Raw genomic sequence first — 72,089 nt, 5'->3', positions numbered from 1 at the left:
CTTTATTTAACTGATCAGCTATTTTACCAAACATTAAAATATATCTAAAAAGATAACAGCTATCAGCTGAAAACTACTAACTAACTGCTAGTTTGTCTAACATACCCTAAATGTGTCGTAGAGGATGTATTCCTCACTGTTAGAACTTGGTATTTATCCAAATAGCTATTTTTCAGTATTTCGGATAGGATTTAATTTGGTATCAAAAAAGATGATAGTTCTTACACCAGCATTGCATTTCATAAAGCATGTAATCAGATTAAGATGGAGTTTTCTATATGGACACTGATTGACATTATTATTTTTGCAGCAATGAACAGTCTCCATCTTTGCAACTTGCTCCAATCTTTTTTTGCTTGTCATGATCTGCAAGAATGTTTATGTTTCCTTCGAAACGTCGACGTACTAAATATGGTATTCGTCACATTACTATACTTGATAAAAAGTGAAGTTTGGTGATGGGTGATCATTGTGAACACGCGTACTATTGTCTGAAACCAATCATCATAGAGGTATAGTTTACGTCGTTTTGAGAACTTGTGCAATGTAAACATTGTTTTGGTACATTACTTTTGAACAGCAAATTACATAATATGTTTGGACATATTTACTTGGATTTAACTGGATCAAATAACAAAGGACTTTATCTGCTGTGCAAAAGTTTAAACACGAGAAGTTGATAAGACAATTCGTGGAAGAAAAGAAATATCTACCACGTTGATTAAAAATTAATGTTGTATGTTATACACAATGTTGTATGCTATACAGGATGAAAACAAATGGTTACGGAGTAGGTTTTTACTTTTTAGGAACATTGTGTATGGATACCGGGCTTGTGTGATTGCTTATGACCCACGTGGTTATATTCAACATACAGCAGTCGGATTTTTGTTTCTGGTACACGGCTAAAAATAGCTATTTATACTATAATCACAATACGCTAATGTCTATATTGTTGGCTTTGATTTAATATATCTGGATGGTTGGCCTACACGTTATATGATTGATTACAATAATCTTTAAAGCGAAACTTTTGTGGGCCTCTGACATTGTCCTAGAGTAACTAAAACAACGTTGTATGATTGATTACCACAATCCTTAAAGTGGAACTGCTGTATTCGATAGAGGGACCGTAGCAGGTAGTACGACTTTGTTGGTCATGTTATCGTCTTATTTTCCAAGTGGACAATAGTTGTGTGAATTTCAAGTTGTAAAATGTTATGGGTTCTGGTTAGATATTATAAATATATCTAGCATCGGTTTAAAGGTGCCGGGTCAGAGTAGGACAACCCACTATGTTGTAAGTAATTATTGTGCAACATTACGCCATGAAACGATCCAACAATTAACCATATGTATATCAAACAATCCAATTAGGAGGGTTTTATACGCTTGTTAGACTTAAAATTTCTTTGATCAGTTTCCTTTTTTATTTTAAGGCCTTAGTTAACCCACTTGTTGACCTTCAACCCTATATGGCCCGTTTCTATACAAAAGAGTCGAGTTGTGAAAATCGAATAACAATTGTGAAAAACATTGTAGAGAGAAAAAAGGATTTCAATTCCCTCAATCAGTTGAATTACATTTACAATTTCACTTTTATACCATATAATTGACTAATTGACTAACTGCTTCTAACGACTAACAAGCCCTAATATATAACAGAATAACCAAGTCTGTTATCATAATTACAGAATCTACCCGATAACATTACTATTAAGTATTTACAGTTTTGGTCCTCTAACTTGGTTTGACTTTAACTTTGACTCCGATTGACTTCTAATTATAGCTTTTGCTCTTTGACTCTGCCTTTGAGCTTTGTTGACCTCAAATCCTTCTTTTGTTTGCTATATTCCCCCTCAAATTGAGAGTGGGAAGGAACTGAAACTCCCAATTTGTGAATTAAAGAGTTACGTTTATCCACTAAAACTATTTTAGTGAAAATATTAGCTAATTGAGACTTGGTATTAACATATTGAGTTTTTACTGCTCCTAATTTTACTTGATCCCATGAATAATGACAATCAATTTCTATATGTTTGGTACTAGCACAAAAATCGGGATTAGCAGCTCTGTGTATGTCACAGAACAAACCATCTGGACCTAAATCTTTTAAGCCTAAATCTTTAAGAAAGTTCACTAGCCAAGTCACTTCACACCAAGTCAAAGCCATGGCTCAATATTTTGCTTCTGCTGAAGATCTTGAAACAACAACTTGTTTTTTTTACTTCCAAGATATATGAGAATTTCCACGGGTTTAATCTACTAGGTGGTCTATTCTTTGTTGGAAAGATGGATCGAGTAGATGTTATTGTGTACTAATGGATCACTTGCGTGATGGGGTTGTTAGAGTCGGGTCGGGGGCTCCGACCCCATATCTCACGGTCCAGTGAGATGATTGTGAAGAATTAAAGAGACTTTGAGTTGGTCCCAAGAGAGTAACGGCGATTGAATTTTAGCTCGGTTTAAGGTTTCGAAAGTCTTCCTTTTCAAGGCGTGGAAGTGCGGCATGTTCCAGGTTGTTTTTATCCGGCGGTATCATTTAAAGGAGTTTGTAGTCGAGAGATCGATTGTTGCTGTGGGATGATTAACGGTAAGAGTTTATAGGTTAGTTGATTACGTTTTTGGCAAGTAAAGTTGAAGTACTCTTTAACGAAAACAACTAGCTTGTCATGGTTGTATTGTGCGTATTCCAAGATAATCTCTTGGCGATATCGATTGGTAGGTTAAATGAAGTCAAATGGTGATTCGGTATGGGTCTGTTTAAATTCTCCTTTAAGTGGGAGATTTGCTGCAGTGAAATAGAATACACAAAAAAGGAAATCAAATTGATGTTGTTATGAATCTCGCGACCGCGAAGGTCAAGTCGTAAAAGGGAAGATCTGGCTTGCGTCGCTTAAAAGGCTCGATGTTTGTTATGCGAACGCGAGAAAAATGTACGCATTGGCGCTCATGATCCCGAGGGAGCCCTTGGGCGGCCAGGAATTGGTTTTTCGCTAGGAGTCTTAATTGTGTTCCAATTCGTTGTTTATTTGTCCTTTAAATAGACCCTATGTATCATCTAATTTGTACTACGTAATTTATCAATAATAAATCTCTCTATTTGGCCGTGGATTAAACTAATCGTTGGTTTTAACGATTAGACATAACCACGTTAAATTCCTTGTTCTTTTACATATCTTGCACTTATATTATTCGTGATCTTTGCATGTTCTTGTGTTCTTGTGTTCTTCTGTTTATTGGTCAGTGGGTGATAACTAGGTTTATTGTTTTCTTGTTGGGGCTAACTAACTAACTCATTAACTCCTAACACTACACACATTTTATTTGAAACTACACCGTTTTGGTGTTTCTATATATATTAAAAAAAAAAACGTATACAATATAAACTTACGGTTCGCTAAAAATTCAAATAGCTCGAGCCCATTGTAACATCCCGTCTTTTTCCGTTTACTTTTCCATCTATCTATTTTAAAGTCCGTTATATAATTATAACATCTTCCGTTAATACGCGTTTTAAAATATTTCGTTTAGGTAATTCACGCACCCGCTTTTAAACTAGAGGGACTAAACTTGCCAAGGGATCAAACTAGTTAACCAGGTCAACTAGTCAATCCCTCCTCCTCCACTCATTCATCACCTCCTCACTCTTAACACTTCCACTTTTGTGCTCTCAACTCCAAAATCAAAGATTCATCATCCATTCTTGATCTAGCAAGCCAACATCAAAACAAATTACATTTTTGAAATCCTTGCATCTTCCTCTTCGAATCCACACCAACATCATCTCATTTGGGTAACTTTCTAAAAACACTAGATTTTATGTTCTTGATGTTTTTGACCTATAAAAGTGTTAGTTAGTGTCTATGGCTCGAGTCTAACAGGAATATATGATTTGTATGCTCGATCTTGTTGTTTTGGTGAAACTAGCATGAACTTGACATGAGTGTGTTTAATCTTGAGTTTTGGATGATTAAATGTTGTTGTTATGTTAAAGTTCATGTATTAAATGTGTTACTAGCATCACTAGCTCCATTTTTGTGACGATCGCTCCAAATCCATATGGACGAACACGTCATTCATCGATTTCATTGCGAGGTATTTGACCTCTATATGATACGTTTTGTAAACATTGCATTCTTTTAAAAAGGCACACCATAAATGAATATTTAAATCAAAGGTTTTCGACATCTGATGATTTCTACATATAGACAATCACCGTAAATTATAGTTTACAATAGTACTTCCGTTGACAATGCAGTCAAAATAAGATACATGGTGATGATTTGGTGAATGCAACGTTTTCTTGAAAAATATGCCATGTAAGACTCCATGCACATAGCTTGTCTAACATATAAGCAAACAGCAGAAGACTTCTAGGGAACCTGAGAATAAACATGTTAACAAGTGTCAACACAAAGGTTGGTGAGTTCATAGTTTTAATGTTTTACATAATCTGTACATAAAGGTGGATCACAAGATTTCAGTTGTTTCATCTAGAAACGTTTATCAAAATATTCTACAAGATTGAGCACCCTGTTAACTAAGCTTTAACGTTATAATAAGTACCTCTGTTTTAACATACATGCAACCAACATGTACAATACACGCAAACCAACGTGTACTAAACTCAAATAGCATACGTCTGTTTAATAGTTCAGGCTAGGGTTTTTAAACCTAGAACAGACGGGGATGTCAAGCCCTATGGATCTATATACTACTACTCGCGCCCACCAGTTCTTATAACTGGCAGTTACTAGTTACCAAAGCTAAGGGATTTTTAGTTCAAACTTAGTGTAGAATTTAGTATGTACTTGTATCCATTGCGTTTAAAATAAAGTGCATGTATTCTCAGCCCAAAAATATAGATTGCAAAAGCAATTAAAAAGGGAGCAAATGAAACTCACCTTAGCAGTACATAAAGTTGTTCACCGAAATGTGACCGAAACTCGATTTACCAAATAACCGTAGATCTCAACCTAGAGAACATATGTTGGTCAATAAATGTCTATCAAGCTAGGTCAGGTCATAGTGTATCATAATCCTAATGCTCGAGATCGACATACAAAAGTTATCAAAAGTCATTTCAAAAAGTCAATTTGACTCAATACTAAAGTTGAATGATCATGTCAATCGAAACATTTTAACATTTCACATAGTTTCTCAATTCTTGTAAAATTAGACTATAGTTTTTATAAGGCTTTAAAACATGATAAAACAGTCAATTTTGACAATTGTTCAACAAAACGAGACGTTCCTTATATAAGGATTCATTTACTTGGCTGGTAATATTCAAAAATCCAATTTATCAATCTTACAAACAAGTTGTTTAAATATCAATTGCAGATTCAAAAGCAATTTCAATTAATGTCAATCATAATTCAGTTGATCATATCTTTTAATTCGTTCATCGAAATTACGCGATTTCTAAATGAAAAGTTATTGATTTTTCGCCAGCTTTCCAAAAACATGCATATCATATACCTTTTATCAGTAATATATGTATTTAATTCGTGATTCATCATAAACTGTTTAACGAGGAAATTTAGCATACAAGAATGCATAAATATATATACTCGAGCACTAGACATGGATACACAATTAATATATAAAAGATAAGATATGAATGCTCACGTATCAATATTGTGATTCAATATTGCAGGAAAGTACGTAGATGTAACAGAGATGATAAACACTAGGTTTGATTTGCAAACAATACCCATAACCTCCATAGCTATAACCCCTAGTTTCCTTAGCTCTATCCCTTTTGAAAACCCATTTTAAAATAACCCGAACAACACTTCGTCGTAGTATTTTATGTGTAATAATACTACTATTAATAATATTAATACTCTTAATAATAATAATATAGTTAATAATAATAATAATAATAATAATAATAATAATAATAATAATAATAATAATAATAATAATAATAATAATAATAATAATAATAATATATAATACAGAGTAATATAGAGATGGAGAGATTTGTGAATCAATAAACAGAATTCTATCGAATTTATAGTGGTTGGCCTGTCCAGGGTTGCCATGCGATCGCATGGCTTCCTAGGCCATATCCCATGCGATAGCATGGGATGATTTTACAGCTCACATCTGTTTTTGTACACTAGTTCGTCGACATAATAAAATAATATATAATATATATAATTTAAATTAATTAATTATATATTATATTATATTCTCATGCCTAGTTAACTTGTAATCTTGGTTCTGATGTCTTGTACATTTACGTTCGACTTATGTCCCGCTTCCGGTTTCTCGAACGCATTTTCATACGCTTAGAAAACTAATACTTTTCGTTACGCGACGTGTACCTTTATCAAAAATTAAACTTAATCATTGATAAACTAGGTCACTCGAAGTGTAGTTTTAATCAATCAAGTGTTTTGGTTATTTGCTTCTATAAATCATCGTCTCGTAGTATATACATATATAAATTTTCATTTTGAAATAGTGTTTACTGTAGCAAAGTACTGTAGCAAATAGTGATTTTCGAAAACACTGTAGCTTTTCGGGTATTGTAGCAATTCGTAAATACTGTAGCAAATTAGTGTTTTACTGGTTCATCTTAAACGTTTTAGTTAACTTATCTAAATATCAATCGAATCAATAATTGAATGTTACTATCGTTTACTAAATAACTTGAAATCATATATATATATATATATATATATATATATATATATATATATATATATATATATATATATATATATATATATATATATATATATATATATATATATGCACATTAAGTTATATATATTGTTCGTGAATCTTCGAGAACAGTCAAAGAATAATTGATTACATGAATATAGTTCCAAAACTTTCGTGACTCAACATTACAGACTTCGCTTATCGTGTCGAAAACATTAAATCATTTAAAGATAAAGTTTAAATTTGGTCAAAAATTTCCGGGTTGTCACAATTTTGATGTGTAGGTTGATTAAGAAAGCTTCACTAACAACGTTTATTGATTTTGTGATTTTGGTTAGGGTTTGATGGATTTAATTATGAACTTTTGATGCATTAAATGCTTGACAATGTTGTTTGTAAGTGTTTAGTTGTATTGTATGCGTAATTACCTACGAAACGGCGTATTGAATGTAGGTAGTAAGTTTTCGAGTCATCAAAGTGCATTTATGAACTTGAATGTAATTAATGATGAACATTTAATGCGAATTTGGTTGTTATAAATGTTGAATTGACTGATGAAATGTGCTTAGTTGTTTTCCTCGTCAAAATACCTTTCCAACGATATAAGATACATGTTTTGATTGTTTGCGGATCATAAATTGTGTTTGTTTGAGTTTTGGTTCGAGACCTGTGAAATTTCAGCAACTTTAAACTGTCCAGGTGTTTGGACGCCATCCAACCCTTTGGAAGCCGTCCAGTCCTTCACATTTGGAAGCCGTCCAGCCAATCTGGACACCGTCCAAATGAACTACCAGATTCTGCTTTGCTTGGTCATTTTTCGTTTAATTCCAACTATGTTACGAACCTCCGATTAACATGTAACTTATTCTAACATGCTCATATATGATTATAAAACTCAGAAAAATTGTCCGAGACCCGACCCGAACGTGTTGACTTTTTCGTTGACTTTGACTTGACCAAAGTTGACTTTTGTTCAAACTTAACCGAATACTTATGCAATCGTTCTAACATGCTTTTATATTTGTATCATGCATGAAACTTGACAATGTGATTCACATGCTATATATAATCGAGTCGTAACGAGCCATAGGACTAATTGAACAACTTTGACCAAACGTGTTTACCGTTATTGATACGACCTACTTGTTTAGGTCAAGACTAGCATCCGTTCTTGCACACGTTTACTTGTGAAGTACTTTTATACTCTTGTAATCAAGGTGAGATCATAGTCCCACTGTTACTCTTTTATACTTATACTTGGGATGAGAAAACATAAACGATTTATATTTTTATACATTGAACAAAAGTACGAAAATAAACATTCCACGTACGAGTTAGAACAAAAATCCTTAATTCAATTATCATTAGTTACTTGTAGGGTGTAAGCGAGTAATTATGTTGTGTGGCCATACGGGTTTGACGAACCCTCATTTGGACGGCTCGCTACCGTTAGCGAATGAAATATAATTTTATCAGTATAGTGTATGTCTAACACTATGGATTCAGAGGTAACATTCAGTTAAGCCTTGATAATTGGGTGCTCGTGATAAAAACAACATCTTTGTGTAAGTAACTAGATGGGGGGTGAATAGTTACTTAATACGTTTTTACCAATTTTTCGATTGACCACCAAATTCGATTTTACTTTGATCAACCAACTCAACTCAAACTTGATGTGTGTAGTGTATATGTTCAAATGATAAATGAAGTAATGTAAAGAACATAGACACAAGGATTTATAGTGGTTCGGGTAGATGTTAACTAATCCACCTTAATCCACTCACCGATTACACTAATCGGGATTTGTTGCTTCACTAAGCACTTTTCTCCAAACCCGGTGGAGATCTGATTTACAAGTCTTCAATCTTTTTTAGTAGACAACAAACCTAATCCTTCTATCCCTTTAAAAGATCAACTCCAACCTAGATCAACTTGTCTTCACATTGGACAAGTATTAATCTCCAAATAAGATTAATCAACTTCCTAAGTCCCTTTAAGAAAGTAGATCACTAAGCTAGCATATGCTTCCACTAATTGAAGTTACAAGACTTATACACTCTGCAATGATGATCCTAACACAATACTAGGACACACATTACATTAAGTAAACTCACAAGATAAATGATTTTGATTAGTAAGTCTACAACAACCCAATTCTATATCTATAAGATCATAGAATCTTCTCTTGCTTAATCACATTTGAGTAGTAGTTGATGCACTTGTGATCACTGAAGATAAGCCTTTGAAATGTGCAAGAGGGTCAGCTTCAAATGCTCTTAAATGTTTGCCTTTTATAGTGGGATTCAAAAAATAGCCGTTGACACACGGTTGCCTGCACGGTCGACCGTGGTGCGATCGTGCGTGCTCCAGTCCAAAATTAGCATCCGTTGTATAGCCGTTTGACTCAGATTTGAACACCACATTTTGGCACCTTTACTCCTTTTAGCACCTGCAAAAGAAACCAAACATCCTATACAAGTACTATATGCATTAAGTGTGTAAGATTTGGTCTTATCGCATGAAAGTGACTAATCATTCCAAAAGTGGCAAACCCAACATTCTTGGAGAAGTGTCTTGATTGATATTTAGGGAAATTTCAGTTTGGTCAAGACTTAGTTAGTCTCATTAATGCTCTTGGTTCAATTCTAAAGGCTAGTCACTATATCATTAACTTCCTAGTTCCAATTAATCACAAGTCATGTTTCATTTGAGTTTAGTTAGGGATTAATTGAATAATGTCTCTATAAGATAATCATGAAGTATGTAGAGACATTAAGGTTAAGTTATTCTTGAACAAGAAATCACACTTAGTTACTTAGACTAGACCAAATAGACAATTGACTATAGTTTCATTGTGAACCATTTTACACTTAATCTATTGGAGTAGGTTAGTTACTTGAATCCTAACTAATGAGCACATGGCAAACATATTAATCAAGTTGACAAGTTTATGAGTATTAAGCATTATTAGCAAGTAGCAAGTAATATTCATATAGCAAGAGATAGTTATTCTAGGATCAATCATATAGATACTTGCACAACTTATAATTCAAGCACTTAATAAGTTTGATGTGCAATATAACACATTACATGATTAATGTGTAAGCACACATTAATGTCCAACACATGCACAAGGGAAGAGCAATCTCTAGTTGGGACTTGGTGACCATCCTAAATGTATCTAAGTGTGTTTTAGGATTACAAGTCATTTCTAGTTTAACCTTGAGAGCATTGTTCTTCATTTAGCCTTAATTAATCACTAAGTCATTTCTAATAGCAATTATTGTTCTAGTGATATTGGCTTAAGTGTGTTGGTACTTGATGATCATACTAAGGATATCTAGATAAGAATTAAGATCACAAGTTGTTGATTAACACTTATGTGTTATGCCTAATCTTGGTTAATTTTTCATTAAGATGTCATTAGGCGTAATTAATCACAATTAGTGTTTTTATGACCAAAACTCAATTGAGTATGGAGAAGGTGTAGTGACCCGAACTTTTCCATGTTTATATATATATTAAATGAAATTGTTATTTACATGATTAAGTGTTTCCAACATATTAAGCAATCAAACTTGTTAAGACTTGATTAATTGAAATAGGTTTCATATAGACAATTGACCACCCAAGTTGACCGGTGATTCACGAACGTTAAAACTTGTAAAAACTATATGATGACATATATATGGATATATATATATATATATATATATATATATAGTTAACATGATATTATGATAAGTAAACATATCATTAAGTATATTAACAATGAACTACATATGTAAAAACAAGACTACTAACTTAATGATTTTGAAACGAGACATATATGTAACGATTATCGTTGTAACAACATTTAATGTATATATATCATGTTAAGAGATATTCATACATCATAATATCATGATAATATAATAATTTAAAATCTCATTTGATATTATAAACATTGGGTTAACAACATTTAAAAAGATCGTTAACCTAAAGGTTTCAAAACAACACTTACATGTAACGACTAACGATGACTTAACGACTCAGTTAAAATGTATATACATGTAGTGTTTTAATATGTATTCGTACACTTTTGAAAGACTTCAAGACACTTATCAAAATACTTCTACTTAACAAAAATGCTTACAATTACATCCTCGTTCAGTTTCATCAACAATTCTACTCGTATGCACCCGTATTCGTACTCGTACAATACACAGCTTTTAGATGTATGTACTATTGGTATATACACTCCAATGATCAGCTCTTAGTAGCCCATGTGAGTCACCTAACATATGTGAGAACCATCATTTGGCAACTAGCATGAAATATCTCATAAAATTACAAAAATATGAGTAATCATTCATGACTTATTTACATGAAAATAAAATTACATATCCTTTATATCTAATCCTTACACCAACGACCAAAAACACCTACAAACACTTTCATTATTCAATTTTCTTCATCTAATTGATCTCTCTCAAGTTCTATCTTCAAGTTCTAAGTGTTCTTCATAAATTCTACAAGTTCTAGTTTCATAAAATCAAGAATACTTCCAAGTTTGCTAGCTTACTTCCAATCTTGTAGAGTGATCATCCAACCTCAAGAAATCTTTCTTATTTACAGTAAGATATCTTTCTAATACAAGGTAATACTCATATTCAAACTTTGATTCAATTTCTATAACTATAACAATCTTATTTCGAGTGGAAATCTTACTTGAACTTGTTTTCGTGTCATGATTCTACTTCAAGAACTTTCAAGCCATCCAAGATCCTTTGAAGCTAGATCCATTTGTCTCTTTTCCAGTAGGTTTATCCACAAAACTTGAGGTAGTAATGATGTTCTTAACATCATTCGATTCATACATATAAAGCTATCTTATTCGAAGGTTTAAACTTGAAATCACTAGAACATAGTTTAGTTAATTCTAAACTTGTTCGCAAACAAAAGTTAATCCTTCTAACTTAACTTTTAAAATCAACTAAACACATGTTCTATATCTATATTATATGCTAACTTAATGATTTAAAATCCAAAAACACGAAAAACACCGTAAAACTGGACATACGTCGTCGTAGTAACACCGCGGGCTGTTTTGGGTTTGATAATTAAAAACTATGATAAACTTTGATTTAAAAGTTTTTCTTCTGGAAAAATGATTTTTCTTATGAACATGAAACTATATCCAAAAATCATGGTTAAACTCAAAGTGGAAGTATGTTTTTCAAAATGGTCATCAAGACGTCGTTCTTTCGACTGAAATGACTACCTCTTACAAAAACGACTTGTAACTTATATTTTTAACTATAAACCTATACTTTTTCTATTTAGATTCATAAAATAGAGTTCAATATGAAACCATAGCAATTTGATTCACTCAAAACGGATTTAAAATGAAGAAGTTATGGGTAAAACAAGATTGGATATTTTTTGATTTTTGTAGCTACGGGAAATATTAACAATTCTATACAAATCATATCCTAGCTAACTTATATTGTATTATACATGTATTCTAATATATTATGTAATCTTGGGATACCATAGACACGTATGCAAATGTGTGACGACCCGGAAATTTCCGACTAAATTTAAACTTTATCTTTATATTATTCTGACACGATAAGCAATGTTTGTTAAGTTAAACCTCAAGGATTTTAAACTATGTTTATACATTCATTTAAACCTCGACCAAATTCCAATGATTCACGAACCATTAAATGAACATATATGAATATGTATGTATATGTGTATATGTTATAAATTGAAAATGTCAACAAAGTATTTAAACGAATAATGCTTTATATGAACGTATTTGTTTCAATATGATTATCGACGAAATTAAAAAAAATATATTAAATGATTGAATTATCAGAAACATTGAATTATGATTACAAGTCTCTGTTGAGAGGTCCACTATGATTTGAGAAAATCTATTCCTCTTAACGATATTCGGAATAATTTGTAAAGCTATTTATAAATAAAAATAAAAAGTATCATTTACGAAAGTTAGACAAAAGCTAGTGGAAAATTGGTTTCCATAATATTCTATTAATCTATTTTCAAACGTACAAAAACATTTTCAGTTTAAAAAGAACTTTATTATTAAAACGTATATAACTTTTATAAATATCTAGAATCACTTTTGACAACTCATTACTTAACCAGTATAATAAATATAACGATATTTATATTTTATTTCATTAAATATATATAACGATTTAAATTAATATTATATATATTTATACGCGTATTATACATACATAGTTTTTATACTTTTATTATACTTTAACTTTACCTTTACTTTACTTTTACTTTACTTTAACTTTAATAATTCACTTTAATAATTCATACTTTAATAATTCACTTTAATAATTCATACTTTAATAATTCACTTTAATAATTCATACTTTAATAATTCACTTTAATAATTCATACTTTAATAATTCACTTTAATAATTCAAAAATCTATTATAAATAGAATTCAATAGGTTCCATTATTTCATAGAAACTTGAAAATATATTTCTCTAAACACTCTCAATCGATTTACATATATATATATATATATATATATATATATATATATATATATATATATATATATATATATATATATATATATATTTGCTCTGTATTATTTCAAGATATTATTAGTATACATAAAATATTACGACGGAGTGATGTCCGAGTGATTTTAAAATAGTTTTTTGAATGATCGAAGCTAAGGAAATTATGGGTTATAGCTATGGAGGTGATGGGTATGGTTCATGGGTATGCTCGTGAGGTCAATCTAGTGTTTATCATCTCTGTTGCGTCTACGTACTTTCCTGCAATATTGAATCTCAATATTGATACGTGAGCACTCATAACTTAACTTTTATATATCAATAGTGTATCCCTGACTAGTGCCCGAGTATATAGGATTATGCATGCTTGTACATTCGATATTGTCCTTAGATAGGTTTGTTGAATCCTGAATTAGATACATATGCTACTGAGATAGGGTATATGATATGCATGTCATTGGAAAGCTTTTGAAAAATTAAGAACTTTTCATTTAGATATCGAATGGTTTCGATGAACGGATTAGAAGTTATAGTCAACTGGATTTTAGTATTATTGTTAAAATGATTATTATTACTATCGTCGTTATTATTTTAATAGAAATATCATTGTTATTATAAAATATCATTATTACTATTATGTTAGTATTATCATTTTATCATAATACCATTTTTAGTAAATATAAATATTATTATAGAATAATAATTATTATTATTACAAAATAATACAACTTTTACTTATTATTATTATGATCAATATTATTTTATCAAATAAATAGGGGATACAAAGATATTTTTCACCACGCGTAATATAATTACATTAATAATACTTACCACTATAGTTTTACGATATTAAGTGAACTTTATAAATTTTACTACTTAAGATATATAAAAGTATATTTTATTATATATAAATGTTAATATAAATTTTTATTAATAAATGACTTTTATTATTATAAAATCTAATAAATATATTTAAATATATAAAACGACTATAGTTAAGTTATATAATAAACACGTATAAATTTTAGAAGTCATTTTGGGTCAAGTTGACATTTGCATATTAGTCTCGAGCATTAGGATTGTGGTACACTATGACTTGACCAAAAATTGTTAGACAAATATTGACCAACATATAAATATATATAATTAATATAGGTTCGTGAATCCGAGGCCAACCTTGCACTTGTTAAATGACGTTATATGTATTTTTACTACGAAATACAGTATGGTGAGTTTCATTTGCTCCCTTTTTAATTGCTTTTGCAATATATATTTTTGGGCTGAGAATACATGCGCTGTTTTATAAATGTTTTACGAAATAGGCACAAGTACTAAAACTAATTCTACGTGGGTTTAAACCAAAAATATACCCTTAGCTTGGTAACATTAAACTACTTGTCTATGTACGGTAGGCGCGAATCCTAAAGATAGATCTATTGGGCCTGACAAACTCCATCCTGACTATGGGATGCTTTAGTACTTCGAGGTTATATTAAACACACCTGATCTGGTGTACTTCAGAGGGTAAAACATGAACGTTAAGGCTTGTTACCGGGTGCCTACAATTTATAGAATACTTTTATACACTTGCGAATGTACATATATTTATAAACGAAAATCTTGTGGTCTATTAATATATTGAAATGATTGTTATGATAAACCTATGAACTCACCAACCTTTTGGTTGACACTTTAAAGCATGTTTATTCTCAGGTATTAAAGAAATCTTCCGCTGTGCATTAGCTCATTTTAAGGATATTACTTGGAGTCATTCATGGAATATTTTGAAAGACGTTGCATTCGAGTCATTGAGTTCATCAAGATTATTATTATGTCAATTATAGTTGGATGTATTATCAAATGGTGTGCATGCCGTCAACTTTCGTTGTAAAGAAAGTTTGTCTTTTAAAAACGAATGCAATGTTTGTAAAATGTATCATATAGAGGTCAAATACCTCGCGATGTAATCAACTATTGTGAATCGTTTATAATATATATGAACGGGTCCTTTCAGTTGGTATCAGAGCGGTGGTCTTAGCGAACCAGGTCTGCATTAGTGTGTCTAACTGATAGTCGTTAGGATGCATTAGTGAGCCTGAACTTCGACCGTGTCTGCATGTCAAAAGTTTTGCTTATCATTTTTGTCGGAATTGCCTGCTTATCATTCTTAGTCTAGATACGTCTTACTGCATTGATTGCATTAATAGTGTATAGACAAAATTCATATTTTAGCGTATCTGCTAATCCATATCTTAGAGTATCTGTTACTGTAAACTTTGCCTGACATATCACGTAAATTCCTCCGTAATCTACGAAATCTTTTGCGCTATATATATAGATATTCTATGTAATTAGAATACCACCCGATAGCCGAAAAATCATTTCATATCGAAAAATCCTTTATTCAATCGAACGAAATGGAATTCGTCATTAGTTCAAGTCCCTCGAATTTCGATATGGAATCCCACTCAAGCTCCGAAAGCATTGTGACCGGAATGGATTAACCAATTAGCCATCATCTATTCTAGATGAATTGGGGATAGGTTCGTAGCCTCCTCAATAATTGGAGACAAGAAGAAGGTGATCCCTTCCATCCACCACATTGCCCTCTTGGCGATGAACCTGAAGCACTTACCGGCGAACCGGTCCGAAACACCATTTTCTTTCTCATTTCCAGAGTATCTCGTCACGATTATATACTACATTAAATTCTAGATTTTATTTATCCGCTCGTCCGAACCGACAATCACCCCGGTGTAATAGAAGAAGTCAACGAGCTTCGCGCTCGAGTAGTGGCTTTAGAGAATATGGTGCAAGGGTTACAAACACCAACAAATAACGAAGTATTAATTCATAATTTCAATTTTATTGAATAAATACTCCGTAAAAGTTATGTAATTTCTAAAGTCTTTAGGGATTATTCAGTTCTAGTTTCAACCGTAAATCAAATGAGTTTAATTTAATATTAACTCATTAAATCTATGTTACATCTGAAGAAAATATGTACATATATATTTTCATAAAGACTGTAATAATATTCTGTTGTACAAAATATTAATTGTGAAATTTTTTTAACGGGTAGGTAATACCCGAGAGATATATAAATTCACAATTAATATGTTACATTTTTCGAATCTGATTAAGCAAATTATCAACTATACTCCTAAAATATCACAACAATATACATTCTTGTATAGTAATCAAAACAACCATTCTCACCCAAATTTGATTACGCATTCTGATTTTGACAAATCAAAATCCAAGTCATGATTTAACAGAAGACATCACTCTTAGATTCCTACATCTTTCAAAGCTATACTTTGGCTTCAAAACTGTGTTAGAACATCATATGTATATTAACGATTACAAACTGTGTTCAAACTCTCCGAAGTTTTTGAAGACACTTCAAACAATGAACAATCGAGATGATGATCCAACCACATATTACCCACATTTATGTACCTAAAAAGCTCTCGAAGCCAAAGTCATAGTTCGACGCGTATCCGTGTCTGACCCTTTGGCATTTATTAGCTAAAATGACTTTTCAATTCCTTTTCAAAGTAGACAGTTTTGTCACAGCTCCAGCAAGTCAACTTCGACTTTTCAGTCAGACTAGTCTTATTATAACCTCGATAAATACGTTGCCCTTTCGTCATCGTTACTGGGAACCTTTCATATCTCGCCACCTTAGCAATAAACTTACCAACAACTTCAATTATCTTTGACTTTTCAAAAAATCATTATATTTATTGAAATCACATCATTTACTCATTCGCATATTGTAACGAGAATTGTCATACGAATCATCGGAAAACAGTAACCAGTATTTTGAAATCTCGCAGCATGTCTACGCCAACAGTTATATGTGTACGTAAAACGTCTATCTCCTGGACTTACATACTTTGAATGTGAAGTTCTAAAAAATATTTTGAACTGCAAACTAGTTCTTGAAATGCTGACGAAGCATCAAAAACTGTAAACGATCTTAACAGTAAAAAAGTTTGATGACAAAGAATAGTAAGGTGGTAAAGCTGAGAAAAAGAGAAGGTTTGGAACTGGAAAACGGATTGAACAGACTATGAAGGAGGCTGTGGACAAATCACAAAGACTATATCTGCCTTTAAAGAATCCAAATGATTCAGTGCCTGCTAAAGTCATTAACGAATACCTTACTTTTTATTCTAAACCTTTATAGAAAAATCTTCATCATCATCCATCAATATTAAAAATTCTAAGATATTATCATATCTTTCATTATAAATATCCACGATATTTCTGAAGATATTTTCACAACTAATCTTATCTGAAGTCATTTATCTCTTTGCGCTATCAGTGTTACATCATATAAGAAACTATTAGTTTCTATATTCTATGAACTTTCGAGTTTAAATTATGAATGTTTTGAAGTAGTGTTGGGAACTGAAGCATGAGTTAGTATAATATAATGACACTTGATCAACGTGATTATATTACAGTAAGTCATGCTGAGTTTCTAATGGGACATGACGATTCACAGACCATGCCATCATCATGTTCCAGGTTACACGACTCTTGTATTCTATTTAATCTCTAAAAATATCAAGAATATATTTTCTTGATGATTCGGTCTTTTCAGGGTATTCTGGTAAATTAATAATCAAGATCGTGCCATTACCATTTCCTTCTTAGAACATTAACTATGTTCATTCTGAAATTCATATCTGCGAATACTGGACCATTACAAACGTTGCTTAATCGCAAGAAGAAGAAATGAAAGGACAAAACTCCAAAATAAAAATTGGAGTATAAATCGTAGCAAATAGAAGGGAGCATTAACTGTGGATGTCAATGATTATAGAAGACAAAAGCAGGGGCTTTGAAATATAAGGGAAGATATAAAACCCAACAACCACCCAAAAATTATAAACCGTATATATCGATGCATATAGCAATATAAAGACACGGAAGAACTAAAAACACTATAAAACCGAGAGTATAGTAGAAGTAAATAGATTCTTCCGGAGGCAGATGAAAAAGAAAAACGACAGATATGAAAGTGAGGAGTATATCGAGAATCAGTACTGGATGAAGCATATTGACAAATACTTTAAAATATGAGTTGAGGGAGAGAGAATAGAAGGTGTGAGTTGTAAGAAAATGAAGGAGGTGAATTTATAATGAAATACCCGACAGAGAAATCAAGATGGATTATTGTATTAATTCGAAGAGAATCATAATCTCCTTAATCACCGAAGCATCAAATCCAACATAGATTACAAAGATTTTCTTTAAATTCGGAGATCAATTGTGATGATGTCAAAAGATATGACGAATCACTATAATCTTATTTCCTTCATTTACAATAACTTCCCTCATACGCTTCGAGTAATCGAATTATTTTATCCATACTTCTTAGACATGATAAAACTTCATAATCGTTACGTCATAATAACATTCTCATTGTTAGCCATAACGACCTCTATCAAATTTCGGGGACGAAATTTCTTTAACGGGTAGGTACTGTGACGACCCGGAAATTTCCGACTAAATTTAAACTTTATCTTTATATTATTCTGACACGATAAGCAATGTTTGTTAAGTTAAACCTCAAGGATTTTAAACTATGTTTATACATTCATTTAAACCTCGACCAAATTCCAATGATTCACGAACCATTAAATGAACATATATGAATATGTATGTATATGTGTATATGTTATAAATTGAAAATGTCAACAAAGTATTTAAACGAATAATGCTTTATATGAACGTATTTGTTTCAATATGATTATCGACGAAATTAAAAAAAATATATTAAATGATTGAATTATCAGAAACATTGAATTATGATTACAAGTCTCTGTTGAGAGGTCCACTATGATTTGAGAAAATCTATTCCTCTTAACGATATTCGGAATAATTTGTAAAGCTATTTATAAATAAAAATAAAAAGTGTCATTTACGAAAGTTAGACAAAAGCTAGTGGAAAATTGGTTTCCATAATATTCTATTAATCTATTTTCAAACGTACAAAAACATTTTCAGTTTAAAAAGAACTTTATTATTAAAACGTATATAACTTTTATAAATATCTAGAATCACTTTTGACAACTCATTACTTAACCAGTATAATAAATATAACGATATTTATATTTTATTTCATTAAATATATATAACGATTTAAATTAATATTATATATATTTATACGCGTATTATACATACATAGTTTTTATACTTTTATTATACTTTAACTTTACCTTTACTTTACTTTTACTTTACTTTAACTTTAATAATTCACTTTAATAATTCATACTTTAATAATTCACTTTAATAATTCATACTTTAATAATTCACTTTAATAATTCATACTTTAATAATTCACTTTAATAATTCATACTTTAATAATTCACTTTAATAATTCATACTTTAATAATTCACTTTAATAATTCATACTTTAATAATTCACTTTAATAATTCAAAAATCTATTATAAATAGAATTCAATAGGTTTCATTATTTCATAGAAACTTGAAAATATATTTCTCTAAACTCTCTCAATCGATATATATATATATATATATATATATATATATATATATATATATATATATATATATATATATATATATATATATATATATATATGCTCTGTATTATTTCAAGATATTATTAGTATACATAAAATATTACGACAGAGTGATGTCCGAGTGATTTCAAAATAGTTTTTTGAATGATCGAAGCTAAGGAAATTATGGGTTATAGCTATGGAGGTGATGGGTATGGTTCATGGGTATGCTCGTGAGGTCAATCTAGTGTTTATCATCTCTGTTGCGTCTACGTACTTTCCTGCAATATTGAATCTCAATATTGATACGTGAGCACTCATAACTTAACTTTTATATATCAATAGTGTATCCCTGACTAGTGCTCGAGTATATAGGATTATGCATGCTTGTACATTCGATATTGTCCTTAGATAGGTTTGTTGAATCCTGAATTAGATACATATGCTACTGAGATAGGGTATATGATATGCATGTCATTGGAAAGCTTTTGAAAAATTAAGAACTTTTCATTTAGATATCGAATGGTTTCGATGAAAGGATTAGAAGTTATAGTCAACTGAATTTTAGTATTATTGTTAAAATGATTATTATTACTATCGTCGTTATTATTTTAATAGAAATATCATTGTTATTATAAAATATCATTATTACTATTATGTTAGTATTATCATTTTATCATAATACCATTTTTAGTAAATATAAATATTATTATAGAATAATAATTATTATTATTACAAAATAATACAACTTTTACTTATTATTATTATGATCAATATTATTTTATCAAATAAATAGGGGATACAAAGATATTTTTCACCACGCGTAATATAATTACATTAATAATACTTACCACTATAGTTTTACGATATTAAGTGAACTTTATAAATTTTACTACTTAAGATATATAAAAGTATATTTTATTATATATAAATGTTAATATAAATTTTTATTAATAAATGACTTTTATTATTATAAAATCTAATAAATATATTTAAATATATAAAACGACTATAGTTAAGTTATATAATAAACACGTATAAATTTTAGAAGTCATTTTGGGTCAAGTTGACTTTTGCATATTAGTCTCGAGCATTAGGATTGTGGTACACTATGACTTGACCAAAAATTGTTAGACAAATATTGACCAACATATAAATATATATAATTAATATAGGTTCGTGAATCCGAGGCCAACCTTGCACTTGTTAAATGACGTTATATGTATTTTTACAACGAAATACAGTATGGTGAGTTTCATTTGCTCCCTTTTTAATTGCTTTTGCAATATATATTTTTGGGCTGAGAATACATGCGCTGTTTTATAAATGTTTTACGAAATAGGCACAAGTACTAAAACTAATTCTACGTGGGTTTAAACCAGAAATATACCCTTAGCTTGGTAACATTAAACTACTTGTCTATGTACTGTAGGCGCGAATCCTAAAGATAGATCTATTGGGCCTGACAAACTCCATCCTGACTATGGGATGCTTTAGTACTTCGAGGTTATATTAAACACACCTGATCTGGTGTACTTCAGAGGGTAAAACATGAACGTTAAGGCTTGTTACCGGGTGCCTACAATTTATAAAATACTTTTATACACTTGCGAGTGTACATATATTTATAAACGAAAATCTTGTGGTCTATTAATATATTGAAATGATTGTTATGATAAACCTATGAACTCACCAACCTTTTGGTTGACACTTTAAAGCATGTTTATTCTCAGGTATTAAAGAAATCTTTCGCTGTGCATTAGCTCATTTTAAGGATATTACTTGGAGTCATTCATGGCATATTTTGAAAGACGTTGCATTCGAGTCATTGAGTTCATCAAGATTATTATTATGTCAATTATAGTTGGATGTATTATCAAATGGTGTGCATGCCGTCAACTTTCGTTGTAAAGAAAGTTTGTCTTTTAAAAACGAATGCAATGTTTGTAAAATGTATCATATAGAGGTCAAATACCTCGCGATGTAATCAACTATTGTGAATCGTTTATAATATATATGAACGGGTCCTTTCAAAATGTTTTGACATATCATATCGACCCATGTATATATATTATTTGGAACAACCATAGACACTCTATATGCAGTAATTTTGGAGTTAGCTATACAGGGTTGAGGTTGATTCCAAAAATATATATACTTTGAGTTGTGATCTAGCCTGAGACATGTATACAATGGGTCGTGGATTGATTCAAGATAACATATATCGATTTATTTCTGTACATCTAACTGTGGACAACTAGTTGTAGGTTACTAACGAGGACAGCTGACTTAATAAACTTAAAACATCAAAATGTATTAAAAGTGTTGTAAATATATTTTGAACATACTTTGATATATATATGTACATATTTGTTATAGGTTCGTGAATCGACCAGTAGCCAAGTCTTACTTCCCGACGAAGTAAAAATCTGTGAAAGTGAGTTATAGTCCCACTTTTAAAATCTAATATTTTGAGATGAGAATACATGTAGTTTTATAAATGTTTTATGAAATAGACACAAGTAATTGAAACTACATTATATGGGTGAATGATCGAAGCCGAATATGCCCCTTTTGCTTGGTAGCCTAAGAATTAGTAAACCGATCTACTAATTGACGCGAATCCTAAAGATAGATCTATTGGGCCTAACGAACCCCATCCAAAGTACCGGATGCTTTAGTACTTCGAATTCGTTTTTATCATGTCCGAAGGATTTCCCGGAATGATAGGGGATATTCTTATATGCATCTTGTTAATGTCGATTACCAGGTGCTCACCATATGAATGAATTTTATCTCTATGTATGGGATGTATATTGAAATATGAAATATTGTGATCTATTATTATGATTTGATAATATATAGATTAAACCTATAACTCACCAACATTTTTGTTGATGTTTTAAGCATGTTTATTCTCAGGTGATTATTAAGAGCTTCCGCTGTTGCATACTAAAATAAGGACAAGATTTGGAGTCCATGCTTGTATGATATTATGTAAAAACTGCATTCAAGAAACTTATTTTTGATGTAATATATTCTTATTGTAAACCATTATGTAATGGTCGTGTGTAAACGGTATATTTTAGATTATCATTATTTGATAATCTACGTAATGCTTTTTATACCTTTATCGATAAAATAAAGGTTATGTTTGTTTTAAAAATGAATGCAGTCTTTGAAAAAAGTCTCATATAGAGGTCAAAACCTCGCGACGAAATCAATTAATATGGAACGTTTATAATCAATATGAACGGGACATTTCAGAAGGCATCTATTCTAAGCATGTTGAGAAAGGTTTCATGAATTATAGATGTCGGGAACTAGTCAAAATTTATTTGGTCAAAAACGGTGACAGAAGAAACTGCGGTCGCGCTGCGGTTGACCGTGGTGGTGACCGTGCAACTTGCTTTCACAAAACTGCGTTGCAGTTCAATTTGGGGTTTCACGGTTGACTATACGGTCGACCGTACCTCGACCGTGTGTTTACCTGAACTTTTAATTTCATTCTTAATCCTATGTTTGACTTGGTCATTTGCAAGATAAAGTATGGATTAGTGACCTTGCGTGTTTTATGTTAAGATGTCAATCATCACTTATGCATGTGTATGTGTCATCATCAAAACATATTCTTTGGTTAGTTACACTTTGGTTAATCATACTTATGTTTATTGTTTAGTGTATTAACCCACATTCAACCAACATTCTCCCCCTTTTTGATGATGACAAACATACAAGTGATGAGGGACATTTTGCTATAAATACGCAAGTGTTAACAATCACTTGTATCCATCTTTCTCCCCCTTTTGTCGAAGAAAAAAGGTTAGCTCCCCCTAGAACTAAGCTTGCCCTTAGAACAAAACTCCCCCTTAAATTGTGCATGCTGGAAAAACATATATTAAAACATAACAAGTACACATTTTATTCAAAGCAATCATGAAACGTAGTAATGCATATATGAAAATATGCATGGAGGGTACAACAATTGAAAGCAGCTCTATTAAGCATGGGTGATGATGCATTTGGTTCCTGAGGGAAATGTGAGGTTCAGTGCGTTGAGATGCTTGAACAGAAGCGTTAAGCGACGACCATAAGGATAGGATTATGAAGGATCTTGTTTAAGATCTTGCATCCTGGAAGCCATTATGTAGGCAAGATTTACTTGTATGGACTTGGTTAAGCACCACATGAGTCCAAGTTCAGTCATGGAAACTTTATCATCATCTTCTTTTCTGAAGAAGATGTTGTGACTTATGATCATTTTGCATGTTCCATACTCTGGTCGAATGTCATTGTCAAAAACTCCTTCTTGACAGAGAGTACTTAGTTTTAGTTCTGGATCAATGAAGAGTGAGGTTAGTGCTCTTCTTGGAATGAACTTTGGAAGGAGTTGTATATGATTCATCGTATCATAGAACTCAGCTTCTTTTGTGGGCACTCTAAGGATGTAGCCAAATCGCTTAAGTGTCATCACGTGGTCTTGATCAAGCAGAGTGAATTTAACCCTTTGGTCAGAGGTAAATTCAAACTTTGAATAGAATTGCTTGACAAGTGAAGGAAATGTGTAGGTTTTAAGTGAAAGAAATGATCCCCATCCAATTTTATCAAACTCACTTTGAAGATTAGGATAGTCATAGAACACTTCATGTTCTTCTTGGATGTGTCTTGAATCATCTTGAGAGTTCTTCTTTTCATCACATGGAAGTTTGTTGTGAACTTTTATCATTTTGAGATTTGAGTGATGTTTGGAGTTTAAGAAGATAAAGGGTTTTGGAGAGCTCATTGTTTTGAGGTGTAAGAGGTTCTTTGAGAATTCTCAATTTAAAGAATCTTGAGTAGAGGATTTTCATCCATTTTGAGTAATTGTTTTCTTCAAGAATTTTAAAGAGGAGTTAAGTTTGATTGCTTTTGGATATTGTTTGTAAGTTAGTGGTATTGATTTGCTATTGGTGTGTATTTAATGAACCTTGAATGAATTGCAGTCAATCTGCGGTCACTGTCACGGCCAGCCGTGTCTGCGACCGCAAGTTATCTGCAATACATTGTAGCTATTTAATCTTTCATATTTTTGAGTATGATTAAGGCATTACAATATTCAAATGCGTTATGTCTACATTTAACCATAGCATAATTGTCTCACTCATTCCTTACCACAATTATCCTTCTTTAAGGAATTCTTAGAGTGATTCACTTGAATTCTCATCCTCGGTGTCGCTTACCTTGCAGGTCAACTTCTTTATTACCCCTTTCATCATCTTCACAATTTTTGACTCCTTTTTGAGATTCTTAATTTGCTCCTTGTAGATTTTGTCCAACTTTCCCATTATCTTACATCCTTGAACTTGTTCATTAGCTTCTTCGTCTCCACTTTCAGGTATCACAGTATTTTCTCTACTGGTCCCTGCTTCACCAGACGTCCTTTTTCGTTTTCGGGTGGTTACTTCTGAGGTTTTTGGTCCTTTGAATATGGCAAGTGTAGGTTGATGAAAGTTATCACTTGTGACACCCAAATAATCAAACACTTTATTGAGATGTAGTCCATAGGGTAATGCACGAGTGGTTTCCGTAACTGTTCCGTTCATCCTTGATGCCATGAGATACGCCATGTTTACTTCGATATTATTTTCTAGGCACCACATCAGAGAAAATTGAGTGGCATGGACATTTGCGTGATTACTAGATTTTCAATAAATGTTGTGGATGATGATTTTGTTCCAAGTGTCATATTCATGGTGAAGGTGTTTCCCATGTACACCAGACTTCTCAATTTCAGCTCTTGGAGCATCATTTTTGCATAGTGTATCGATTAGGGGAGTTTTGTCTGAAATGAAGTCAGGAAGATTAGAGGAGTTTTGCCTGTTGTAGAACTTTTCTCCCTCAGTGGGAACATCCAACATGATCCCAAGATCCTTGAGTGAATAACGATAATTAACGCCCAGAAGATTGAAGAATACTTCATCATTCACAAAGTTGAAATTAGCGTAAAATTCTCGAATGAGTGAGGGATAGATCGGACCTTTTAGATTGAGAAAGGATTTCCATTTGAGTTTTTCAAACTGCCTTACAAGTTCAGGCATTTCAGTGTGAGCAACTCTTCTTCCTTCGACAATTTTTCTGCCTGACAAAAATTCAATGTTGTAGGCAATTCTCTCTTTAAGATCAGATGGTGGATCATATGAGTCTTTTCTTTTTTCTACAACAGTCTTGCCTTTTCCTCTTGCCATTTTCTACACAATGATTCTTCAAATAAATTCAAAGTGTATAATTTCAATTGTAGGCAACACATTTTGCAAACTTTAATCATCATCAATACTTAGGTGTTTTGATGTTAATATTCTTCACATTTTCACTCTTCATTAGTATCAATGAGTTTGCAACTAGATTAAGATTTTCACAAAGTTCATATGTGTTCTAGACTTTTGAAATCATCATCAACACATATTTTGACATTCAACATTATTACACTCAATTAGCAACAATGTCATTTATATCATATGAACAATGCTTCTATGAAAATTTAACCTAGATGTATAATGAACCCTACAATTATCCAAAGTTAAATCAATGCATAGATATACAATAATCATTACTACAATCATTTCTAAATTGTTCTTCAAGAACAATTTCAATTGTTTGCATCAATTTAGGTTTTGATTCATTCTAGTTAGGATTTCTTCATAACCCTAATTCATCATACAAATACAATTGAATGTTAGGAAAGCAAGGACTAATCATAACGAAAGTAGGAATTGAAATTGAGGGAATGAGCGTTCTTCTCCGTGCGGTTGATCTCCTCAGTCGTGTGTAGGTGTGTGTGTTTTGAAGTGGGTTGAAAAGAAATAAAAGTGAGGGTTTAATTTAATTTAAAACATAATCAGACTACGCACGGTCAAAGCACGGTCGACCGTGGTGTTAGCCGTGTAGAAATTTTTCCACGCACAGGACAGGAGTCTGCGGTCGAGTATACGGTCAGCTGTGGTGCTGTCGTGGATCATTCTGATCACTCGTTTCTTCACTTCTTCTTTCTTTGAATGCGTTTTGACGATTTTTAGGTTCTATAGAATACTTGAGGACAAGTTTTCTTTTCCTAACATTGAATGATTACATCCTACCGATGTTTAATCATCAATGACATGCAATATACTATATTTATATGTATATATATTTATATTCAATCACACATAGTATACACAAAACGCATCAATCTAGTATTTAACATGCAATACATGTTTTCACATAAACACACAATCCTAAGGCAAGTAAGCTTCCTACACTTGATCTTTTAAAATCATTTTTCAAAAACAATTTGCATTTGTAAGAAAAACCTTTCATTTATACAAAGTCTTGTGAGAAGGTTATTCTCATTAGCATTTTGATCATTAATTTTGATTGATTTTATAATTACCCAATCCTTGACTTATCCCTACCATGGAATTGCTAGCTTGGTCCATTTTTCCTATGTTTTCAATTTTCTTAATAATAGACAATGGACTTTGTCTACAAGATTTGTGTTTACTAGAGTCGTGACATACATTCATTTCATGTTTACCTCTTGAAGAATCACAAATAGTTATCCTTTCAAGTTTTCTTTTCAAAGAGTTATTTTCACCAATTAAAACTTTATTAAGTTGTCTAACTTTGTGTAATTCTTTCTTCAAAAGTTTTACTTTGTCACGACTAATATCATACACAAATTTAATAGTTTTGTAATCATCTAACAATTCTTCATAATTAGAAGGATAGAGTACATGTACCTCATTGCAATCCATGCTTGAGACATCATCTTCTTTGAATGGAGATTCAACCTCTTCTTCACTTTGATCATCTTGATCCACATCATTCCAAGAACCCATGAGGCAAAAGTCTTCATCTTCATTCAACCCTTTTGCTTGAAAATCACCAACCTTTTTCAAACCCTTCTCTATTCCTCTACCCTTTAAACTCCTAGAGTTTAAATCTTCTTGAGAACATAGTGAGTCCCAACATTCTTTTGAACTTTCACATGAGATTATCTTTAATCTTTCTTTACTAGGAAGAATTCCATGAAGTAGTGAAATTGCATCAAATTGTTTCAAAACATCATTTTTTTGTGACGACCCGGAAATTTCCGATCAAATTTAAACTTAATCTTTATATGTTTTCGACATGATAAGTAAAGTCTGTAATGTTGAGTCTTAAAATCTTTGAATTTTATCATATATCATTTGACCTTCGACCATCCCCGACGATTCACGAACAATTTATTTATAAATAATTACGAAATCAAATATATATATATATATATATATATATATATATATATATATATATATATATATATATATATATATATATATATATATATATATATAAATGTAAGTATATATGATAATTAAAAATAATAAAATAGGATTTAAATATTTGAAGTAAAAAGGTAAGATATGTTATAAAATAATTATGTTATAATTTAAAAAGAATCTATATACAAATATAATTGATTTTTATGTATATTATAATATGTGTATAGAGTATAAATAATCAATTACATATCATATAATTAGTAACTATGATATAATTGATAAATTGTGATATTAACATATCAAATGTAATTACAAGCAAAAAAAAAATAAATTTGTTACATTAGGAATATTATTTATTATTATTAATATTGATATCAATATCAATGTTGTATTATTATCGTTATAATTAAGAAGTTATGGTTATCAAAACAAAGATGTTAAACATAAATATTATTATAAGAATGATATAAACTATAATTTTGATTATTATGATCATTTTTATTATTTATTGTTATTAAAAATTATCATTTAAAAATATTATTATTACTTTTATCATTATCCTTAGTGTTATATTCATATTATTATCTTTATTATTATTAGGAATAACATTATTATTAATAATTATTATTATCATTATTATTTATTATTATTAATATTAATAGAATTTTTATTATTAATACAATTATAATAATTAGAGTATAAAGGAGAATCAATTCAGTCTAACAACTCTATCCAGCTTTTTCGTTTTTTTTTTATCTTCGAATTAGCAGATATATTTGGGATCAATTAGCCTTTATGATCTAGCTTTTTATTTTTAATTACTTTCTTGACATTTATTTTCTCTACTCGTACGATCTTGTCTCAATATTGTTACACGTCCATATCAATTACAATACAAACAACTTAGGGTCGATTATAAGGGTTACAAATCGTTCTTTTACTCAGACACATCCCAATTTGCACTGCAATTCAAAAACAAAAATTAAAAAAAATTCGATATATCTCTGTTCTTGACCTGTAAAACCCATTGCTAAATTTCGAATCAAATTCCAAAATCCATTAATGCCAAGTTGTTAGGAATCCTTTATTTAAACTACCTGTAAGTTTTCAGATTCTAATTTTTCCTATTTAATTTGAATTTAAGGGTCAAACTTTCGTTCCAAAAAGTCAAACAGCTTGATCATAGCAAAATTCGAAATTGTATGAATGTGTCTGGTTAAATTAATGATACCTAAAGTTTATAAAAGTGATTTGCAACATCTTTCATATAGAAAATTTCTGTTAAAAGAGTCTCTATGTCAAAAATCGTTTTGGGTTCCTTCTTTAAAATCAGCGACTGCAGTGCAGTCCTTTACATTTTTTTTTCGTTTTATAACATTGTAAATTCGTGATAATGATTAGTTTTAAATATGATGGGAAGTTTAATTAGGCTTGGGAATAATGAAATCGTTACTGGATTTGGTACAGTGGTCGCATAAACTAAGAGAAGAAGATGGGCATAGAACGAAATAAATACTGGTTAAATAAATACAGGTGGGTTATAAAGTCAGAAAAACGAATTTGGTTCAGTGGTCAGAGTGCTTGATGGGTTATTGAGAGGTCTCGGGTTCGAGCCCCGCTGGTGGCATCTTTTTATTTTTAGCCTATTTTGAGAGGTAGTGATTTTTATTTTTATTATTATTATTGTTATTATTATTATTATTATTATTATTATTATTATTATTATTATTATTATTATTATTATTATTATTATTATTATTATTATTATTATTATTATTATTATTATTAATTATTGTTGTTGTTAAATTGTTATTATTACTAATATCATTTATATGTTTATTAGAATAATTAAAAGTATTATTATTATGGTTATTACTAGTATGACTATTATTAACATATTAGGATTATTATTATTATTATCTGTAATAATATTAAAATTTGTATCATTTTATAAATATTAGTATTATCAATATAATTATAATTATAATTAATAATATCATATTTATCATTGTTATTACTATATGTATTACTACTATTATTACGATTAGGATTACGAATTGATGTTATAGAAACTTTAATTATTAGTTTAGAAACTAAACATGAAGATTAGGATTATGATTAACATAAGTATTGTTGTTAATATTATCACTAGTAACGAAAATTACTATTTTTATCTAATAAAATGAATATAAGAAACATATATATTTATATATATAATTATTAATATAAAAAGGATATAACTAATAAATTTATATATATGTGTTCGATTACAATTATGTATATTAATAAATATACAAATGATATAGGTTCGTGAATCCGAGGCCAACCCTGAATTGTTCAGTTGTTCAATATCGTCATATGTATTTTTACTACAAAATACAGTAGAGTGAGTTTCATTTGCTCCCTTTTTAAATGCTTTTGCAATATATATTTTTGGGACTGAGAATACATGCGCTGCTTTTATAAATGTTTTACAAAATAAACACAAGTAATCGAAACTACATTATATGGTTGAATGATCGAAGCCGAATATGCCCCTTTTGCTTGGTAACCTAAGAATTAGTAAACCAGTCTACTAATTGACGCGAATTCTAAAGATAGATCTATTGGGCCTAACAAACCCCATCCGTTGTAGCGGATGCTTTAGTACTTCAAAATTTTATCATGTCCGATGGATGTCCCGGAATGATGGGGATATTCTTATATGCATCTTGTTAATGTCGGTTACCAGGTGTTCAATCCATATGAATGATTTTTAAACACTTGTGAGTGTATGATTATTGAATAAAGAAAATCTCGTGGTCTATTAAGATGATGAATGATTATGATAAACTAATGAACTCACCAACCTTTTGGTTGACACTTTAAAGCATGTTTATTCTCAGGTATGGAAGAAATCTTCCGCTGTGCATTTGCTCATTTTAGAGACATTACTTGGAGGCATTCATGACATATTTCAAAAGATGTTGCATTCGAGTCGTTGAGTTCATCAAGATTATTATTAAGTCAATTATAGTTGGATATATTATGAATTGGTAGGCATGCTATCAACTTTCGATGAAATGAAAGTTTGTATTTTTAAAAACGAATGCAATGTTTGTAAAATGTATCATATAGAGGTCAAGTACCTCGCGATGTAACCAAATGTAATGTATTCGTCCAGATGGATTAGGACGGGTTATTGCAGTTGGCATCAGAGCTGGTTTAACGCTGTTGGTGCGGGTTAGTTTTAAAGGAGGTTCTCAAAGTGTTACCTGTGATGAAGCATTGGCTCTTACTCCTTGCGATCCCTTACGAGGGTTGGCAGTAGCCGAGAGGCAGGCCCTAAAATCAGTATCTGAGGTACACTCAGTGGTCACCAGGCAGTTAGCTGGGAAGGCACTGGGTGGGACGGTGGTTGTCCCCAACTATATTGCAGTTGGTATCAGAGCGGTGGTCTTAGCGAACCAGGTCTTGCATTAGTGTGTCTAACTGATAGTTGCTTAGATGCATTAGTGGGTCTGGACTTCGACCGTGTCTGCATGTCAAAAGTTTTGCTTATCATTTCGTGTCAAAAATTATTTGCTTATCATCCTTAAAGTCTAGACACGTCTTACTACCTCTATTGCATAGACAGTGTATAGATAAATTCATATCTTAGCGTATCTGTTATTGTTACCTTTGCCTGACAGTTTCCGTAGATTCCCCCGTAATTTATAGGATTTTAGTATTATATATGCATATGTAAATTATGTATTGCAGGGTACTAATCTACATCCTATAATCTATTTCTTATCGAAAATCCTTCATCTGATCGTACGCGATGAATCCCTCAACCAGTTCGAGTCCCTCAGATTTCGATAGCTATTCCGATAGTTATTCCGATATGGAAACACACTTGAGCTCCGAAAGCAGTATAACCGGAATGGATCAACCAATCGGCCATCATCAATTCATCTGATATGTTTGTAGTCGACTTAATCAATGGAGACGCGAAGAAGGCGATCCTTTCTGTCAACCGAATTCACCTCTTGGCAAAGAACCTGAAGCACTTACCGGCGAACCCATTCGAAACACCATTTTCATACTCATTTCCAGAGTATCTCGCCACGATTATATTCTATCCACAATTCTAAACCTTATTCATCCACTTGTTCCGCCCGCCAATCATCCCGGTGTAGTCGAAGAAGTCAACGAGCTTCGCGCCCGGGTAGTGATTTTGGAGAATATGGTCCAAAACTTACCAGCTTCAGCAACATCACCGACATCAATGAAACCACCAGCAACAGCACCTGTATCATCAACACCACACGCCACAATATCACAATCTATGCCCCAAGCATGATCTTCGTTCTGAAATGTCCCGTTCTTATTGATTAAAAACATTCCATATTAATTGATTTCGTTGCGAGGTTTTGACCTCTATATGAGACGTTTTTCAAAGACTGCATTCATTTTTTAAAACAAACCATAACCTTTATTTCATAAATAAAGGTTTAAAAAGCTTTACGTAGATTATCAAATAATGATAATCTAAAATATCCTGTTTACACACGACCATTACATAATGGTTTACAATACAAATATGTTACATCGAAATCAGTTTCTTGAATGCAGTTTTTACACAATATCATACAAACATGGACTCCAAATCTTGTCCTTATTTTAGTATGCAACAGCGGAAGCTCTTAGAATTCACCTGAGAATAAACATGCTTTAAACGTCAACAAAAATGTTGGTGAGTTATAGGTTTAACCTATATATATCAAATCGTAACAATAGACCACAAGATTTCATATTTCAATACACATCCCATACATAGAGATAAAAATCATTCATATGGTGAACACCTGGTAACCGACATTAACAAGATGCATATATAAGAATATTCCCATCATTCCGGGACACCCTTCGGATATGATATAAATTTCGAAGTACTAAAGCATCCGGTACTTTGGATGGGGTTTGTTAGGCCCAATAGATCTATCTTTAGGATTCGCGTCAATTAGGGTGTCTGTTCCCTAATTCTTAGATTACCAGACTTAATAAAAAGGGGCATATTCGATTTCGATAATTCAACCATAGAATGTAGTTTCACGTACTTGTGTCTATTTTGTAAATCATTTATAAAACCTGCATGTATTCTCATCCCAAAAATATTAGATTTTAAAAGTGGGACTATAACTCACTTTCACATATTTTTACTTCGTCGGGAAGTAAGACTTGACCACTGGTTGATTCACGAACCTATAACAATATATACATATATATCAAAGTATGTTCAAAATATATTTACAACACTTTTAATATATTTTGATGTTTTAAGTTTATTAAGTCAGCTGTCCTCGTTAGTAACGTACAACTAGTTGTCCACAGTTAGATGTACAGAAATAAATCGATAAATATTATCTTGAATCAATCCACGACCCAGTGTATACATATCTCAGTATTGATCACAACTCAAACTATATATATTTTGGAATCAACCTCAACTCTGTATAGCTAACTCCAACATTCACATATAGAGTGTCTATGGTTGTTCCGAAATATATATAGATGTGTCGACATGATAGGTCGAAACATTGTATACGTGTCTATGGTATCTCAAGATTACATAATATACAATACAAGTTGATTAAGTTATGGTTGGAATAGATTTGTTACCAATTTTCACGTAGCTAAAATGAGAAAAATTATCCAATCTTGTTTTACCCATAACTTCTTCATTTTAAATCCGTTTTGAGTGAATCAAATTGCTATGGTTTCATATTGAACTCTATTTTATGAATCTAAAAAGAAAAGTATAGGTTTATAGTCGGAAAAATAAGTTACAAGTCGTTTTTGTAAAGGTAGTCATTTCAGTCGAAAGAACGACGTCTAGATGACCATTTTAGAAAACATACTTCCACTTTGAGTTTAACCATAATTTTTGGATATAGTTTCATGTTCATAATAAAAATCATTTTCCCAGAATAACAACTTTTAAATCAAAGTTTATCATAGTTTTTAATTAACTAACCCAAAACAGCCCGCGGTGTTACTACGACGGCGTAAATCCGGTTTTACGGTGTTTTTCGTGTTTCCGGGTTTTAAATCATTAAGTTAGCATATCATATAGATATAGAACATGTGTTTAGTTGATTTTAAAAGTCAATTTAGAAGGATTAACTTTTGTTTTCGAACAAGTTTAGAATTAACTAAACTATGTTCTAGTGATTACAAGTTTAAACCTTCGAATAAGATAGCTTTATATGTATGAATCGAATGATGTTATGAACATCATTACTACCTCAAGTTCCTTGGATAAACCTACTGGAAATGAAAAAAATAGATCTAGCTTCAAAGGATCCTTGGATGGCTTGAAAGTTCTTGAAGCAGAATCATGACACGAAAACAATTTCAAGTAAGATTTCCACTCGAAATAAGATTGTTATAGTTATAGAAATTGAATTAAATTTTGAATATTATTATTACCTTGTATTAAAAAGATAACTTACTGTAAGTAACAAAGGTTTCATGATCTTGGATGATTACTTGGAATGGATTTAGAAAACTTGGAAGTAAACTTGCAATCTTGGAAGTATTCTTGATTTTATGAAACTAGAACTTTTGGAATTTATGAAGAACACTTAGAACTTGAAGATAGAACTTGAGAGAGATCAATTAGATGAAGAAAATTGAAGAATGAAAGTGTTTGTAGGTATTTTTGGTCGTTGGTGTATGGATTAGATATAAAGGATATGTAATTTTGTTTTCATGTAAATAAGTCATGAATGATTACTTTTGTAATTTTATGAGATATTTCATGCTAGTTGCCAAATGATAGTTCCCACATATGTTAGGTGACTCACATGGGCTGCTAAGAGCTGATCATTGGAGTGTATATACCAATAGCACATACATCTAAAAGCTGTGTATTGTACGAGTACGAATACGGGTGCATACGAGTAGAATTGTTGATGAAACTGAACGAGGATGTAATTGTAAGCATTTTTGTTAAGTAGAAGTATTTTGATAAGTGTCTTGAAGTCTTTCAAAAGTGTATGAATACATATTAAAACACTATGTATATACATTTTAACTGAGTCGTTAAGTCATCGTTAGTCGTTACATGTAAATGTTGTTTTGAAACCTTTAGGTTAACGATCTTGTTGAATGTTGTTAACCCATTGTTTATTATAACCAATGAGATGTTAAATTGTTATATTATCATGATATTATGATATATAATATATCTTAGTATGATATATATACAGTTAAATGTCGTTACAATGATAATCGTTACATATATGTCTCGTTTCGAAATCATTAAGTTAGTAGTCTTATTTTTACATATGTATTTCATTATTAATACACTTAATAATATATTTAATTATAATTTAACATAATTAACCAAGTGTATCAATATCTTAATATGATTCATATGTACCTAGTAAGACGTTGTTATAACGATAATCGTTATATATATCGTTTTCGAGTTTCTTAAATTAATAGTCTCATTTTTATGTATATAACTCATTGTTAAAATACCTAATGAGATACATACTTATAATAAAATCATGTTAACTATATATATAACCATATATATGTCATCGTATAGTTTTTACAAGTTTTAACGTTCGTGAATCACCGGTCAACTTGGGTGGTCAATTGTCTATATGAAACCTATTTCAATTAATCAAGTCTTAACAAGTTTGATTGCTTAACATGTTGGAAACACTTAATCATGTAAATAACAATTTCATTTAATATATATATAAACATGGAAAAGTTCGGGTCACTACAGTACCTACCCGTTAAATAAATTTCGTCCCGAAATTTTAAGCAGTTGGAGGTGTTGACGTATCTTCTGGAAATAAATGCGGGTATTTATTCTTTATCTGATCTTCACGCTCCCAGGTGAACTCGGGTCCTCTATGAGCATTCCATAGAACCTTAACAATCGGTATCTTGTTTTGTTTAAGTCTCTTAACCTCACGATCCATTATTTCAACGGGTTCTTCATTGAATTGAAGTTTTTCATTGATTTGGATATCGTCCAACGGAATAGTGAGATCTTCTTTAGCAAAACATTTCTTCAAATTTGAGACGTGGAAAGTGTTATGTACAGCCGCGAGTTGTTGAGGTAGCTCCAGTTGGTAAGCTACTGGTCCGACACGATCTATAATCTTGAATGGTCCAATGTACCTTGGATTTAGTTTCCCCCGTTTACCAAATCGAACAACGCCTTTCCAAGGTGAAACCTTAAGCATGACCATTTCTCCAATTTCAAACTCTATATCTTTTCTTTTACTGTCCGCGTAGCTCTTTTGTCGACTCTGGGCGGTTTTCAATCTTTGTTGAATTTGGATGATTTTCTCGGTAGTTTCTTGTATTATCTCCGGACCCGTAATCTGTCTATCCCCCACTTCACTCCAACAAATCGGAGACCTGCACTTTCTACCATAAAGTACTTCAAATGGTGCCATCTCAATGCTTGAATGGTAGCTGTTGTTGTAGGAAAATTCTGCTAACGGTAGATGTCGATCCCAACTGTTTCCGAAATCAATAACACAAGCTCGTAGCATATCTTCAAGTGTTTGTATCGTCCTTTTGCTCTGCCCATCAGTTTGTAGATGATAGGCAGTACTCATGTCTAGACGAGTTCCCAATACTTGCTGTAATGTCTGCCAGAATCTTGAAATAAATCTGACATCCCTATCAGAGATAATAGAGATTGGTATTCCATGTCTGGAGACGACTTCCTTCAAGTACAGTCGTGCTAACTTCTCCATCTTGTCATCTTCTCTTATTGGCAGGAAGTGTGCTAACTTGGTGAGACGATCAACTATTACCCAAATAGTATCATAACCACTTGCAGTCCTTGGCAATTTAGTAATGAAATCCATGGTAATGTTTTTCCATTTCCATTCCGGGATTTCAGGTTGTTGTAGTAGACCTGATGGTTTCTGATGTTCAGCTTTACCCTTAGAACACGTCCAACATTCTCCTACATATTTAGCAATATCGACTTTCATACCTGGCCACCAAAAATGTTTCTTAAGATCCTTGTACATCTTCCCCGTTCCAGGATGTATTGAGTATCTGGTTTTATGAGCTTCTCTAAGTACCATTTCTCTCATGTCTCCAAATTTTGGTACCCAAATTCTTTCAGCCCTATACCGGGTTCCGTCTTTCCGAATATTAAGATGCTTCTCCGATCCTTTGGGTATTTCATCCTTTAAATTTCCCTCTTTTAAAACTCCTTGTTGCGCCTCCTTTATTTGAGTAGTAAGGTTAGTGTGAATCATTATATTCATAGATTTTACTCGAATGGGTTCTCTGTCCTTTCTGCTCAAGGCGTCGGCTACCACATTTGCCTTCCCCGGGTGGTAACGAATCTCAAAGTCGTAATCATTCAACAATTCAATCCACCTACGCTGCCTCATATTCAGTTGTTTCTGATTAAATATGTGTTGAAGACTTTTGTGGTCGGTATATATAATACTTTTGACCCCATATAAGTAGTGCCTCCAAGTCTTTAATGCAAAAATAACCGCGCCTAATTCCAAATCATGCGTCGTATAATTTTGCTCGTGAATCTTCAATTGTCTAGACGCATAAGAAATCACCTTCGTCCGTTGCATTAATACACAACTGAGACCTTGCTTTGATGCGTCACAATAAATCACAAAATCATCATTCCCTTCAGGCAATGACAATATAGGTGCTTTAGTTAGCTTTTTCTTCAATAATTGAAACGCCTTCTCTTGTTCATCCTTCCATTCAAATTTCTTCCCTTTATGCGTTAATGCAGTCAAGGGTTTTGCTATTTTGGAGAAATCTTGGATGAATCTTCTGTAGTAACCAGCCAATCCTAAAAATTGACGTATATGCTTCGGAGTTTTTGGGGTTTCCCACTTTTCAACGGTTTCGATCTTTGTCGGGTCCACCTGGATACCTTCTTTGTTCAGTATGTGACCGAGGAATTGAACTTCTTCCAACCAAAATGTACACTTTGAAAACTTAGCGTACAGTTTTTCTTTCCTCAATACTTCTAGCACATTTCTCAAATGTTCTTCGTGCTCTTGATCATTCTTTGAGTAAATAAGTATGTCATCGATGAAAACAATGACAAACTTGTCAAGATATGGCCCACACACTCGGTTCATAAGGTCCATGAACACAGCTGGTGCGTTAGTCAATCCAAACGGCATAACCATAAACTCGTAATGACCATAACGCGTCCTAAAAGCAGTTTTTTGGAATATCATCCTCCTTTACTCGCATTTGATGATATCCAGAACGTAAATCGATCTTTGAATAAACCGACAAGCCTTGTAGTTGATCAAATAAGTCGTCAATTCTCGGCAATGGATAACGGTTTTTGATGGTAAGTTTGTTCAACTCTCTGTAGTCAATACACAACCTAAATGTACCATCCTTCTTCTTGACAAACAAAACAGGAGCTCCCCATGGTGATGTGCTTGGTCGAATGAAACCACATTCTAATAATTATTGCAGTTGGCTTTGCAGTTCTTTCATCTCGTTGGGTGCGAGTCTATAAGGAGTGCGAGCTATTGGTGTAGCTCCTGGTACAAGATCTATTTGAAATTCAACAGATCGATGTGGAGGTAGTCCCGGTAATTCTTTCGGAAATACATCGGGAAATTCTTTTGCGACGGGAACATCATTGATGCTCTTTTCTTCAGTTTGTACTTTCTTGACGTGTGCTAGAACAGCATAGCAACCTTTTCTTATTAGTTTTTGTGCCTTCAAATTACTAATAAGATGTAGCTTCATGTTGCCCTTTTCTCCGTACACCATTAAGGGTTCTCCTTCTTCTCGTACAATGCGAATTGCATTTTTATAACATACGATCTCTGCTTTCACCTTCTTCAGCCAGTCCATGCCAACTATTACATCAAAACTCCCTAACTCTACTGGTATCAAATTAATCTTAAATATTTCGCTACCCAGTTTAATTTCTCGATTCCGGCATATATTATCTGCTGAAATTAATTTACCATTTGCTAATTCGAGTAAAAATTTACTATCCAACGGCGTCAATGGACAACTTAATTTAGCACAAAAATCTCTACTCATATAGCTTCTATCCGCACCCGAATCAAATAAAACGTAAGCAGATTTATTGTCAATAAGAAATGTACCCGTAACAAGCTCCGGGTCTTCCTGTGCCTCTGCCGCATTAATATTGAAAACTCTTCCGCGGCCTTGTCCATTCGTGTTCTCCTGGTTTGGGCAATTTCTAATAATGTGGCCCGGTTTTCCACTTTTATAACAAACTACATTGGCATAACTTGCTCCGACACTACTTGCTCTGCCATTACTCGTTCCGACACCATTTGTTCCTTTCGTTCTGTTAACCCCTGGTCCGTAGACCTCACACTTCACTGCGCTATGACCATTTCTTTTACACTTGTTGCAAAATTTGGTGCAGAACCCCGAGTGATACTTTTCACACCTTTGGCATAGCTGCTTCTGATTGTTGTTGTTGTTGCGGTTGTTGTTGTTGTTGTTATTGGGATGATTGTTGTAGTTGCTGTTGTTGTTGTTGTTGTTGTTGTTGTTGGGCCGTTTGTTGTAGTTGCGATTGATGTTGCGATTGTTGGGATAATTGTTGCGATTATTATTGTAATTGCTATTGTTGTTGTATTGGTGATTCTTATCACCGTTTTCCTCCCACTTTCTTTTGACTTGCTTCACATTGGCCTCTTCAGCCGTCTGTTCTTTAATTCTTTCCTCAATCTGGTTCACTAGTTTGTGAGCCATTCTACATGCCTGTTGTATGGAGGCAGGCTCGTGTGAACTTATATCTTCTTGGATTCTTTTCGGTAATCCTTTCACAAATGCGTCGATCTTCTCTTCCTCATCTTCGAATGCTCCCGGACACAATAGGCACAATTCTGTGAATCGTCTTTCGTACGTGGTAATATCAAATCCTTGGGTTCGTAACCCTCTAAGTTCTGTCTTGAGCTTATTGACCTCGGTTCTGGGACGGTACTTCTCGTTCATCAAGTGCTTGAATGCTGACCACGGTAGTGCGTACGCATCATCTTGTCCCACTTGCTCTAGATAGGTATTCCACCATGTTAACGCAGAACCTGTGAAGGTATGCGTAGCGTACTTCACTTTGTCCTCTTCAGTACACTTACTTATGGTAAACACCGATTCGACCTTCTCGGTCCACCGTTTCAATCCGATCGGTCCTTCGGTTCCATCAAATTCCAAAGGTTTGCAGGCAGTGAATTCTTTGTAGGTGCATCCTACACGATTTCCTGTATTGCTAGATCCAAGGTTATTGTTGGTATGTAGCGCAGCCTGTACTGCGGCTATGTTTGAAGCTAGAAAAGTACGGAATTCCTCTTCATTCATATTCACGGTGTGTCAAGTAGTCGGTGCCATTTCCTTCAAAATAGTCAAATGGAACAAGTTAATCATACAGAATATTAAGAGTAGTTAATAGTATTTCGTAGCATAATATGAACTCATTTATAAAAACTTTTTCTTCATATTAGCGTTTTATAAGTTTAAATTCGGGTAGTACCTACCCGTTAAGTTCATACTTAGTAGCTAATATACAATTCAACTACTACAATTCTATATGAAAAACTGATTATAATAATATTTCGCGTTCAAACTTTTATACAATATTTTACAAACTTACAATACCGCTTATTTTACATAAAGCATGAAATATAGCACACAATAACTTTGATACAAGATAGTTGTGAAGATAATTCTAGCTAGTACACAGGTCGTTCAGCAAAGGCAATAAAGACACGTAATTCATACGTCCAGAAATAAGTCATTCATTCTGGTTTTACTAGGACTACTTCCCATCCTTAGTCTTGTGGAACATAACCGTTATGGCCGTTGATAAGACAGTGTGTTGTAACGTCGTCAAATGGACGAGGGTTACGTAATGACCAACAGTCTCGTAATAACCTAAAAACCTCATTTCTTACCCCAATTACCGACTCCGTCACTTGTGGGAACGTTTTGTTTAATAGTTGTAGCCCGATGTTCTTTTTCTCACTTTGGTGAGAAGCGAACATTACTAACCCGTAAGCATAGCATGCTTCTTTATGTTGCATGTTAGCTGCTTTTTATAAATCATGAAGTCCTATATTCGGATACATTGAGTCAAAATAATTTCTTAACCCGGTGCGTAAAATAGCATTTGGGTTCCCCGCAATATATGCGTCAAAGTAAACACATCGTAACTTATGGGTTTCCCAATGTGATATCCCCCATCTTTCAAACGAAAGTCTCTTATAAACCAAGACATTCTTGGAACATTCTTCGAATGTCTTACAAACTGATTTCACCGTAAATAGTTGTGCCGAAGAATTCTGACCGACTCTAGACAAGATTTTATCAATCATGTCTCCGGGTAGGTCTCTTAAAATATTGGGTTGTCTATCCATTTTGTGTTTTTATACTGTAAAATAGACAAGAGTTAGATTCATAAAAAAAAATACTTATTAATACAGGCAATTTTTACATATATCATAAAGCATAAGCACACTATATTACATATATTACACCACACGAATACAACTATCTTATTCCGACTCGCTCGTTTCTTCTTCTTCTTCGTTTTTGGTTCGTTTTGCCAAGTTTCTAGGGATATATGATGTTCCCCTAATACGAGCTGTCGTTTTCCACAACGGTTTAGAAAAACCTGGTGGTTTAGAGGTTCCCGGGTCATTGTTACAACTTAAGGGCTTCGGGGGTTGACGATGCATATAAAGTTCATCGGGGTTGGAATTAGATTTCTCTGTTTTTATGCCCTTTCCCTTATTATTTTCTTTTGCCTTTTTAAATTCAGTTGGGGTAATTTCTATAACATCATCGGAATTCTCTTCGGAATCCGATTCATCGGAGAATTGGTAATCCTCCCAATATTTTGCTTCCTTGGCGGAAACACCATTGACCATAATTAACCTTGGTCGGTTGGTTGAGGATTTTCTTTTACTTAACCGTTTTATTATTTCCCCCACCGGTTCTATTTCCTCCTCCGGTTCCTCCTCTTCCGGTTCTGATTCTTCTTCCGGTTCTGATTCTTCTTCCAGTTCTTCTTCGGGAACTTGTGAATCAGTCCAATATATATTCGAATCTTCGTTATTATTAGGTGAGTCAATGGGATTTGTGCTAGAGGTAGACATCTATCACACAATATCAAACATGTTAAGAGATTAATATATCACATAATATATACATGTTAATAATATATAGTTTCCAACAAAAATGTTACGCAATCATTTTTAAAGAAAACACGGTCGAAGTCCAGACTCACTAATGCATCCTAACAAACTCGATAAGACACACTAATGCAAATTTCTGGTTCTCTAAGACCAACGCTCGGATACCAACTGAAATGTCCCGTTCTTATTGATTAAAAACGTTCCATATTAATTGATTTCGTTGCGAGGTTTTGACCTCTATATGAGACGTTTTTCAAAGACTGCATTCATTTTTTAAAACAAACCATAACCTTTATTTCATAAATAAAGGTTTAAAAAGCTTTACGTAGATTATCAAATAATGATAATCTAAAATATCCTGTTTACACACGACCATTACATAATGGTTTACAATACAAATATGTTACATCGAAATCAGTTTCTTGAATGCAGTTTTTACACAATATCATACAAACATGGACTCCAAATATTTTCCTTATTTTAGTATGCAACAGTGGAAGCTCTTAGTATTCACCTGAGAATAAACATGCTTTAAACGTCAACAAAAATGTTGGTGAGTTATAGGTTTAACCTATATATATCAAATCGTAACAATAGACCACAAGATTTCATATTTCAATACACATCCCATACATAGAGATAAAAATCATTCATATGGTGAACACCTGGTAACCGACAATAACAAGATGCATATATAAGAATATCCCCATCATTCCGGGACACCCTTCGGATATGATATAAATTTCGAAGTACTAAAGCATCCGGTACTTTGGATGGGGTTTGTTAGGCCCAATAGATCTATCTTTAGGATTCGCGTCAATTAGGGTGTCTGCTCTCTAATTCTTAGATTACCAGACTTAATAAAAAGGGGCATATTCGATTTCGATAATTCAACCATAGAATGTAGTTTCACGTACTTGTGTCTATTTTGTAAATTATTTATAAAACCTGCATGTATTCTCATCCCAAAAATATTAGATTTTAAAAGTGGGACTATAACTCACTTTCACATATTTTTACTTCGTCGGGAAGTAAGACTTGGCCACTGGTTGATTCACGAACCTATAACAATATATACATATATATCAAAGTATGTTCAAAATATATTTACAACACTTTTAATATATTTTGATGTTTTAAGTTTATTAAGTCAGCTGTCCTCGTTAGTAACCTACAACTAGTTGTCCACAGTTAGATGTACAGAAATAAATCGATAAATATTATCTTGAATCAATCCACGACCCAGTGTATACGTATCTCAGTATTGATCACAACTCAAACTATATATATTTTGGAATCAACCTCAACCCTGTATAGCTAACTCCAACATTCACATATAGAGTGTCTATGGTTGTTCCGAAATATATATAGATATGTCGACATGATAGGTCGAAACATTGTATACGTGTCTATGGTATCTCAAGATTACATAATATACAATACAAGTTGAGTAAGTTATGGTTGGAATAGATTTGTTACCAATTTTCACGTAGCTAAAATGAGAAAAATTATCCAATCTTGTTTTACCCATAACTTCTTCATTTTAAATCCGTTTTGAGTGAATCAAATTGCTATGGTTTCATATTGAACTCTATTTTATGAATCTAAAAAGAAAAGTATAGGTTTATAGTCGGAAAAATAAGTTACAAGTCGTTTTTGTAAAGGTAGTCATTTCAGTCGAAAGAACGACGTCTAGATGACCATTTTAGAAAACATACTTCCACTTTGAGTTTAACCATAATTTTTGGATATAGTTTCATGTTCATAATAAAAATCATTTTCCCAGAATAACAACTTTTAAATCAAAGTTTATCATAGTTTTTAATTAACTAACTCAAAACAGCCCGCGGTGTTACTACGACGGCATAAATCCGGTTTTACGGTGTTTTTCGTGTTTTCGGGTTTTAAATCATTAAGTTAGCATATCATATAGATATAGAACATGTGTTTAGTTGATTTTAAAAGTCAAGTTATAAGGATTAACTTTTATTTGCAAACAAGTTTAGAATTAACTAAACTATGTTCTAGTGATTACAAGTTTAAACCTTCGAATAAGATAGCTTTATATGTATGAATCGAATGATGTTATGAACATCATTACTACCTCAAGTTCCTTGGATAAACCTACTGGAAATGAGAAAAATAGATCTAGCTTCAAAGGATCCTTGGATGGCTTGAAAGTTCTTGAAGCAGAATCATGACACGAAAACAATTTCAAGTAAGATTTCCACTCGAAATAAGATTGTTATAGTTATAGAAATTGAATTAAAGTTTGAATATGATTATTACCTTGTATTAGAAAGATAACTTACTGTAAGTAACAAAGGTTTCTTGATCTTGGATGATTACTTGGAATGGATTTAGAAAACTTGGAAGTAAACTTGCAATCTTGGAAGTATTCTTGATTTTATGAAACTAGAACTTTTGGAATTTATGAAGAACACTTAGAACTTGAAGATAGAACTTGAGAGAGATCAATTAGATGAAGAAAATTGAAGAATGAAAGTGTTTGTAGGTATTTTTGGTCGTTGGTGTATGGATTAGATATAAAGGATATGTAATTTTGTTTTCATGTAAATAAGTCATGAATGATTACTCATATTTTTGTAATTTTATGAGATATTTCATGCTAGTTGCCAAATGATGGTTCCCACATATGTTAGGTGACTCACATAGGCTGCTAAGAGCTGATCATTGGAGTGTATATACCAATAGTACATACATCTAAAAGCTGTGTATTGTACGAGTACGAATACGGGTGCATACGAGTAGAATTGTTGATGAAACTGAACGAGAATGTAATTGTAAGCATTTTTGTTAAGTAGAAGTATTTTGATAAGTGCCTTGAAGTCTTTCAAAAGTGTATGAATACATATTAAAACACTACATGTATATACATTTTAACTGAGTCGTTAAGTCATCGTTAGTCGTTACATGTAAATGTTGTTTTGAAACCTTTAGGTTAACGATCTTGTTGAATGTTGTTAACCCATTGTTTATTATAACCAATGAGATGTTAAATTGTTATATTATCATGATATTATGATATATAATATATCTTAGTATGATATATATACAGTTAAATGTCGTTACATATATGTCTCGTTTCGAAATCATTAAGTTAGTAGTCTTATTTTTACATATGTATTTCATTGTTAATACACTTAATAATATATTTACTTATAATATAACATAATTAACCAAGTGTATCAATATCTTAATGTGATTCATATGTACCTAGTAAGACGTTATAACGATAATCGTTATATATATCGTTTTCGAGTTTCTTAAATTAATAGTCTCATTTTTATGTATATAACTCATTGTTAAAATACCTAATGAGATACATACTTATAATAAAATCATGTTAACTATATATATAACCATATATATGTCATCGTATAGTTTTTACAAGTTTTAACGTTCTTGAATCACCGGTCAACTTGGGTGGTCAATTGTCTATATGAAACCTATTTCAATTAATCAAGTCTTAACAAGTTTGATTGCTTAACATGTTGGAAACACTTAATCATGTAAATAACAATTTCATTTAATATATATATATAAACATGAAAAAGTTCGGGTCACTACACGTTCTACGTATCGTTCTATATCATTTATCTTCGTTCTGCATGGCGATTATGTAATCTCTAATGTTTTAGAGATTATATATTCTAGTTTTAACCGTAAATCAGATGAGATTAATATCATATTAACTCATTAAATCCATGATTACATCTGAAGAAAATATATATGTATATATGCTTTCATAAAGAAAAAAAATTCTTTTGTACAAACTATTAATGGTGAAAATATTTTAACGGGTAGGTAATACTCGAGGAATAGTTAGATTTCGCATTAATAAGTTACACTGTACATTCTTTCAATCTAATTCAACAGTCATATACTATCCTACTTACATCCACAGATATACGAATCCGTTCACCACATGTAACCATTTTCATTCAATTTCATATTTGGATTTTGACTTACCAGAATCCAACAAGTGGCGTAATGAAGAAAACATTAGACAAAATAAAATTTGTTAAAAACAAACAAATTAACTTTGAAAAAAAAAATTTTAAGAATCCACGCTAACTGTTCCTAGCTAACTATTCCTAGCTAACTTATTACATTTTATTTATCGCAATTTATTTATCGCAATTTATATTCTCGCAATTTTATTTATCGTCATTTAATTTCTGTTATTTATTTTAAGCACTTTATTTATCGTTATTTAAATACTGTTATTTACGCATTTTAAATATCGGGACACGTATATAAGGTTTTGACATATCATATCGACGCATCTATATATATTATTTGAAATAACCATAGACACTCTATACGCTGTAATGATCGAGTTCTCTATACAGGGTTGAGGTTGATTCTATAATAATATATATACTTTGAGTTGTGATCGAGTCTAAGACATGTACACGGGTCACGATACGTATTAATTAATTCAAATATTATATATTAAACTATATATGAATTATTGGACTGTTAACTATGGACTATCGACTATAGACTAATAATATTGGACAATTAAAATGAATTAAAATATTGATTATAACATATGAAACTAAACAATTCTTCAAGTTTGCCACTTGATTTCATCTTAAACCTCATTTATATCTTGACGATTTCAATCTGCGTTCAAACCTTTCATGATTCTTGAAAACACCTCAATCGAGAGGATGAACCAACCGCACTTCATCTACGGAAGGAAAGATTTATGCATATTGTTATGCACCTGAAAATACTCGGAACATGAGTAAACATTTAACACGTATCTGTACTAGCTCCTTTGGCGTTGTTATTACCGAAAATAACTTTACAATCCCTTTCCAAAGTAGCCAATTTTGTCACAGCTCCAGCAAATCAACTCCGACTTTCATTCGGATTAGCCTTATTATAACCTTGATATATAAATTTTCCTTTCATCATCGTTATCGAAGAACCGTTTATATTCCACCACATTAGCAGTAAACTTACCAGCAACTTCATTACTCATTGGCTTAAGTCTTTCCGAAAAACCATTATAATTGTTCGTTAAAACCTATTCATATATTCATCCGCATCTTATAACGATAATTGCTATACCAATTACCAGGAATCAGCAATTGGTGTTTTGAATCTCGTAGCGTTTCTACATCAACAGTTATATGTATACATATAACATTTATCTCTTAGAATTATGATCTTTCATTCTGAATTTCTGAATTTCTGAAAAGCACCTAGTCTACGAATCAATACTCGGAATGTTGGAAAATGCTGATGAAGCAGTGAAAAACAGTAAACGACTTTAACAGTCGGAAGTTTGATAATAAAGAATTGTATGTTGACAAAGCTCAGAAAAGTTGGAACTAGAAAACGGATTGAACAAACCATGAAGGAGGCTGTGGACAAATCACAAGGACTAAACCTGTATTTAACGATTTCAGATGATTCTGTATCTGATGAACTCTTCAGCGAATATCTGGCTCCTTATTTATTCTAAATCCTTGCGAAAGGATTTTATTCATCAACTTTCGATCTTAGAAGTTCCAAAATATCGTCATAAATATCTTCGATATTTCTGAAGATATTTTCATCACTATCCTTATTTGAAATCAGTTATCTTTTCACGTCATCGGTACTACACCATAAAGGAAACTGTTTAGTTTCTATATTCTGTAAACTTTCAAGTTTAAATTATGAATGATTTTGAAGTAGTGTTGGGAACTGAAGCATGAGTTAGTATAATAAAATGACACTTGATCAACGTGATTATATTACAGTAAGTCATGCTGAGTTTCTAAATGGAACATGATGATTCACAGATCATAACGTCATCATGTGCCATGTTACACGACTCTTACGTTCTGTCTAATCTATAAACATATCAAGAACATATTTTTGATAGTCCTATCTTTTCCTTGAATTCTGGTAATTTGAAAAGTCATATTGTGCTATTACCGTTTCTTTCTTAGAACATTAACAATATTCATTCTGAAACTTATATCTATGAATTCTGGACCATTACAAGAGATACCCAATCGCAAGAAGAAGAAATGAATGGACAAAGCTCCGAAATAGAAATTGGAGTATAAATCGCAGCAAATAGGAGAGAGTATTAACTGTGGATGATAGTGATTATAGGAGACATGAATAGGGACATTGAAATATAAGGGAGAATATAAAGCCCGATAACAATACATAAATTACAAACCGTGTATATCAATGTTTATCGCAACATAGAGACACGGGAGAATTAAAAGCACTATAACACCAAGGGCAAAGTAGAAGATAGCAGATTCCTCTGGTGGAAGTTGGAAAAGGAGAATGATGGTTGCGATAGTCAGGATAAGGACAAGGATCAGGACTTGATTGAGCATTTTCACAATCTTTTGAATATGGGAATTGAGTATAGGAATGGTAAAAATAATGGAACGGAAGAAGTTAATTTATAGTGAAATATCTGATAAAGAAATCGGGACAGATCATCGCATGTATTTAAAGAAATCCTAATTTCCTTAAATCTCGAAGAATCAGATCTTATAGACTTTCAAGATTTTCTTTTGAATCCCTTGAATTTCGGAATTCAACATGACTACGTCAAAAGTTGACAAAACTTATTTTCCTTATTCCACTATTTTGTGATAGCTTCACTCGTACTCTTCGAGTAGTCGAATTATCTTATTCATATTACTCAACAGTATAAAAACTCTATTTATCAGCTCATATTCTTCAGGAAAACATTTTTATTGTTAGCCATGACCATCTCACTCAAATTTTAGGACGAAATTTCTTTAACAGGTAGGTACTGTGACGACCTGAAAATTTCCGATCAAATTTAAACTTAATCTTTATATGTTTCCGACACAATAAGCAAAGTCTGTAATGTTGAGTCTTAAAATCTTTTAATTTTATCATATATCATTTGACCTTCGACCATCCCCGACGATTCACGAACAATTTATTTATAAATATTTACGTAATCAAATATATATATATATATATATATATATATATATATATATATATATATATATATATATATATATATATATATATATATATATATATATATATATATATATATAAATGTAAGTATATATGATAATTAAAAATAATAAAATAGGATTTAAATATTTGAAGTAAAAAGGTAAGATAAGTTATAAAATAATTATGTTATAATTTAAAAAGAATCTATATACAAATATAATTGATTTTTATGTATATTATAATATGTGTATAGAGTATAAATAATCAATTACATATCATATAATTAGTAACTATGATATAATTGATAAATTGTGATATTAACATATCAAATGTAATTACAAGCTAAAAAATAAAAAATTTGTTACATTAAGAATATTATTTATTATTATTAATATTGATATCAATATCAGTATTGTATTATTATCGTTATAATTAAGAAGTTATGGTTATCAAAACAAAGATGTTAAACATAAATATTATTATAAGAATGATATAAACTATAATTTTGATTATTATGATCATTTTTATTATTTATTTTTATTAAAAATTATCATTTAAAAATATTATTATTACTTTTATCATTATCCTTAATGTTATATTCATATTATTATTATCTTTATTATTATTAGGAATAACATTATTATTAATAATTATTATTATCATTATTATTTATTATTATTAATATTAATAGAATTTTTATTATTAATACATTTATAATAATTAGAGTATAAAGGAGAATTAATTCAGTCTAACAACTCTATCCATCTTTTTTTTTTATCTTCGAATTAGCAGATATATTTGGGATGAATTAGCCTTTATGATCTAGCTTTTTATTTTTAATTACTTTCTTGACATTTATTTTCTCTGCTCGTACGATCTTGTCTCAATATTGTTACACGTCCATATCAATTACAATACAAACAACTTAGGGTCAATTATAAGGGTTACAAATCGTTCTTTTACTCAGACACATCCCAATTTGCACTGCAATTCAAAAACAGAAATTAAAAAAAATTCGATATATCTCTGTTCTTGACCTGTAAAACCCATTGCTAAATTTTGAATCAAATTCCAAAATCCATTAATGCTGAGTTGTTAGGAATCCTTTATTTAAACTACCTGTAAGTTTTCAGATTCTAATTTTTCCTATTTAATTTGAATTTAAGGGTCAAACTTTCGTTCCAAAAAGTCAAACAGCTTGATCATAGCAAAATTCGAAATTGTATGAATGTGTCTGGTTAAATTAATGATACCTAAAGTTTATAAAAGTGATTTGCAACATCTTTCATATAGAAAATTTCTGTTAAAAGAGTCTCTATGTCAAAAATCGTTTTGGGTTCCTTCTTTAAAATCAGCGACTGAAGTGCAGTCCTTTACATTTTTTGTTTTTGTTTTATAACATTGTAAATTCATGATAATGATTAGTTTTAAATATGATGGGAAGTTTAATTAGGCTTGGGAATAATGAAATCGTTACTGGATTTGGTACAGTGGTCGCATAAACTAAGAAAAGAAGTTGGGCATAGAACGAAATAAATACTGGTTAAATAAATACAGGTGGGTTATAAAGTCAGAAAAACGAATTTGGTTCAGTGGTCAGAGTGCTTGATGGGTTATTGAGAGGTCTCGGGTTCGAGCCCCGCTGGTGGCATCTTTTTATTTTTCAGCCTATTTTGAGAGGTAGAGATTTTTATTTTTATTATTATTATTGTTATTATTATTATTATTATTATTATTATTATTATTATTATTATTATTATTATTATTATTATTATTATTATTATTATTATTATTATTATTAATTATTGTTGTTGTTAAATTATTATTATTACTAATATCATTTATATGTTTATTAGAATAATTAAAAGTATTATTATTATGGTTATTACTAGTATGACTATTATTAACATATTATTATTATTATTATTATTATTATTATTATTATTATTATTTGTAATAATATTAAAATTTGTATCATTTTATAAATATTAGTATTATCAATATAATTATAATTATAATTATTGATATCATATTTATCATTGTTATTACTATAAGTATTACTACTATTATTACGATTAGGATTACGAATTGATGTTATAGAAACTTTAATTATTAGTTTAGAAACTAAACATGAAGATTAGTGATATGATTAACATAAGTTTTATATTAGTTAGTTTGGGTAATGTAACGGTTATTTTACGAGTTTTAAAGTCGGAGTTCTATCCGTGTAACGGTACGCGATTAATAATCACTGTAAGCTATGTTCTTCCTTTTTAAATTAATGTCCCGTATTTAAGTTATTATTATGCTTATTTGAGCTAAAGTAATCATGATGTTGAACTAAATATTAAGACGGGGTTTTTGGGCTTTGTACCATAATTGGGGTTTGGACAAAAGACCGACACTTGTGAAAATGGGACTATGGGCTATTAATGGGCATTATATTAACTAAATGATACCTCGTTAAATTAATATAGAGATTTATAATTTGACGTATTTATATATAACCACATACGCTTAACTGGGTACGGTAAGCGGGATATTTATAAATACTAATAATTGTTCATTTGACCTGACACGGGGATGGATTAATAGTCAATGGACTCGTTAAAACAGGGGTGGATTACATTCAAGTGTAATTGGTGTAATTTTTAACAAAGTATTAAAACCTTGGATTACACGCAGTCGATAACCTGGTGTATTCATTAAATAAAGTATTAAGACCTTGTTACAGTTTAAGTCCCCAATTAGTTGGAATATTTGACTTCGGGTATAAGGTTAATTTGGCGAAGACCCTCGCACTTTATAATTATGACCGATGGACTATTATGGATAAAACCAGATGGACTTATCGAAAAATCCAGGACAAAGGACAATTAATCCAGGGTAAAAAATAAAAATCAAAACGTCAAACATCATGAGTACGGAAGTTTAAATAAGCATAATATATTTTATTTTATATTTCCTCGTACTTTTATTTATTGTTATTTTAATTATTGTTATTTATTTTATCGTTAGTTAAATATCGTCATTTACTTTACGCTTCGCTTAAAATATAAAATCGACAAACCAGTCATTAAACGGTAAAACCCCTTTTTATAATAATAATAATTGTAATATATATATTTTGTACAAATATAGTTATATAAAAATATAGTGTAAAATAAGTCGTCTCCCTGTGGAACGAACCAGACTTACTTAAAGCTATACTACTCTACGATTAGGTACACTGCCTATAGTGTTGTAGCAAGGTTTAGGTATATTCCATCTGTAAATAAATTAATTAAAACTTGTATCATATTTCGTAGTATTTCGTAGTAAAAATAATAGTATTTCGTACTACACCTCGCACACATCAAGTTTTTGGCGCCGCTGCCGGGGACTCGGTGAAACGCTATATTTTTAATTTATATTTTTATAAATATATTTATTTATAATTTTTATAAAAACAATATAAAAGTAAAAAAAACTGAACCTGCCGAACCAGTTTGAGCCTGCACAGTTAACTCCGCACTCGCGGAGCTTTTCTGGCACCAGCAGACCGCACTCGCGGAGTCTTCTGACAGGATAACCCTAGCTGCATTAATTAAAAATTTAGGTTAAATTTTTATTTATTATTTAATTTTTAGGGCTTTATTAAATTATTGTTATTAATTAGAGTTTGTTTATTTAATTTTCTAGTTTTAATATATAATTAGTAATATTAAGTTTTAATATTATTATTAAATTTATAGATTAATATTTTTATATAATAATAATATAAAATAATATTTTTTATAAAATTTGTATTTTTATCATTTTAGTTATAATTTGTATTTTTATCGTTTATTTCGTAATATTTGTCGTTCGTAATATATAGTTTTAAGTTATAGTTTTTTCCGTTGTTAATTTTATATTTCTAGACTTTTAAGTTTTGCCGTAAAATCCCTTAAGTGCTTTTTCTTTAAATTTAAAATTTAGGTGCTTTAGAATTTTGTGACGCCGTTTTTCGCTTTAGTTTTTAATAGATTTTAGTGCCAATTTAAGTAATTGCCGTTTTCTGAATAAAATTGCATTTACCTTTAGACCTTTAGGCGCAACTTTTTAGATTTAGTTTTTAGACTTTTAAGTTTCGACATTTTTTTTCTTATTTTTATTTTTCGACGTTTTTCGACGCTCTTTTTCTTTTTCGTTTCTACGCACTAGTTTTTAGGACATAGAATTTTTAAAATCTTTAAATTTCGACGAATAAATTTGTAAGCAATTAAATTAATAGACGCCAATTTTCTGGTTCATAGTAATAGTTGGATTTGTTAGTGGCGAGTTGTGGGCTTCCGATTTAAAGGGTCCTGGCTACCTGCTGCATCTATTGGCTATTCGAAACGTGAGCAAAAGCAGAAAAGTCTATTAATTTGATAACTTATATAATTTTTAGTTTATAACTAATAGGATAATTAGTAAATGCACCACATTGTAGCTAAAATTTGGTAATAAGTGTAGTATGGAAAATCTCGAAAATATTTTGGAAACTCTTTATGACATACGAAATCAATACTCTCAAACGGGTGTTGATAAAAATTCGTTCGGCCAATCTTAGATCACGAATGACGAAACAATAACTGGTTGTGAAATCTGTGGAGATTATCATTCAACATGGGAATGTTATTATTATGTTCCTATGGAAAATTACGCACCCATGGAACCTGAATGGAATGATTATGAAGAATACAATTCAAATTGGAATTATTTCCAAGAATATATCCAAACTCAACAACCAGAGGACGAGGAAAATTATGTGTCTGAAAATTCTTTAGATTATATGAAAATCAAACTCGAAGAACTTGATGCTCAAAATGAACAAATGAGAGAGTTTGTAAATAGGCAAGCTGAAACTCTATCAGATTACACACCTGTTGATCTGAGGAGTATTGTGCAAGAAAATCTCATATCATCGAATTTTGTTGAATTCGAGAGCTCCGAAATCACCAATTATCCCGATAATACTTTTTATTCAGTTTTACCAATTTCACAACATATCGACACATTAGCCTCTACCGACGAAATCATCGATCCATCAATGTATGAAGAAGAAGTAAGGGTGACAAATTGGTACTCTTGGGAAAACGATAACGTTGAAAATTTTACCCCCGAGACCAAAATGGTGGGACCAATAAGTACCGTTAATGAAGAAGAATCTACTTCGATCCCGAAATTCACCATTCCACAACCTTCCAACCCAATATTCTCAATAGACGAGTCATCTACCAAAGATGAACTACGAGCTGTAATAGATAATGACACCTCGGATTTCACCGAATTGGGTAATAGAGGTGAAACCTTTGATCCCGAGAATGAACGGAAGAAAATGTTAGGAATTGTCCACCCTATAATATGTATGTCAGTGTATATCGATCCATTTGACCAAGAACCAGAAAAGAGACATATCCATTTACTAAAAGCTACACTTAGAAAAGAATTAAGTAGTGACGATCGGGTGCGTCTAAACTTTAAACCTATTAATATATTATACACCACCCGAGATGTAAATAACTGGCTCACTATTTTAATTCTTGGAACTTATTCTACCGACTTCACATGTCGTCAGCTAAGTGTGGGGAAGTCTAACCCCACTTAACGTTAAATTAGGGGTTCGGGTTAGTGCATAACTCGTTAATAAAAATGCACGATTAGGGTAAAAGACGCATTTTCAAATATTAGTAAACAGTTCAGAAAAGCAGCCGTTTTTGAAGAAAAACATGTGTGATAAAACAAGAAGGAATGAACGATGAGGTGCACCATCTATCATTCAACGAGCTTTGAAATTAAAAACTGGGTATTCTTAATCACTTTTCTATCTTAATCACCCTCATGAATTTATAATTATAGTCTGATTTCATGCAAATGAGGGCATTGCATGATCTCAAGTGTGGGGAAGGGTTATAAATTCTCTCGGGTTTATACTTGGTTTATTTTCTAAATTTTATGAAAATTTGAAAAAATTTCAACTAAATGAATTCAAAATCATGTTTATACATATTTATGAACGATAAAACTAGGTGTTAATGCCGAAATTATCGTTACCTCGAAAAGGACATAAATTGAGAAACAACTAAAACGCTTGAATTTTTTATTAAGATATAAAAAGACGCATGAAAAGAGCCAAGTGTGGGGAGAATGTACCAAGTTATTCAATTAAAAACTATCTATCACATGTTTCTGTAAAGTTATTGCAGGTGCTTTTGTTTTGGACTAAATTAACTGTTTTACCCGGTAAATTGTAATAAAGATGAAAGAAAGATGGATCTACACGATGAATCAATTCCATCATTAAAAGGAAGTAAAGTCTTCCTAAAAAGACACGTGCTTCTTGATTTAGGTCAAGAAGTTGTCGTCCAGACCAGCTGTAGGTTGACGAAAAATCTAGAAAAGTCATCACTAAAATCAGCAGGAAATCCACGGACCTCAGCATCAAACAGGGTCGCCAAGTGGTCAGACTTATCCTAACCATGAGAGGATCTGTCTCGTAAAATGGGGAGGGCGCCGTGCAAATTAGCTTGATAAGACTAATGAATCAGACCCCCAGAAAGGATAATCTCCTTAAAGATTAAAAATCAGCTTTTAAGCCTGATATTACTCAATCCTTGAGATTGACCTTAAAGATTGAGAATTACAAACTCATAGAATTCGATGATATCTAAACTCGAGCTTGAACGAGAAAATAATTTGATCAAAAATTAAAACCGATTTGTTTTCTGAAAACCTATTTTCAATGCGTTCATTACCATTGAATGTAAAATCCTGAGAATTCATCAGAATTCATTAGGTCACCTGAACCAAATCGGGTGTCAACCGTAAGAACGGTGGTTGCATAGCATGGTCGGAGACAGGACCTTGTTCCAGACCGAAAAATCATAGGGTGATCTTTATTATTGCTCCTACAAAGGATAGTAACTGCATCCAACACGTTTTAAACCATGAACAAATGCATGTCATTAGACATTGCCTTAACAGTTGCTTGTTCATCGCTTTCCTTTACAACCGGACTGTAGTTTACCAAAAGGTAATATACGGAGCAAGTATACTGGACGTGTTGCTTTCCTAATACAAGGTTAGCAAGTGGATGACACAAAATCGCAAGTTTTGAGCTAAAATTTTCAAATTTGAAACCCACACAACACACAAAAACATTTTGCAAACACCGGTGAAGGGTTATTCCAGAAAATTTATCTAGGGTAAAATCTAGCTTAAATTTTCAAAAGATCAAATGTTTTCATAAAGATCCAATTTCCTTAAAGGATCTAAATTTTCATAGTCATGTGGGACTGTAAACCATATCGTTACTATCATTGTTTATACTGCCGTATCAAAATCACTGATGTATAAAGTGTGAGAATAAAAAAAGTGATTCGAGTGAAGTGTGATTTAATTTCAAGTTCTATATTGCTTGAGGACAAGCAACGTTCAAGTGTGGAGATATTTGATAGTGCTCCAAATGAACATATATTTAGTAGCAATATCCTTCCAATATGTAAAGCTTTTAGTTACTATTGTTCTATTTTTATGTATTAATCGTTTAAATAAAAAAGTGCGAAGACAAAAGAAGAAAACGAAGATTTGAAGACGCAAATGACCAAAAAGCTCAAATGTACAAGATACAATCTAAGTGGTTCAATTTATTGATGAGAAACGTCTAAAAATGACAAGAGTACAAGCCGCGAAATGCAAAGTACAAGATAACTACGCGTACGAAAGGACGTTCGAAAATCCGGAACCGGGACATAAACCGGGCGTAAATGCGCGACGCAACGGACCTAAAATTACAAGTCAACTATGCACAAGAATAAAATATAATATATAAATAATTATATAAATTATTTATATATTATATATATATATATAATAAATATGTCGACAAAGCTAGGATCCAAAATTTGGTGAGCTGGAATCTGAAGCTCCGCACTCGTGGAGCTGTAAAGGGTAAAAACTCCGCACTCGCGGAGCAGTCAGTTTCAAAATATGCCTATAAAAGGTAACAAATTCTGAAAGGACCCGTTCATATACATTATAAACGATTCACAATAGTTGATTACATCGCGAGGTATTTGACCTCTATATGATACATTTTACAAACATTGTATTCGTTTTTAAAAGACAAACTTTCTTTACAACGAAAGTTGACGGCATGCACACCATTTCATAATACATCCAACTATAATTGACATAATAATAATCTTGATGAACTCAATGACTCGAATGCAACGTCTTTCAAAATATGCCATGAATGACTCCAAGTAATATCCTTAAAATGAGCTAATGCACAGCGGAAGATTTCTTTAATACCTGAGAATAAACATGCTTTAAAGTGTCAACCAAAAGGTTGGTGAGTTCATAGGTTTATCATAACAATCATTTCAATATATTAATAGACCACAAGATTTCCGTTTATAAATATATGTACACTCGCAAGTGTATAAAAGTATTCTATAAGTTGTAGGCACCCGGTAACAAGCCTTAACTTTCATGTTTTACCCTCTGAAGTACACCAGATCAGGTGTGTTTAAAATAACCTCGAAGTACTAAAGCATCCCATAGTCAGGATGGGGTTTGTCAGGCCCAATAGATCTATCTTTAGGATTCGCGCCTACCGTACATAGATGTAGTGACCCGAACTTTTCCATGTTTATATATATTAATTGAGATTGATATTTACATGATTAAATGTTTCCAACATGTTAAGCAATCAAACTTGTTAAGACTTGATTAATTGAAATATGTTTCATATAGACAATTGACCACCCAAGTTGACCGGTGATTCACGAACTTTAAAACTTGTAAAAACTATATGATGACATATATATGGATATATATATATATATATATATATATATTTAACATGATACTATGATAAGTAAACATATCATTAAGTATATTAACAATGAACTACATATGTAAAAACAAGACTACTAACTTAATGATTTTTAAACTAGACATATATGTAACGATTATCGTTGTAAAGACATTTAATGGATATATATCATATTAAGAGATATTCATACATGATAATATCATGATAATATAATAATTTAAAATCTCATTTGATATTATAAACATTGGGTTAACAACATTTAACAAGATCGTTAACCTAAAGGTTTCAAAACAACACTTACATGTAACGACTAACGATGACTTAACGACTCAGTTAAAATGTATATACATGTAGTGTTTTAATATGTATTTATACACTTTTGAAAGACTTCAATACACTTATCAAAATACTTCTACTTAACAAAAATGCTTACAATTACATCCTCGTTCAGTTTCATCAACAATTCTACTCGTATGCACCCGTATTCGTACTCGTACAATACACAGCTTTTAGATGTATGTACTATTGGTATATACACTCCAATTATCAGCTCTTAGCTGCCCATGTGAGTCACCTAACACATGTGGGAACCATCATTTGGCAACTAGCATGAAATATCTCATAAAATTACAAAAATATGAGTAATCATTCATGACTTATTTACATGAAAATAAAATTACATATCCTTTATATCTAATCCATACACCAATGACCAAAAACACCTACAAACACTTTCATTCTTCAATTTTATTCATCTAATTGATCTCTCTCAAGTTCTATCTTCAAGTTCTAAGTGTTCTTCATATATTCTACAAGTTCTAGTTACATAAAATCAAGAATACTTTCAAGTTTGCTAGCTCACTTCCAATCTTGTAAGGTGATCATCCAACCTCAAGAAATCTTTGTTTATTACAGTAGGTTATCATTCTAATACAAGATAATAATCATATTCAAACTTTGGTTCAATTTCTATAACTATAACAATCTTATTTCAAGTGATGATCTTACTTGAACTTGTTTTCGTGTCATGATTCTGCTTCAAGAACTTCGAGCCATCCAAGGATCCGTTAAAGCTAGATCCACTTTTCTCTTTTCCAGTAGGTTTATCCAAGGAACTTAAGGTAGTAATGATGTTCATAACATCATTCGATTCATACATATAAAGCTATCTTATTCGAAGGTTTAAACTTGTAATCACTAGAACAAAGTTTAGTTAATTCTAAACTTGTTCGCAAACAAAAGTTAATCCTTCTAACTTGACTTTTAAAATCAACTAAACACATGTTCTATATCTATATGATATGCTAACTTAATGATTTAAAACCTGGAAACACGAAAAACACCGTAAAACCGGATTTACGCCGTCGTAGTAACACCGCGGGCTGTTTTGGGTTAGTTAATTAAAAACTATGATAAACTTTGATTTAAAAGTTGTTATTCTGAGAAAATGATTTTTATTATGAACATGAAACTATATCCAAAAATTATGGTTAAACTCAAAGTGGAAGTATGTTTTCTAAAATGGTCATCTAGACGTCGTTCTTAATCTATTCCAACCATAACTTAATCAACTTGTATTGTATATTATGTAATCTTGAGATACCATAGACACGTATACAATGTTTCGACCTATCATGTCGACACATCTATATATATTTCGGAACAACCATAGACACTCTATATGTGAATGTTGGAGTTAGCTATACAGGGTTGAGGTTGATTTCAAAATATATATAGTTTGAGTTGTGATCAATACTGAGATACGTATACACTGGGTCGTGGATTGATTCAAGATAATATTTATCAATTTATTTCTGTACATCTAACTGTGGACAACTAGTTGTAGGTTACTAACGAGGACAGCTGACTTAATAAACTTAAAACATCAAAATATATATTAAAAGTGTTGTAAATATATTTTGAACATACTTTGATATATATGTATATATTGTTATAGGTTCTTGAATCAACCAGTGGCCAAGTCTTACTTCCCGACGAAGTAAAAATCTGTGAAAGTGAGTTATAGTCCCACTTTTAAAATCTAATATTTTTGGGATGAGAATACATGCAGGTTTTATAAATGATTTACAAAATAGACAAAAGTACGTGAAACTACATTCTATGGTTGAATTATCGAAATCAAATATGCCCCTTTTTATTAAGTCTGGTAATCTAAGAATTAGGGAACAGACACCCTAATTGACGCGAATCCTAAAGATAGATCTATTGGGCTTAACAAACCCCATCCAAAGTACCGGATGCTTTAGTACTTCGAAATTTATATCATATCCGAAGGGTGTCCTGGAATGATGGGGATATTCTTATATATGCATCTTGTTAATGTCTGTTACCAGGTGTTCACCATATCAATGATTTTTATCTCTATGTATGGGATGTGTATTGAAATATGAAATATTGTAGTCTATTATTACGATTTGATATATATAGGTTAAACCTATAACTCACCAACATTTTTGTTGACGTTTTAAGCATGTTTATTCTCAGGTGATTATTAAGAGCTTCCGCTGTCGTATCCTTAAATAAGGACGAGATTTGGAGTCCATGCTTGTAAGATATTGTGTAAAAACTGCATTCAAGAAACTTATTTTGTTGTAACATATTTGTATTGTAAACCATTATGTAATGGTCGTGTGTAAACATGATATTTTAGATTATCATTATTTGATAATCTACGTAAAGCTTTTTAAACCTTTATTGATGAAATAAAGGTTATGGTTTGTTTTAAAATGAATGCAGTCTTTGAAAAACGTCTCATATAGAGGTCAAAACCTCGCTACGAAATCAATTAATATGGAACGTTTTTAATCAATAAGAACGGGACATTTCAGTTGGAATCCGAGCGTTGGTCTTAGAGAACCAGCATTTTGCATTAGTGTGTCTTATCGAGTTTGTTAGGATGTATTAGTGAGTCTGGACTTCGACCGTGTTTACTTGAAAAATGATTGCTTAACAAATTTTGTTGGAAACTATATATTTTTAACATGTGAATATTATGTGATATATTAATCTCTTAACGCGTTTGATATTATGTGATAGATGTCTACCTCTAGAACAAGTCCCATTGACTCACCTAATAATAATGAAGAGTCAAATGTAAATTGGAATGATTCGTGGACTGATTCACAAGTTCCCGAAGAGGAACCGGAAGAAGAGTCGGAACCGGAAGAAGAATCGGAACCGGAAGAAGAATCGGAACCGGATGAAGAAATAGAACCGGTGGGGGAAATAATAAAACGGTTAAGTAAAAGAAAATCCTCAACCAACCGACCAAGGTTAATTATGGTCAATGGTGTTTCCGCCAAGGAAGCAAAATATTGGGAGGATTACCAATTCTCCGATGAATCGGATTCCGACGAGAATTCCGATGATGTTATAGAAATTACCCCAACTGAATTTAAAAAGGCAAAAGAAAATAATAAGGGAAAGGGCATAAAAATAGAGAAATCTAATTCCAACCCCGATGAACTTTATATGTATCGTCAACCCCCGAAGTCCTTAAGTTGTAACAATGACCCGGGAACCTCTAAACCACCAGGTTTTTCTAAACCAATGTGGATAACGACGGCTCGTATTAGGGGAACATCATATATCCCTAGAAACTTGGCAAAACGAACCAAAACCGAAGAAGAAGAAACAAGCGAGTCGGAATACGATAGTTGTATTCGTGTGGTGTAATATAAGTAATATAGTGTGCTTATGCTTTATGATATACGTAAAAATTGCTTGTATTAATAAGTATTTTTTTTATGAATCTAACTCTTGTCTATTTTACAGTATAAAAACACAAAATGGATAGACAACCCAATATTTTAAGAGACCTACCCGGAGACGTGATTGATGAAATCTTGTCTAGAGTCGGTCAGAATTCTTCGGCACAACTATTTAAGGCGAGATCAGTTTGTAAGACATTCGAAGAACGTTCCAAGAATGCCTTGGTTTATAAAAGGCTTTCGTTCGAAAGATGGGGGATATCACATTGGGAAATCCATAAGTTACGATGTGTTTACTTTGACGCATATATTGCGGGGAACCCAAATGCTATTTTACGCAATGGGTTAAGAAATTATTTTGACTCAATATATCCGAATATTGGACTTCGTGATTTAGAAAAAGCGGCTAACATGCAACATAAAGAAGCATGTTATGCTTACGGATTAGTAATGTTCGCTTCTCACCAAAGTGAGAACAAGAACATCGGGCTACAACTATTAAACAAAACGTTTCCACAAGTGACGGAGTCGGTAATTGGGGTAAGAAATGAGGTTTTTAGATTGTTACGGGACTGTTGGACATTACTTAACCATAGTCCCTTTGACGACGTTACAACACGCTGTCTTATCAACGGCCATAACGGTTATGTTCCACAAGACCAAGGATGGGAAGTAATCCTAGTAAAACCAGAATGCATGACTTGTTTCTGGACGTATGAATTACGTGTCTTTATTGCCTTTGCTGAACGACTTGTGTACTAGCTAGAATTATCTTCACAACCATCTTGTATCAAATTTATTGTGTGCTATATTTCATGCTATATGTAAAATAAGCGGTATTGTAAGTTTGTAAAATATTGTGTAAAAGTTTGAACACGAAATATTATTATAATCAGTTTTTCATATAGAATTGTAGTAGTTGAATTGTATATTAGCTACTAAGTATGAACTTAACGGGTAGGTACTACCCGAATTTAAACTTATAAAACGCTAATATGAAGAAAAATCTTTTATAAATGAGTTCATATTATGCTACGAAATACTATTAACTACTCTTAATATTCTGTATGATTAACTTGTTCCATTTGACTATTTTGAAGGAAATGGCACCGACTACTCGACACACCGTGAATATGAATGAAGAGGAATTCCGTACTTTTCTAGCTTCAAACATAGCCGCAGTACAGGCTGCGCTACATACCAACAATAACCTTGGATCTAGCAGTACAGGAAATCATGTAGGATGCACCTACAAAGAATTCACTGCCTGCAAACCTTTGGAATTTGATGGAACCGAAGGACCGATCGGATTGAAACGGTGGACCGAGAAGGTCGAATCGGTGTTTGCCATAAGTAAGTGTACTGAAGAGGACAAAGTGAAGTACGCTACGCATACCTTCACAGGTTCTGCGTTAACATGGTGGAATACCTATCTAGAGCAAGTGGGACAAGACGATGCGTACGCACTACCGTGGTCAGCATTCAAGCACTTGATGAACGAGAAGTACCGTCCCAGAACCGAGGTCAATAAGCTCAAGACAGAACTTAGAGGGTTACGAACCCAAGGATTTGATATTACCACGTACGAAAGACGATTCACAGAATTGTGCCTATTGTGTCCGGGAGCATTCGAAGATGAGGAAGAGAAGATCGACGCGTTTGTGAAAGGATTACCGGAAAGAATCCAAGAAGATATAAGTTCACACGAGCCCGCCTCCATACAACAGGCATGTAGAATGGCTCACAAACTAGTGAACCAGATTGAAGAAAGAATTAAAGAACAGACTGCTGAAGAGACCAATGTGAAGCAAGTCAAAAGAAAGTGGGAGGAAAACGGTGATAAGAATCACCAATACAACAACAACAGCAATTACAACAATAATCGCAACAATTATCCCAGCAATCGCAACATCAATCGCAACTACAACAAACGGCCCAACAACAACAACAACAACAACAACAGCAGCAACTACAACAATCATCCCAACAACAATAATAACCACAACAACAACAACAATCAGAAGCAGCTATGCCAAAGGTGTGAAAAGTATCACTCGGGGTTCTGCACCAAATTTTGCAACAAGTGTAAAAGAAATGGTCATAGCGCGGTGAAGTGTGAGGTCTACGGACCAGGGGTTAATAGAACGAAAGGAATAAATGGTGTCGGAACGAGTAATGGCGGAGCAAGTAGTGTCGGAGCAAGTTATGCCAATGTAGTTTGTTATAAATGTGGAAAACCGGGCCACATTATTAGAAATTGCCCGAACCAGGAGAACACGAATGGACAAGGCCGCGGAAGAGTTTTCAATATTAATGCGGCAGAGGCACAGGAAGACCCAGAGCTTGTTACGGGTACGTTTTTTATTGACAATAAATCTGCTTACGTTTTATTTGATTCGGGTGCGAATAGAAGCTATATGAGTAGAGATTTTTGTGCTAAATTAAGTTGTCCATTGACGCCTTTGGATAGTAAATTTTTACTCGAATTAGCAAATGGTAAATTAATTTCAGCAGATAATATATGTCGGAATCGAGAAATTAAACTGGTTAGCGAAACATTTAAGATTGATTTGATACCAGTAGAGTTAGGGAGTTTTGATGTGATAATCGGTATGGACTGGTTGAAAGAAGTGAAAGTAGAGATCGTTTGTTACAAAAATGCAATTCGCATTATACGAGAAAAAGGAAAACCCTTAATGGTGTACGGAGAAAAGGGCAACACGAAGCTACATCTTATTAGTAATTTGAAGGCACAAAAACTAATAAGAAAAGGTTGCTATGCTGTTCTAGCACACGTCGAGAAAGTACAAACTGAAGAAAAGAGCATCAATGATGTTCCCATTGCAAAAGAATTTCCCGATGTATTTCCGAAAGAATTACCGGGATTACCCCCACATCGATCCGTTGAATTTCAAATAGATCTTGTATCAGGAGCTGCACCAATAGCTCGTGCTCCTTATAGACTCGCACCTAGCGAGATGAAAGAACTGCAAAGCCAATTACAAGAACTTTTAGAGCGTGGTTTCATTCGACCAAGCACATCACCGTGGGGAGCTCCTGTTTTGTTTGTCAAGAAGAAAGATGGTACATTCAGGTTGTGTATCGACTACCGAGAGTTGAACAAACTTACCATCAAGAACCGCTACCCACTACCGAGAATCGATGACTTATTTGATCAACTACAAGGCTCGTCTGTTTATTCAAAGATTGACTTACGTTCCGGGTATCATCAAATGCGGGTGAAAGAAGATGATATTCCAAAGACTGCTTTCAGAACACGTTACGGTCATTACGAGTTTATGGTCATGCTGTTTGGTTTAACTAATGCACCAGCTGTGTTCATGGACCTTATGAACCGAGTGTGTGGACCATACCTTGACAAGTTTGTCATTGTTTTCATTGATGACATACTTATTTACTCAAAGAATGACCAAGAACACGGTGAACATTTGAGAAAGGTGTTAGAAGTATTGAGGAAGGAAGAATTGTACGCTAAGTTTTCAAAGTGTGCATTTTGGTTGGAAGAAGTTCAATTCCTCGGTCACATAGTGAACAAAGAAGGTATTAAGGTGGATCCGGCAAAGATAGAAACTGTTGAAAAGTGGGAAACCCCGAAAACTCCGAAATACATACGCCAGTTTTTAGGACTAGCCGGTTACTACAGAAGGTTCATCCAAGACTTTTCCAGAATAGCAAAACCCTTGACTGCATTAACGCATAAAGGGAAGAAATTTGAATGGAATGATGAACAAGAGAAAGCGTTTCAGTTATTGAAGAAAAAGCTAACTACGGCACCTATATTGTCATTGCCTGAAGGGAATGATGATTTTGTGATTTATTATGACGCATCAAAGCAAGGTCTCGGTTGTGTATTAATGCAACTAACGAAGGTGATTGCTTATGCGTGTAGCGACCCGACCAAATCATGTTTGACGGCGCCGACTACTTCGGTCCCGTTGCGTGGTCATAAGTCTTTATTATGACTTTTGACCAAAATATGTCGCATTTATTTTATAAGAAAAAGGATGTTTCAAGTTTACAAATGTAGTTCGAAAGACTAGTTACATTACAATGTTTAACGTACGAATGAAACCTATGCGACACAATTTAAAGTAGTCAAAAGACGCTCCATCTATGCATGTATACTCGACATCCAATGCAAGTATCAAAATAATGAGCGGAAGCATGTATCATGTATTGTTCAAGGACCTGAGAAAAACATAGAAATCTGTCAACGAAAACGTTGGTGAAATCATAGGTTTGAGTAAGTAAGTACAAGTGAACCACAAGATTTGCAACAATGAGATAATAGTAATACATTCCAAAAGTTTGTTTCACGAGCACCCAATTATCAATGCTTAACATTCCTTCCATAGAACCCCATCACAATAGTGTTAGAACATACACTGTTTCTCGAAAATACATTTCATTCGTAAACGGTAGCGAACCATTTGAATGAGGGTGTGTCAAACCCATATGGCCATATAACATAAGTTCTCGCTTACACCCGGCAAGTGTAACTAATGATAATCGAATTGAGGATTTTTGTTCAAACTCGTATGTAGAATGTTTGTTTTCCTGTACTTGTGTTCACTTAGTAAAAAGAAACGTTTATGTTTTCTCATCCCAAATGTAAGTGCAAAAGAGTAAAAGTGGGACTATGATCTCACCTTGAGTGCACGAGTAGTAAAGTACTTCAACAAGTAAACGTGTGCGAAGGATAGTGCTAGTCTTGACCTAAACCAATAGGTCGTATCAATAACGGTAAACACGATAGGTCAAAGATGTTTAATTAGTCCTATGGCTCAACACGACTCGATTATGAAGCATGTGAAGCAAATAGTCAAGTTTCATGCAAGATACATGTATAGAAACAAGTTAGAAAGATTGCATAATCAATTGGTTAAGTTTGACAAAAAGTCAAACTTTGGTCGGTCAAAGTCAACGAAAAAGTCAACATGTTCGGGTCGGGTCCCGAACAAATTTTCTATGCTAATTATTCATATATAAGCATGTTAGAACAAGTTGCATGTGAATTGGAGGTCTAGAACGGGCCAAACATTTTTCACATTTGGGACAAGGAGGTCAGAACCTGGCCCCCTTATATGTCGCGCCGCGACAGGAAAGGCCGCGCCGCGGCAAAGGCCGGGTGCTGGTGCCTGGCCAGTCCCAAATGTTCAAGTCTCAATCCAAAACCTTTTTGTGCATAAAACACAAACCGCTAACACTTAGGACTCGCACCTTATATCGTTGGAAAGCTCTTTTGACGTAGAATGCAACTAAACACAATTCATCAATCAAAAACCTCATTTGTAACAACCGAGTTTTCAAACCAAGTGATCATTCAATGCACACATTAGTGCTTCAAACTCACCAATGCACATTTAATGATTTAGGCATTCAATGCATACATATGACATGCCATTTTGTAGGTAATTGAGCATACAATACAACTAACAACTTACTAACAACAAATCATGGCAATCAATGCATCAAATAATCATTTCAAGTTCATTAAACCCTAGCTCAATTCCACCAAAAATCACTAAACAAGTTCTTAGAGTTTTCTCATGCAACCTATACATCAAAATGAAGCTAGTAACACTAGGAACACATTTAATACATGCATTTATAACATTTAACAACATTTATGTAGTGACCCGAACTTTTCCATGTTTATATATATTAATTGAGATTGATATTTACATGATTAAATGTTTCCAACATGTTAAGCAATCAAATTTGTTAAGACTTGATTAATTGAAATATGTTTCATATAGACAATTGACCACCCAAGTTGATCGGTGATTCACGAAAGTTAAAACTTGTAAAAACTATATGATGACATATATATGGATATATATATATAGTTAACATGATACTATGATAAGAAAACATATCATAAAGTATATTAACAATGAACTACATATGTAAAAACAAGACTACTAACTTAATGATTTTTAAACGAGACATATATGTAACGATTATCGTTGTAATGACATTTAATGTATATATATCATATTAAGAGATATTCATACATGATAATATCATGATAATATAATAATTTAAAATCTCATTTGATATTATAAACATTGGGTTAACAACATTTAACAAGATCGTTAACCTAAAGGTTTCAAAACAACACTTACATGTAACGACTAACGATGACTTAACGACTCAGTTAAAATGTATATACATGTAGTGTTTTAATATGTATTTATACACTTTTGAAAGACTTAAATACACTTATCAAAATACTTCTACTTAACAAAAATGCTTACAATTACATCCTCGTTCAGTTTCATCAACAATTCTACTCGTACGCACCCGTATTCGTACTCGTACAATACACAGCTTTTAGATGTATGTACTATTGGTATATACACTCCAATGATCAGCTCTTAGCAGCCCATGTGAGTCACCTAACACATGTGGGAACCATCATTTGGCAACTAGCATGAAATATCTCATAAAATTACAAAAATATGAGTAATCATTCATGACTTATTTACATGAAAACAAAATTACATATCCTTTATATCTAATCCATACACCAACGACCAAAAACACCTACAAACACTTTCATTCTTCAATTTTCTTCATCTAATTGATCTCTCTCAAGTTCTATCTTCAAGTTCTAAGTGTTCTTCATAAATTCCAAAAGTTCTAGTTTCATAAAATCAAGAATACTTTCAAGTTTGCTAGCTCACTTCCAATCTTGTAAGGTGATCATCCAACCTCAAGAAATCTTTGTTTCTTACAGTAGGTTATCATTCTAATACAAGGTAATAATCATATTCAAACTTTGGTTCAATTTCTATAACTATAACAATCTTATTTCAAGTGATGATCTTACTTGAACTTGTTTTCGTGTCATGATTCTGCTTCAAGAACTTCGAGCCATCCAAGGATCCATTGAAGCTAGATCCATTTTTCTCTTTTCCAGTAGGTTTATCCAAGGAAATTAAGGTAATAATGATGTTCATAACATCATTCGATTCATACATATAAAGCTATCTTATTCGAAGGTTTAAACTTGTAATCACTAGAACATAGTTTAGTTAATTCTAAACTTGTTCGCAAACAAAAGTTAATCCTTCTAACTTGACTTTTAAAATCAACTAAACACATGTTCTATATCTATATGATATGCTAACTTAATGATTTAAAACCTGGAAACACGAAAAACACCGTAAAACCGGATTTACGCCGTCGTAGTAACACCGCGGGCTGTTTTGGGTTAGTTAATTAAAAACTATGATAAACTTTGATTTAAAAGTTGTTATTCTGAGAAAATGATTTTTATTATGAACATGAAACTATATCCAAAAATTATGGTTAAACTCAAAGTGGAAGTATGTTTTCTAAAATGGTCATCTAGACGTCGTTCTTTCGACTGAAATGACTACCTTTACAAAAATGACTTGTAACTTATTTTTCCGACTATAAACCTATACTTTTTCTGCTTAGATTCATAAAATAGAGTTCAATATGAAACCATAGCAATTTGATTCACTCAAAACGGATTTAAAATGAAGAAGTTATGGGTAAAACAAGATTGGATAATTTTTCTCATTTTAGCTACGTGAAAATTGGTAACAAATCTATTCCAACCATAACTTAATCAACTTGTATTGTATATTATGTAATCTTAAGATACCATAGACACGTATACAATGTTTCGACCTATCATGTCGACACATCTATATATATTTCGGAACAACCATAGACACTCTATATGTGAATGTTGGAGTTAGCTATACAGGGTTGAGGTTGATTCCAAAATATATATAGTTTGAGTTGTGATCAATACTGAGATACGTATACACTGGGTCGTGGATTGATTCAAGATAATATTTATCGATTTATTTCTGTACATCTAACTGTGGACAACTAGTTATAGGTTACTAACGAGGACAGCTGACTTAATAAACTTAAAACATCAAAATATATTAAAAGTGTTGTAAATATATTTTGAACATACTTTAATATATATGTATATATTGTTATAGGTTCGTGAATCAACAGTGGCCAAGTCTTACTTCCCGACGAAGTAAAAATCTGTGAAAGTGAGTTATAGTCCCACTTTTTAAATCTAATATTTTTGGGATGAGAATACATGCAGGTTTTATAAATGATTTACAAAATAGACACAAGTACGTGAAACTACATTCTATGGTTGAATTATCGAAATCGAATATGCCCCTTTTTATTAAGTCTGGTAATCTAAGAATTAGGGAACAGACACCCTAATTGACGCGAATCCTAAAGATAGATCTATTGGGCCTAACAAACCCCATCCAAAGTACCGGATGCTTTAGTACTTCGAAATTTATATCATATCCGAAGGGTGTCCCGGAATGATGGGGATATTCTTATATATGCATCTTGTTATTGTCGGTTACCAGGTGTTCACCATATGAATGATTTTTATCTCTATGTATGGGATGTGTATTGAAATATGAAATCCTGTGGTCTATTGTTACGATTTGATATATATAGGTTAAACCTATAACTCACCAACATTTTTGTTGACGTTTAAAGCATGTTTATTCTCAGGTGAATATTAAGAGCTTCCGCTGTTGCATACTAAAATAAGGACAAGATTTGGAGTCCATGTTTGTATGATATTGTGTAAAAACTGCATTCAAGAAACTGATTTCGATGTAACATATTTGTATTGTAAACCATTATGTAATGGTCGTGTGTAAACAGGATATTTTAGATTATCATTATTTGATAATCTACGTAAAGCTTTTTAAACCTTTATTTATGAAATAAAGGTTATGGTTTGTTTTAAAAATGAATGCAGTCTTTGAAAAACGTCTCATATAGAGGTCAAAACCTCGCAACGAAATCAATTAATATGGAACGTTTTTAATCAATAAGAACGGGACATTTCAGTTGGTATCCGAGCGTTGGTCTTAGAGAACCAGAAAATTTGCATTAGTGTGTCTTATCGAGTTTGTTAGGATGCATTAGTGAGTCTGGACTTCGACCGTGTTTTCTTTAAAAATGATTGCTTAACATTTTTGTTGGAAACTATATATTTTTAACATATGAATATTATGTGATATATTAATCTCTTAACGTGTTTGATATTATGTGATAGATGTCTACCTCTAGAACAAGTCCCATTGACTCACCTAATAATAATGAAGAGTCAAATGTAAATTGGAATGATTCGTGGACTGATTCACAAATTCCCGAAGAGGAACCGGAAGAAGAGTCGGAACCGGAAGAAGAATCGGAACCGGAAGAAGAATCGGAACCGGATGAAGAAATAGAACCGGTGGGGGAAATAATAAAACGGTTAAGTAAAATAAAATCCTCAACCAACCGACCAAAGTTAATTATGGTCAATGGTGTTTCCGCCAAGGAAGCAAAATATTGGGAGGATTACCAATTCTCCGATGAATCGGATTCCGACGAGAATTCCGATGATGTTATAGAAATTACCCCAACTGAATTTAAAAAGGCAAAAGAAAATAATAAGGGAAAGGTCATAAAAATAGAGAAATCTAATTCCAACCCCGATGAACTTTATATGTATCGTCAACCCCTGAAGTCCTTAAGTTGTAACAATGACCCGGGAACCTCTAAACCACCAGGTTTTTCTAAACCAATGTGGACAACGACGGCTCGTATTAGGGGAACATCATATATCCCTAGAAACTTGGCAAAACGAACCAAAACCGAAGAAGAAGAAACGAGCGAGTCGGAATAAGATAGTTGTATTCGTGTGGTGTAATATATGTAATATAGTGTTCTTATGCTTTATGATATATGTAAAAATTGCTTGTATTAATAAGTATTTTTTTTTGAATCTAACTCTTGTCTATTTTACAGTTAAAAACACAAAATGGATAGACAACCCAATATTTTAAGAGACCTACCCGGAGACATGATTGATGAAATCTTGTCTAGAGTCGGCCAGAATTCTTCGGCACAACTATTTAAGGCGAGATCAGTTTGTAAGACATTCGAAGAACGTTCCAAGAATGTCTTGGTTTATAAGAGACTTTCGTTTGAAAGATGGGGGATATCACATTGGGAAACCCATAAGTTACGATGTGTTTACTTTGACGCATATATTGCGGGGAACCCAAATGCTATTTTACGCAACGGGTTAAGAAATTATTTTGACTCAATATATCCGAATATTGGACTTCGTGATTTAGAAAAAGCGGCTAACATGGAACATAAAGAAGCATGTTATGCTTACGGATTAGTAATGTTCGCTTCTCACCAAAGTGAGAACAAGAACATCGGG

Source organism: Rutidosis leptorrhynchoides, chromosome 7, assembly GCF_046630445.1.
Source record: "Rutidosis leptorrhynchoides isolate AG116_Rl617_1_P2 chromosome 7, CSIRO_AGI_Rlap_v1, whole genome shotgun sequence".
In the NCBI taxonomy this organism is placed as follows: domain Eukaryota; kingdom Viridiplantae; phylum Streptophyta; class Magnoliopsida; order Asterales; family Asteraceae; genus Rutidosis; species Rutidosis leptorrhynchoides.
This window is presented reverse-complemented; position numbering follows the sequence as displayed.